A 72,089-nucleotide genomic window follows, 5' to 3' on the forward strand; every position below is an offset into this window, starting at 1 on the left:
GTAAGTTGAAACTTTATACCCATATAAAGGGGTTAACCATTTTTAAAGGAAAGGTTGAATTAATTGGAATGAGTTCTTAGTTGATAATTTTGTGATTGCTTACTTAATTCCAAGATAAAAACAATTGTGAATACTTATTGATTGTATGATTTATGGGATTGTTGAGTCATGACAAAGTATTAATTGGTAAATCATGTGAAGTGAAACTGAGTAGCAATAGCTTTAGATTGTGCACGTCTGAAGTGACGGACAATCAGGAGTTGGGGTCATGGGTCGCCTATGGTTTTTTCTGGGGCCGGATTGATCACCGGTTCTATTTTATTCAAAAGTTCCTCGATATCGCAGGTCATTGGGGTTACGGAGTCGCGCCCGTACCTCGTCTTCCTTAGTGAAGGTTTCTAGTAGATAACTCGGTCCATTGACTATTTCAATTAAAATAATGTTAATAATACAAAGGTCTAGTCTAGTCAAATGTGGTTTTCAAGTTAATATGTTTTGGTCGCCCTTACTTATGCTTTTTTAGTATCATGCTAGGAATGTTTATGCATTGATTTAGTATGTAGTATTCAGCTTTGCTGATTACGTGGGTTTTTTTGTGTGTGTTGATCATGGCTATGCCTTATTGATCCTGTGATGACGCATTTTTGGTGAGCAGTCTCTAAGGATCAATAAGCGTTGCCCATCTACAGGTTTGAAGATGATGCATCATTGGGATCGGATTAGAGAACTTGTATTTATTTTGATTTTCTAAGTGACTTAGGTTTGTTAAATTGGACTTTAAAGTTTTTGTACTATCTACATTACTTTATTTTCGTTGATAGGTTTGGGGATAAACTCTGTAATTAATTATTTATAAACCTAAAGTTAGTTTTATGTTTTCCGCTGCAAAATTCTGAATAAGCCGTTACGTTTTCACACGGGCGATAATACTTTGATATTTCTCTATAGTTATAATTATAAAAAGGGTTATTCTAGAAAAAGGAGAATTTTCAAGGGTGTTACATCTCGCACACTCCCTTCGTCCCTCTCGTCGCAGAGCAGCACAACCCGCGTGCTGTTGCTGTGTGTTGTTGTCGAGTGTGCTGCGTGCACTCGCCCAACCTCGCCCACAAACGCACACTCCCTCTTGCTCCCTTGCTCGTGTGCGTGCATCGAAGCCCTTGTTGCGGCTGCCTTCTCGACGCTACCGCACACACGCAGACGGACTCGCGTGTGTTGTGTGTTGTGGGTCGTTTGTTCCGAATACTCCGTATACTTTTATCCCTTTTCAATTCCGCATTTAAATTATATTATTATTATTATTGATTTTGAATAATTAAACTGTTGGGAACGGTTATGAACACCGTATTATGATGTTTTACGTATTTGGATTCATGAGAATGATTTTAATTAAAAGATTTATTATTTTTATATTTAATAAATTAATAAAGTGTTGATTTTTGATGTCCTAAAGTGATTTTTATGATTATTTAATACTAGGGTTTTAATTCCAATTTAATAAACAATTGGTTTGCATAATTTAATGATGATTTAAATTATGGGAATCAAACTTAATTTTCAGATTTAATCCAAAGCATTAAAGTGTTGATTTTAATGATTTTAAAGGCCAAATATCAATATTTTTATACTAGAACTTTAATTGACCGATTGAGACTATTATTTTAATTACGAACAACCTAATTCTAATTAATTCAAAGATTTTAAGATTTATAAAAGTTTCTAGGAATTTAGTAAGCATGGATAATAACTAAGTTTTATTATTTTAATTATAGGAGGTGATTTTTAGCCTTGATTGTAATTCGCAAAGTGGCCCCCGTGCTTAGATATTCGAGGTACGTACATGCCTAGTCATATGTTTCATCACATGTCCTAAAGGATTAAAATAAAGTGTCAATATTTGGTTGCTTGTATTTTATGTCTTATTGTTGTGTCTTGAGTTCACCTTGTGCATAAAATATTAATTAACGTAAAGTGCAACCCGAAGGAGCTTCAGAACTCTTAGAACGTATATACCTTGAGTATGAACAATAGGGGGAGTCTTGCCGGAAAACTTGTACTCCTTGAATGATACAAGACGTTTCATTCTTTCTTTTAAGCGTGGGAATTCCGTCGGTATGGCCCGATATTTACTTATTTTGGTGTGTGGTTGGCTTCCAACACCTTTTCTTTCCTTTTATGGATATTTTCTTTTGCCCGTTTGAAGCTAATTCTTATTAATCTGTGAGTCAAGAGTCGTGTCAAGTGTCGAGTCTTGTCTCCATGATTACTTGTTATTAAATGGCTTTTGCATGTGGATTATTATATTGTTGAGTGAAGCATGTTAGACTAGGATTTCATTCTAGCTTGTTCGTACTCAGCTTTCGATGACTTCGTGTTTCATGTCTTTTGGTCATGGCCTTTGCCTTAATGACCCTATGATGATCCATCATTGCATTTGCGTTGTTGGGGAGTAGATTTTAATAAACAGGTTTGTAGAGATAACTTCCGGGAGAAGTTATCATAGGATTGTGTTTGAGAGATTACTTATTCTTCCGTATTTATAAACTCTACATTTATTTTATTTTCTAGTCATCACTACAGTATTTACTTAAACTTTAGTTAATGGATTTTTTAAACTATTAAATGTTTTGGTTTGGGCCTTAATGGTTCCGAGTTGTTCAATGGCCAATAACTATTTATTATATTTGAATTTAGTTAATTCTGCTGCGCAATTCTGGTAAATAGCCTTAGCCGTTATCACGGTGGCGGTAATATCTTGGTAATTTCTTTATTTAAGTTGGAAAATGTTTTTATAAAAATAAGGAATTATTAGGGTGTTACAAGCTAGGTCGGAAACGAGTTGGAAGTCAACTAACCAACTAAAACCAATTAGACTAAAGTAGCTACCAAAGATAAACATGGACAAGGAATGGGGATCAAACGCCAACCAATCGCGATACAAGCATAAGAAGATCAAAACCACGGATGATAATGCATAAACACTACATGAGAAAGATGTTGGTTCAATTAGATTCCAAATCATCTTCCGAAGAGAATCCTTTCTTAGAACGATAAACATGTAGACTCCCATCCTAAAATCTATCACTCTCAGGTAAATAAAAAATCAACCTACACATAGTCAACACAAGGTCACAATCCCTTGATTTTCCAAGGTCGACTACCCCAATGCTACATACAAGTGATCAATTCATATGCAACAAAGTTTGAGTGCACTCAATCATGGAATCATACGCCAAAATGAGTAATTAACAGCGCCTAAATAATAGCGCTTGTTAAAAAACGCTATGATTAAGTCTAATTAATAGCGCTTTTAAAAAAATTGCTATGATTATACTCAAATAACAACACTTTATTTTAAATTGCTGATAAAAAGCTATTATAACTATTTCAAGCAATACGAGTAAGCTGTAAGCGTGGTATTATTAGCAGTCTAATTATTCGTTGTTAGTCACTTGTTACCCCCACCCACCAAAAAAAAAAAGCTCTCTACTTTATCCTCCCACTACCTCCAAACTTTCGGTTACCCACGAGGCCGAAAACTTCCAGACTTCTAAACTCAAAATTTGCCTCAAAAATTTCCCAAATTCACTCAATCAAAAGTTTCTCAAATAAAGAATTCTCGACCCTTCGATCAAAATCTATAGGGTTTTTGTTTTTGGCTTCTTCTCCGGCAAAGGCTTTTTGACGGCGGCTTTAAGTTCTTGTCAAAAATCAAGTTATGGCTGAATTATCAATTGTGAGTATGTCTTTTAAATTAGCAATTATTTTTCGTTTTTAAGGCTTATCAATTGTGAATTTGCGAGTTTTGAATAGGAATTTGATATTCTGGTTTTATCAACTAGTGATACTCGATATTGAGGATTTATCTAGGTTTCTGAATTTTTCTTTTAGGAATGAGGAGTTGTTGTTGGGGATTAGTTTTTACTGGTATAAATTCTTTGACTTTGCGAATAACGTTATATGATAGCGACAAAAAAAATTGTTCATGATCAAGCATAGAATTAATTTATCTCTATAATGATGTGTTGTATGATTAATTTAGATATGTGAATATGTGAACGAAATTCATCTGTTTTGTAAGGTTGATTTGAAATAACATATGTTGAACTAGCTACTTTTTTGGTTCTAACTTGGCGTTGATTATGTTCATGGTTTTACTCTAATAATTGTCATTATTTTGATGGGAAATGGGTTTGGGATTAGAGTTATCCTCTTTGTAATTCTAAAGATCGTTTGTTTATTGATTGAGGTTTTAGGTGTTCGGCCAATGGCAAACCTGATAATTCCAATCCTAAATGGAGATGGCAACCCAACCAATTCAGAATACCAAGGTAAAAAGAAAACATAGTTCACTTCATTTAATTTGTTATTGGCATAAAAAATATGACGTAACCTTACCAGCTTCTGGTTTAAATCATGTTGTTTAGACGTTCAAGGCGTTTAATACTGAATGTAGAATACCTGGATATATTCAGATATGCCTTGTGTAATTTGTTTGTATATTTTGTAAACCCAATTGTACAAAAATATTAAACTCGTGTTTGTACAGATAAAAATATATACATATATAAAAGACAGAGAAAAGATGCCAAGTATCAGAAGTAATTGCACAATGGATCAACAACTATTAAAGACCGTAGAAACGAGGAAGCAAAGCTTTATGCTAAATAATTATGCACTATTTTAGCAAATAATAAAATATCAACACATCATAGAGATAGTTACCTGCTTTGTGTAGCCTTCTCCAACAAATATGCAACCTCTTTAGAGCTGCGAACATCAACTAGCTAGGGTAAGATCACAGACGCGTGTATTTCCATTTGAATCATGTTTGATATTGTATTGTATTTGCAATAGTGCCATTATCTATTGAGCTTGATAATATGAATGTTTGTATCTTAATGAAAATGGTGGGAAGATAAATGATATATTTCTTTCACTCTCTCTTGTCAACAATGGACAATGGAACACGTGACGGCCTGGACAAGTTTTTAAGAGTTGCAAGCACAGATCAGACATAGTTCTTCTTTATGAGCTCATGCAAGATTACAAGGTAGTAATATTTTCTTTTCCATGATGAATTTTTGTGACTTTCAATGTTCATGTATGCTACTATGATTTTAGAATGTGTTCATTTACATGTGTCACCAAAGGTTCAGTGGTTCTCATTGTTGAGAATTTAACGTTGTTTAGGTATATTGCTGAAGAAAAATGAGAGATATCAATAGTTACTAGTATTTTATATTGATAGTCTTTTATTGTTTATGCTAGTTCCATTTGAAACATTTGGATAGACTTAGTAAAGAGGTAAGATAAGCTTGCATGAACTTTCTATCAGTCTCGCGATTTTGATCGTTTTGCTTTATGTACAAGCTACAATGCCTAATTGTTTCTTCATATTTTAACAGGTCCTGTACTTTTCTCTACTAGCCAATGATTTAGTTGATGTTATTGCCCCATCCTGCTATAGGTATTGGCCTACTGGGTGGCTCCATGTCTTGTTGCTTTAATGAATGGCTTATCTTGTAGTCTGATGTAGACTATGCAATGTGGTTAATCGTTTGGTATGATAAAACTGAGACAAAGAATAATTGCACAGAATTGGACAATATCCGAGCATTAAGCATGAACTAGAGACTTCGCAGACCTGAGAGTACAAGTATTACGGGTGATCATAAGTAAAGATTTGCAAGAATGACAATTTTTTCGAGATGTCGGATTTTCCCAGATCATAAATAAATTGATGTAATAGCATGAAATTGAGCCAACGTCCACGGTAAAAGAAGTCATTAAAAAAGATTCTGATTGTTTTTGTTCAGGTAGGCTTACAAAAATATTACCTGATTTCTTGTAGTTCTGAGTCTTTTCAAGGTTATAACGCCATGTGAAGACTTGCGTGTCCCAGGGAAGCAAGACTTTAAGCAGCTTTTGTAGTAAGTGGAATTCACTTAATCTTGATACAATTTTTAAGATTTATGAATTGATTTTCTTCTAATTGTTATGATGGTTTTTCAAGTCTAATAAACAATTAAGATTGTCTGACCGCATGATTTGAGAGAAAATGAGTGATATGAGTCATGTTCGTGTTTTATTGTTTTGTAGAGTTCTTTTCTAATATTTTAAGGCGAAAAAGAAATGCACAAGAAGATTAAATTTTCACCAGGTGTTTGCATATAGAGAGGTAAAATCTTTGTGTATTAGTTTTTATTTATTTATAATGAACTGGAGATTAATTGGCCTTATTGATTTCGCAGTGCTCTCGGCAAAAATTGGCATTGGTTTTGGATATTATAACCCTGGATTCACGAAAGGGCGATCATCGATATCTATTTTCAAGAATATGTATATCTCAAGTGATGGTCAAGTAATCAAGAAATCAATGAAGTGGGAACTTAGTGTGTGGTCTTGTCATGTTTCTTTTGTGTTTTGTATGTATTATATTTTTTATTCAATGTACAAGAATGGATATTATACATGGTTAAAAGCTATGAGATGCTTATTTGATATAATTGAGAAATGAAAGGGCTTTATTCTTTAAATCTTGTTTTAGAATAAGTTTTTAACATATAAAAAGGTTAAAGAACAACGATATACAACATCCCAGTATGTTGTTGCTTCTAATATCATAAATAAAAATTAGTATTTTAGAGTTGCAATGCCCCTTCCCTGATCCTGAGCATCTATAGCGCTTATATATTGAATGCTGCTAATAGAGAAATCATTAACAGCGCTTTTTATAAGCGCTATGATTCTTTTAACAGCACCCATAATCAATAGCGGTTTCTAAGCGCTATAGTTCATTGAAAAAAGCGCTATTAAAAGCTTGTTGTGGTGTAGTGATTTAATCATGTAAAATCTCTAATTTCGAACTCAAACCCCCAAATCAATCAGGGTTGAGTTTTTACCCAAACCCTAACCAATAAATGTAACACCCTAATTCCTTGCTTTTATAAAACCATTTTTCAACTTAAACTAAAGGAATTACTAAAGTATTACCGCCACCGTGATAACGATTAAGGCTAGTACCAGAATTACGCAGCGGAATTTAATGTCAACTAACTTTTCAAAACATAAATAATTAAATTATCGAGGCCTCCTACAAATTGGAACCATGACGGCCCAAAAACCAAAGTATAAAAAGTTCTACGAATTCAAACATAATTAAAGTATAATAAAATAGTTCAAAGTACGAAACTGTATACACCTACTTTTGTCCCCATTACCGAAAGGGAAGGTTCGATGATGAAAACGTAAATCTCCACTTGACAACGCATCTCCTATAAAATAACGAATCTCATTACCCCTTTTCATTTCACCCGAAACCTGCTATTTATGGAAACCTGCTAAAAATATTAACTGCCGTAATGGGTAGTTGTTAAAAGTGGCAAGTCATAAAAGATAGAAACCTGTCAGAATTAGGTGTTGCACTCCAACATAAATCCTAAATGAGATAGAAATTGCGAGAGAATCCTATTCTTAATATGATTCGAAAGTAAGAGTCACGTATTAATTAAAATCCTAACGAGCCTAGAGTTCGTAACGGGCCCAGACGCATCCCGTCACGAGGTTAATACGCACTGAAGGACTCAATTAAATCTCAAATACTCCGGATTCTAGGAATCCGAATCTGACTAAGAAAAACAGCCCAGACCCTATTTTCAACGCCTGGCTCTGGGAGCTGAAAATACCTGGTACGTGTTTTTTTCCTAATTCCTCGTGGATTAGAGTTCTGCAATTCTATCTTTCCACGAAATCTTTCCTATAAATAGGGCCTTAAGTTCGACATGAAAAACACACCACACAATTATATTCTGAGTATTGACTCTAAACCCCTAAGCCTAAGCCTCACGCTGCGAAACTGATCACGCGTTCTGTCGCAATCGATCCATAAATCGAACAGAACGTATCCCGTCCCATAATTTGAGATTCGTGAAATAAAAGGAGAAATAGCAAAGTCAGAGTGGTTAGTTTTCTGAGAACCATGACGCACCTCTCAAGGGTGCGTCGTAATGTGTCCCTTTTCCATGGTTTAATTGCTTTCCTCGCCCTTTTATGAACTGTTAAACTAACTAAAATCTGATTGTTCGATCACGCTTAATAAATATGAATTTTTGGGAAATTGGATTATCATGCTAGGTCCCTTAAAACAATCTAAATCAGATAATCGCGCTCGATCTAGTACTATATGTTGCATATTATTAAAATCGACTCATATTAGTTTAATAGTTAACGCATGTCCCTTCAATTATTTATGCTGAGCTAGTAAGGATATCCTGCCTCTGGAGTTATCGAAGAGCGAGTACTCCTCTCGGTAGTTACAGTCCCCCGAACCCTCAATCTCTACCCTGCGGGTGTACGTTGAGCGATCCCCACCACCAGGGATCACAAGGGAACCTACGGCCGTCGTGGTCAAACATAATTGCACTCCCTTTATGTCACGATAACCGGGTTTTGTCAGTGTTTCTCATTGTCGTTAAAAACTGAATGGCGACTCCTATATTACTAGTCAATTGGGTGTAAACTCACAGGAAATCCAATTACACTTGATTTGACAAAAAGAAGCGTCACACCCACGAGGGACGAGATCACGCATTAGCCTCGTGCTTTTTCGACCCCCTCACAGTGGCGACTCCACTGGGGATAGTGAAGGAAATACTTGCGCTTGTAGGTAATCAAAATAGCCGAAGGGTGAAACGATCCTACCCCGCGTTTATTTCCCAATCAAGTTGGGACGACCTGAAAATCAGCATATTAATGTGAACGGACAGAGCCGCATAACGAATCTTGGCTCCCTTGGTGTTTCATCTTGGGAGTTGGGACTAAGGATACCCATCGCCAACCGGGGGGTGCATACGCTTCGAATGTTGTCCACTCGGCACTTTCACTAGAAGTACACCCGTCCCAAACCCAATCGCTCGCCCATTAGGTCCCTCTCGCCTGCATGCCCCCTTGGCTTGCACTTGCGGGTTGGCCTCTTGAGCGAAATTCGTCTGCTGAAGACACTACCTCGACCGGGGCATGTGTTGGATCTACGATAGAAGCGGTACCAAGCCAGGCGCAAATAACTACCCATAGAAGCCTATCATAAACTACATGACATATCATTATTGCCTCATGATGGAATGTTAGTTATGTGTAGCGAAATATATGATTGTGTGTGACAAACTGTCCTAGAAAAACCAATGACCTTAAAAATTGCCCAAACATTCATAAACCAATTTGCCAAAGAGTTATACCGAAATACGTGTTCCGCAAACCCGAACGATCGCCACAAAAATAAGCGACGCTCGGGATGGCCCGTAACGAATCCCACGAACGCTGCACAACGCGTAAAGGACGTTATTAGGCAAGCACGCAAAATCGAAGTCGCATAAACAAAAGTAGACGCAAACAGAAAACGAGAACCAGCCAGGGACGCATTTTTAACGCCCCTGGCTGGGCGCCAGAATTTCTCACGCCCGACGCTGGGCGCTGAAGTTGCTGCTTGGCCTTCTGGTCAGGCGCGGCAGCCTCGGCGCCCGCGCAAAAGGATAACACGTAGCCAAAAAACCATTCGTAAAAAAATTGTTGCGAGGGCGTAAGAAAAGCACTCGGTTCTAAAAGCGACTCATAAAAAAGAATAGCTCTTTGCGTCGTTGTTAGGCCTCCTACGACGACAATGCTCGGCATCAAAACCGAACATGCTAATAATTATGAATGTCACATGGGCAAAGTATTCAAAAATAATGTTCAAATGAAGTTTTTTAAAAAATAATGTTCGTATAAAAAGTAAATCCGAGTCTAGACTAGGCTATGCCAAAGTACAATCTGAATCCTAAAGTCTTAGTTGTCTTATCCATAGAATCGGTCCTAATGCTTGGTGTCGTTCTGCAAGTTAAAAGGTTAAACCATATTGAGTCTCCCTTCCTAACATTTAAATCAATAAGCACCCATATGTAATTGTCATCCCTTGCTAAGAATCTACGGTCTCAATACTCTCTCCCACCAATAAAAATAATATATTATAGTATTTGCAAAATGGAAACAGTCACATTCTGAAAATCATTCCCCCATAGTCGCACAACCCCCAAAGTGAACCTAAGGTGTCAATACCATTGGCAAGAAAAATTAATGTCCTCAAGGCTTATGATCACATTGGGTCACGACCATCATAGTCCTCTCGAGCCACTCGCTCCTTGAAATACTCCTAAGTACGGACTAAAAGATTTTCCATGAATGCAACATGACCAACCATGAAAATATCCAAATCGGCATACCATAAGGCTACCATTGGGGTAAAGCAATACACACTAAGAGAGAAGCCGCACTAATGATTCTAGCCTTGTAAAAATGGAAATTCGATCTCCCCAATTAACTACCTTGCCAACATTAAGCAAAATGGCGCATGACAAACGAACACCCAAGGGTTAAAATCTAAAGTGTCAACCGACGAAAGTTATGGTCCAATTAGCCTAAGTCTGAGGGTCGCTTGGTCAAGTATTATAGGCTTACGCCACGTCATTATTTTGAGTCTAGGCCACCTCCCTGTATTCATACACGGGTTATAATCAGAAAAATTAATGAAAGTTCGAGTCTAAATCACAACTTCCAATTAAATCCCAGAAACTGGAGTCTGAAAAGAAACAAAAAAATTATTTTCGATGTAATTCTTTCGTTAAATTTCAATAAGGTAAAAATAACATTTTGAATCCACGCTATTTGCACATTTTAAGAAACGACTAAATACGCTTGCAAAGTAAGACAATTAAAAGGTCCACCCTAGGCCTATTAAAGTTAAAGGTCCACTATAGGCCTACCAAACGAGGCTCACTCAGTCTCGCCTCGTGACTCAAAAACCACAACCATCTACCTTTTAGCCAAAATAAAAAATTTTATGTTGGGGAGAAATCCCAAGCAAAAAGAGAAAATAGAAAGAGAAAAGGGGAGAGCGAAAAGAGCGAGCCATGAAGTACTTAGCCCGTACCTCCCAAAGTGCGAAATTAACCCAAGTAAACAAAGGGAAAGAATTGAGTTAGCCCGTACCTCCCAAAGTGCGGACTTTACCCAAGGAAACGAAGGAAAAGAATTGAGTCAACCAATCCAAATCATAAAATTCTACGATGTCTACCCTTTCCAATCCTTATGCTCTTAGACGCCTTCGCTCCGAGGTCCCTGTTCAGCTCATTTAACCCATTCATGTTCTCATTGCCATAACCCAAGAAACCATTACCTCAACTCTTGTTTTTGAACTTGTTATCAACCGCAAACCACATACGGCCATTGACACGTGTGTCATACCCATTATTTTCAAAACCTGCTCTTACACCACCATTAGCATAATGACCATATAACTTATGTGGATACATCCTGTTGATATACCCTTGAGTCGTCCCCATGCTACTCATTGGCCTTGGTTGATGTAAACTCGTGACACTAAGCACGAAGCTGCAAATTGTGAGCCCTAGCAGATGTAATCCTCATGCTTGACTAATACCTATACAAATTATCCCAACTCATTCAACCCATCTCTCAAACCGTCTTGAGTCACGAATAAAAAAGAAGACCAATGAAAAGTACAAAAAATAATAAATAATAAAAAATCAAACTTTGCAAAGCGCCTTTAAAAGTTAGTATAAAAAGAAAAAGAAACATTTAGCGCACCAAAGACCCGCCCAGAAACCAATTTCAGCGCCCAGAGCTGGGCGCCCGAATCTTTAGCGCCCCAGCCTGGGCGCTGATTCTCTCTGCTTGCTAAAATTTGTCCAGAAGTGCTCGTCATTTTATCCGCACATACACGGAAAAATAACGAACACTTGGAGGGGTACAACACGTATTCAGACATACGTACCACCAAAAAATACATGTACTCAAAAAAAAAATATAAAACAAATTTTTGGCTTACGGCAAGGCAGCAGATTGAAATAATAATAAACTTCACTTATTCTACCGTTTCAAATAATATGTTTCCACCTCAGAACGTACTTGTTTAAAATCGGCATTCCAAGAAACCATTTTCTAGGCTAAGAACTACGCAAGACCTGATTCCAAATTAAATTTATTTAAGGCGGATACGTAGGCAATCCATGATTCGGTCCAACCAATTTGCAAAAATATTAAATCCTATAGAATAACAAGAATAAAAAGTAGAGTCCCTTATTGAAATTTAATTACTTGCAATCCAAGTTGAAAGAAAAATTTAAGTCAAAGAAAGAATCCAAGTCGTCAAGATGCCAAAATGAGCACACATCGAAAAATAATAGTAGAAGAAACAAAAAAATTATTTTCGATGTAGTTCTTTCGTTAAATTTCAATAAGGTAAAAATAACATTTTGAATCCACGCTATTTGCACATTTTAAGAAACGACTAAATACGCTTGCAAAGTAAGACAATTAAAAGGTCCACCCTAGGCCTATTAAAGTTAAAGGTCCACTATAGGCCTACCAAACGAGGCTCACTCAGTCTCGCCTCGTGACTCAAAAACCACAACCATCTACCTTTTAGCCCAAATAAAAAAATTTATGTTGGGGAGAAATCCCAAGCAAAAAGAGAAAATAGAAAGAGAAAAGGGGAGAGCGAAAAGAGCGAGCCATGAAGTACTTAGCCCGTACCTCCCAAAGTGCGAAATTAACCCAAGTAAACAAAGGGAAAGAATTGAGTTAGCCCGTACCTCCCAAAGTGCGGACTTTACCCAAGCAAACGAAGGAAAAGAATTGAGTCAACCAATCCAAATCATAAAATTCTACGATGTCTACCCTTTCCAATCCTTATGCTCTTAGACGCCTTCGCTCCGAGGTCCCTGTTCAGCTCATTTAACCCATCCATGTTCTCATTGCCATAACCCAAGAAACCATTACCTCAACTCTTGTTTTTGAACTAGTTATCAACCGCAAACCACATACGACCATTGACACGTGTGTCATACCCATTATTTTCAAAACCTGCTCTTACACCACCATTAGCATAATGACCATATAACTTATGTGGATACATCCTGTTGATATACCCTTGAGTCGTCCCCATGCTACTCATTGGCCTTGGTTGATGTAAACTCGTGACACTAAGCACGAAGCTGCAAATTGTGAGCCCTAGCAGATGTAATCCTCATGCTTGACTAATACCTATACAAATTATCCCAACTCATTCAACCCATCTCTCAAACCGTCTTGAGTCACGAATAAAAAAGAAGACCAATGAAAAGTACAAAAAATAATAAATAATAAAAAAGCAAACTTTGCAAAGCGCCTTTAAAAGTTAGTCTAAAAAGAAAAAGAAACATTTAGCGCACCAAAGATCCGCCCAGAAACCAATTTCAGCGCCTAGAGCTGGGCGCCCGAATCTTTAGCGCCCGAGCCTGGGCGCTGATTCTCTCTGTTTGCTAAAATTTGTCCAGAAGTGCTCGTCATTTTATCCGCACATACACGGAAAAATAACGAACACTTGGAGGGGTAAAACACGTATTCAGACATACGTACCACCAAAAAATACATGTACTCAAAAAAAAATATAAAACAAATTTTTGGCTTACGGCAAGGCAGCAGATTGAAATAATAATAAACTTCACTTATTCTACCGTTTCAAATAATATGTTTCCACCTCAGAACGTACTTGTTTAAAATCGGCATTCCAAGAAACCATTTTCTAGGCTAAGAACTACGCAAGACCTGATTCCAAATTAAATTTATTTAAGGCGGATACGTAGGAAATCCATGATTCGGTCCAACCAATTTGCAAAAATATTAAATCCTATAGAATAACAAGAATAAAAAGTAGAGTCCCTTATTGAAATTTAATTACTTGCAATCCAAGTTGAAAGAAAAATTTAAGTCAAAGAAAGAATCCAAGTCGTCAAGATGCCAAAATGAGCACACATCGAAAAATAATAAAGGGCACGTACCCTTGCCAGAAGGAGCACTCACACTCCTAGGCACTTAGCCAAGACTCAAAAGACCGCTTTGCCTCAATTGAATGGGGGCTAGCGCAAGCGTCCATGACCTCTAAAGTACTCGACTTGACCCTCCCTAAAGCGAACTAACTCACTTAAAGACTTTCTTTCACCAATAGACGTAGTCGTTCGCTTAAAGACCTTCTTTCACCACTAGACACAGTCATAATCGCCAACAAGTAGTAAAGGCAGTAAGCTTGCAATAAAGAGGATTGTTCTACGGCGTCGCTGAAGGAAATAATGCCCTTGGTCCAAGTATGCATTCAATGTTAAGTCTAATAAATGCGGTTCAGTATTAATTAACAAGTTAATAATTCAGTGAGATCAAGTGAGCTGAATGCCTAGCTAGAGGCCGCTTCAGTTCAAGTGGAATTAATGATATTAATCCACAGCTTACTCTTGACTGAACCCGTAGGGTCACACAAATAGTACGTAAACGGATCAAGTATTTAATGACATTAAATACTCCATCTATGAATATTCGGAATCGACGGATCTTGGTTTCAGTGGGAGCTGAGATCGTCACAGGCAAGGAATGAATACTCCGGAAACGATGATATTGCCGGAAACGGAAATATGGATCGTATCGGAAATATAAATATTATCCAAGTCGTAGATGTTTCCGGAAACGGAAACATGGTACGTATCGGAAAATATTATCGGAAATGGAAATATTGCCGGAATCGGAAATATTGCCGGAAACGGAAATATTGTCAGAATCGGAAATATTATCGGAATCGGAAAATAGTTCCGGAAACGGAAATATTAAATATTTGTTCGAAACGGAAATTAATTCCGGAATCGGAAATATGAAATATTGTTCGTATCGGAAATGAATTCCGGAACCGGGAATTTAATCGGAAGCGTATCGTACGAATAAGCATCGGACGAGGCCTGCCGGACGAAGGCCCAGCACGAAGCCAGGCCATCGCCCAGCAAGCCAAGCGCAACAACCACACGCCAAGCATACGACCAGGCCCAGCGCAAAAGCCAGGCCCAGCCGAAGCTTGGGCGCGCGCGCGGACAAGGCTGCGACAGTGGGTATTGCGCTGTGCGCTCGGCGTGGGTCGCAAGGCCTGCGTGCGGGTGTGCGGTGCTTGTGCGCCACTCGTGTGTGCTACTCGAATCCTAAGGCTACCGGGATTCGTAATATGATTAAATCTAATCCTAATAGATAAAGTTTGTTTAATTAGAGTCCTAGTAGGATTATAATTAAATAGATTTGTATTCTAATAGGATTATAATTCAATTCTATAAATAAGTGCCTAGGGTCACATATTTACAAGGAGTATTCAAGTATTCAAAGTGAGTTTTTGAGAGCAAAATTCAGTCATACATTTGCCTATAAAGTGCCGAAAATAATAGTACCTTAAGGGCGATTCTAGTTGGTCAATCTTAAGGCGGATCCGGACGTGCTGTGGACTATCTACGGAGGGACGACACTTGGAGTCCTAAAGACTTGTTCTTGTTCGGTTCGGGCGCAGCTAGGGAAGGCACGCAACAAAGAGTATGCATCTAAACTATGCTAAATGATTATGTGTAAATAATATGTTTTTCCTGGCTTTATGGTTTTTCCGCATGATTTATGAATTGTCTAGACCTGTCAAACGGGTCGGTCTGGTCGGGTTGTAAAAAATTATTTTCGGGTTCGGGTTGAATCGGGTCGGTCATTTTCGGGTTCGGGTTTACAAATGCTTGTTCAAGACCCAGAACTTTCGGGTTCGGGTCGACCCAACGGGTTGAGAGATTTTAAAAGGCGCATTATATTTTCATTAATTTAGGTGATAAATATACAAAGTATTAGCAGAAATTAACAAATTTTCCTACACAAGTTTATATTTAGTCAAATTCAACTATAAAATGATGTATAAGTATAAATAAAATCATATTACACACAACAATAGTAAAAACAACGTGCTTATTATGCTTAAATTTTCTCATAATCTCATTTTTTAGTATAAATACAATGATTTTCAATCGGTCAGGTCCAAAACGGGTTCGGTCGGGTTTTGACCCATTACTTTTCGGGTTGCTCGGGTTCGGATAAAATCGGGTTACGGGTCACAAAATCTTGTTCAGGACCCAGTATTTTCGGGTCGGGTTCGGGTCGGTTTTCGGGTCGGGTCGATTTTCCTGGCTTTATAGTTTTTCCGCATGATTTATGTTTTGTCATATGTATCATAACCTAACAGTGGTATCACGAGCCTCTTATTATTTTCATAATCTAAATTGCATGAACATGGTTAAATATTACAAATTTGCAAGAATTAAAAGGGGTGATTAATTTTCGTAATTGTTAATTAATTGCAAATTGCGTTTATTTAATTATACGTACGTAGTTTTTCGGCAGTTTCTTCGTTACTCAACCAAATCGAGTGATTTTTGTGTCAATTCCGCATGTAAAAGGCATTCTAAAATTTTGACAAAAAATATATTTTTCGGCCGAACCCAGAATTCTCAAATTCGAAGCCTAACTATGACTTTTCGGAGGTTTTAGTTTTTCGAATGCAAAATTTCGTAAATTTAAGATGTTAAATTAAATATTTGCGATTCTTGTTGATAAATCTTGAATTTTTGATTGACCTACTGTATATGTTTAACAAGTTTGAATGCCTAGCCTTGTTAATTATGCAATCTAATTTGTAATTATGATTAATTTGTTGAAAATTAGAATAATTTAGAATTAATTTGATTTTCATAATTAATTATAATTTAATTAGATACCTATGATTAAAAACCACCATAAAAATTGTAAATTTATGATAAATTTTAAATTTTTATGACCTAGACTTGAATCCATGTTAATCGGAAATCAATTGAATAATAAATTTTCGATTTTTCGCCCTAAAATTATGAAATTAATATTATTTATTAATTTGTCATTAATTTTAAATATAAATTTTTAAATTTTATGCGATTCGTTCATATAACTTGCACGCACAAAGCAATCGAGCGCTGGCGCGCGCACAGCGAGCACCAGCTCGCGTGATGCCTTGCGATGGTGAGCAGCAGCATTGCGGCACAGCGCATGGGCTGCGCGCACATGGCCAGCGATGGCTGTGTGCGTGTGGCCCATGGGCGTGCGTTGCGTGAGGTTGTTGCGTTGCGATTAGATCGTTTTGAAATTTTAATTTGAAATTTTCAGTTTACGTAATTTTAATTAATTTTAAAATTAATAATTTAAATTATTTTCTTGGATTTTAATTTTTGAATATTGTAATTATAATAAATTTTATTTATTCTAATTATTTTACTAAAATTAAAATCATGAATTAATTTAAATACGACTGAAATTAAATTAAACTTTTTGGATTCAATTATAAATTTATATGAGCTTTAAATTTTAATTAAATTTGTATGTTTCCGGTTAGACTAGAAATACATTTTTATGTTTAAAATTAGTAAAGCATATGAATTTATTGGTTTGAGTGGGAGCCCTTTTTAGTCATAAACTCTTGATTAGGTCTACAAATCCTTAAGGTTAAAACAACTTGATTAGAATTAATAAGGACTGAATAATTGGTAGATTATTGGTGCCCTTGATTAATTGCTGCAAATGTTTACGTGATGCATAATGTGTTTTACTAACCAGGTATGCGGGCCATTCATGATAATGAATGGGTGAATGGTATATATTGTATATGTACTGTTTTGCAGGTTATGAAGTGACTAGTATGGCCCAAATAGGATAGAAAATATGGTCTGCGTACCATTAATTTGAATGTAATTGGTCTAAAGTACCAAAGTTGTTTTTCAATTCAAATATGGTCTGCGTACCATCAAATAGTTGTAATTAGTTTTAATTATAGCTTATCCTATTTGAAGAAAATGGTGCCTCCCACGGAGATTTTCAAGACGGACTTTGAAGTTAAAGCTTCAAGATGAAGTCGGGCCATACTAGATCACATTTATCTTATGCATGTTTTAAGTTATTTATTGTTTTTAAATATGTCTTAAAATGCATGAGATCAAAGCTTGATTATGTTGCATGATTAAGGATTTTAGTTCACTTAAAATCTAACCAACATAGTACGAGCCTTAAGTTCCAAACTTAAAAATTGAGTTAAAAGGTGCCATGCCAAAGTATACACTTGCTTGGATATCCTTTACATCAATCTAGTAATAGTTTTCGCTCAGCGAGGTGTTACTTATTGGTCCTAAAGGGGCAAGGTACACAAATAATTGTGAGTACATGTTAGTTTTGGTGAAACTCAACGATATAAGTAAGGAGTCCTTTTATGTCGTGGCAAAATCGATAGGTTTACCTAATAAGTTCTTAGACGTGCCTATCAACCAAGAATAGTTTCTAGACTATTAGCAAAAGGTTTTTGCTTACCTAAGATGTTTTAGAATTAATTCGACAAACTGTGCTTAATTCTTCAATGATTTTAGGATCTTGGAATCATTTTATTCACACCTGCCGGAACACATAATTCGAATAAAATGCTAATGACTTGTTTAAATTGCATGATTGCTTTCATTTTCAAGTTATTATTCATGACAAATGTTTAGACTTTGCATGCTTCAATGAATGTTTTAATTATTGTTTATAATTAAATATCTTGCACTGCAATAAATCCTTTTAGAAAGGTAACATTAAATTTCCTCGATTGGTAGTGAATCCAAGAACGATTCACGGAAATGAGAGAAAGTGAGCAATTTAAAATGTACGTTTCTTATAGCGACTTTTATGGTTGTTTTCGAACATCAAAGTCGAATGGCAAACCAATTGGTGCTTGTGAATTCAAAATACACTGTAGTTTTGAGATCATAAAGCATTGAGTTTAATACGCTCAGCTTTACCAATGGTTAACAACCTAATATCTTTGTCCATTTAATTCTCGAATGAGTCTAGTCCCTAGACATTCGAATAGATCGATACTTAGAGAACTTTAGAAGCTTCTGGTAAGATCATCTAGTTGAAACAAAATATTCAATATAAATTAAAATGGTAAAGAACCTTGTTGGTGACATTGGACATGTCTAACAAAGTATAAAAGTCAACACTAAAGAATTCAATTCTTAAGACTATAAGAAAGGGTACAAGAAATAGGAAAACGAGGAACAAATGAAAGGAATTTACGATTCCGTTTCTACCTATAAGTTTATGTTTAAAGAGAAGTGACCTAGCAATCAAACTTCCTTGGTATCATATACCGCTTGAGGTTCTTACTTCGGTAATAACTCAAACAATGGAAGCTAGGATACACTAATGACCTACAAGTGGGAAATGAAGCATGGCAATGCTACATTAGTTGTAGGGTCATCTAGTTTGTTTTAAGTCCTTTCAAAGGCTGGAACTTAATGGTTATTTTGTTCCATAATCAGCATACCTAAATTTCTGCTTCAAACACAGAAAGACTCACATTCAGAAGAACGAAAACAATGCTTGTTTGTTTGTTTATTTGAATGAAATGGTCATTTACGGGTTGAGTCAATATGCTTGATTAAAACAAACAACTCTTTAACAATAAGAACTTTACTAGGTTCAAATCAATCTCTTGATTTGAGTTCCACTAACCTTTAGCATTGTTGCTTAGACCATATCAACAAGTTAACATTCATAAGCTCTATTTTGATGGACTTTTGAAAGTTGATTGATTTCTAGATCAATTCAAGACAAGCTAGTCTTACTTGTTGAAAGTAACAAAAGATATGAACTATTGTTAGAACGCCTAGACAATAGAGTTCAAAGCTAAAGAAAGATTTTATGACTTTATTATTTCACATGGATTTGAGTGAATATAGGTTTATTTACTCAAAGTGATATAAGTTTGAATCTGTTTGACTAGTTCAAAGATTCAGAAGTACAAAATCCACTTGGCAAGAAATCATAAAGATCTAGGTTAGATCATGTTGATGATTACTTGAGACCAAATATGATCATCAATGATTGTGTGTTGTAATTTCACAATCTAAGATATGGCATATCTTAGTTGGAATAATCGAAGTCAATTAGTACTTGATTCGATTAATGATGAATCATAAAGACTTTTCCTATAATTTCTAAAATAAAATGCTCAACTACCACCAAACTAAACCAAATTCGTCAAAGCTATTGAAAAGTAATTTCAGAATAACTTTTCATAAAATATATCTAGAGAGTTGCAAAACTCAGTGGGAGCTTAGTGTTTGTCATTCGACAAACTAAGGCCCAAGTATAGATATATGTTTCATTGTGATTTATTCAAATGAGACACAAGGGTATTGTTTCTACCACGAATTTTTGAGAACATAATGTTTGTTTGCTCTAAATTATGTCCTTTTGGAGATTCGTTTCCAAAATGACAAGTGGGAGAAAATAGACCTCGAAAGTCTTCGAGGCGAACAACAAACATAAACGGACATTCCAGAGGCTTTTCGAAGTGCTTCAGAAAACCCGAACTTATTCTTTAAGGACTTTAGAAGTGGCTTTAAAGAATAGACTTCTCTTAGAAGACTTTACAAGTGCTTCAAGGAGAACAGAATATTCAAAGGACTTTCAAGTGGCTATTGATATTCTGTTGTTTGATGTTCTATACCCAAGTAGGCATAGAGTTCAAATCACTGAAACTATGAGATTCTTCTATAGTGAAGAAACATGGAGTTCAGGTCCCTGAAATTATGCAATTCTTCTATTAGATAGTGAAAAAACCTACAACTTGCAGTCAAACTATTATCATGTAGATTAATGAGTTTGTGACCTGTAAGAAAGCTATGACGAAACCCAGATTCCCTAAAATGGTTAGAGGCCATATATAGACTATATGTTTAGTTGGTTAAAGGCCATAAAACATACTCAATGTTTTGATAACAGAATTGAAATTTTGTTGATTTGCAAGAATAGTTTCACACCTATTGGTTGCAAAGTTTGTTTTAAGGATAAAAACCATCAAACATGAAATTGTGTTCACACACAAAGCTAGATTAGTTGCTAAAGGTTACAAGCAAATTCACGATGTGGATTGTGTTGAAACCTCATGCAAAATCGTAATGCTTAAGTCTATAATTCAAGCAATGATTGCATATTAGTACATATGGCAATTGGATGACAAAACATCTTCCTCAGTCAAATGTTGGAAGAAACTATGTACATGGTATGTCATAGGATTTGTGGATCCAAATAAATGCTTGAAAAGAAAAGCTAGTTTATAAAATCTAAGTACAGATTTAAGCAAGCAATTGGGAATTAGAAATGTATTTTAGTGAATCTAATAAGTATTTTAGTTTCATAAAATGTACATGATTCTTATAGATATATAAGAAGTTTAGTGGGAGTACATAAAACTTAATTGGTCCTATGTGTATCACACACATATCTCTCTATTGTGAAATAACATTCAAATGATAAATACTTAGATTTGAGATTATTCATCAATGATGGACCAAGGCGAAACTTAGTACATACTGGGTACTAAGATCTATTTACAAAGATCTTATAATATTGTTTTGGATTAAGTAATGGCATTTACTAAATCAAACACGAAAGACTCCATTGGAGATATTCGACCCATATGAATAAGTCTAAGTAAAGGATGTTTGAACTATGTATAAGCATTTACTAAGTTAAACATCAAAGAATCTAAGTAAGATTCTTAACCTATATTATATATCAAAGAATTTAGCTGGATTCAGTATCTATTGAAATTGAATGAGCTAAAGTTACATGAATAGAATTCAATTGGGAATTATTCTGCAAAAGAATTTATCATGTATGATATAATATGAGGATCGCCAAAAATGTATCGTATGACTTTAGGCATGACGAACATATACCAATCTCTATTGATCTAAGTGAAGATCAACTAGATTGAGATCAAGAATACTTATGGTACTTGAAAAGGTACATAGGAATAGTTCTTGATTCAAGGAAATAAAGATATGCTAAATATTGATGCTACACGCATAAACACTGGCAAAGGATCAAGCAAGACCCTTTGGAGTTAACCATTGACAAGGACGAGCTATAGAGCATCGTGTTTTGAAATGGCAACATGGATTGGAGACCATGAGTTGTTGCGTGGGAAATTAAATATTAATTTCTATGTTCTAAGATACAACTGGAAAGTCTTCCACATATATGTGAACTGCTTGGATAAGTAAATCCAAACAAAGCATCACTAGCAACCTAAACAGTTGAAGTAAAAGTACTTATTACCTAAGAAGCAATAAAACAGGGTTGTTTGTTTATGTTAAAGAGTTCTTCACTGAACTTGGGTAGATCATATGTCTTCTGACTTGATGGTTCTTTATTCCAAGATGCGTAGAACTACTCTTGTAGCTAGAAAGAATAGATCACAAAATAAACACACTCAAAAGATCTTATCATCATATCTCGAAGAACATTCGATGAAAAGATATTAAGATTGGCAAAGCATGATAACTAAACCTATGCAACAAGTGAGAAACAACACTCACATTGTGGCACTGGAAATCAAGCATAGCTTTGAATTCCATGAACTGTTTTAAGGATGGGTTCGAGGCCCATGGCTGTAGAACATTAGGGTTGAACATTTATCATATATGAAATGTATTTTCATATTCCATTTAATCTGGGTTTAGTATTAAATGATGAGTCCCTTCAATTTGACGATATATTTGATCAGTTGAACTCTGAAACCGAGGAACACCTCTGGACATAATAAGGATGACAACTCTTACCTTATGTTCAAGAGCAAGCATCGAGCGACAAAGGAATTAGGAAATGCACACTTGTCCCTAAGGACAAGTGGGAGACTGAAGGAAATAATGCCCTTGGTCCAAGTATGCATTCAATGTTAAGTCTAATAAATGCGGTTCAGTATTAATTAACAAGTTAATAATTCAGTGAGATCAAGTGAGCTGAATGCCTAGCTAGAGGCCGCTTTAGTTCAAGTGGAATTAATGATATTAATCCACAGCTTACTCTTGACTGAACCCGTAGGGTCACACAAATAGTACGTAAACGGATCAAGTATTTAATGACATTAAATACTCCATCTATGAATATTCGGAATCGACGGATCTTGGTTTCAGTGGGAGCTGAGATCGTCACAGGCAAGGAATGAATACTCCCGAAATGATGATATTGCCGGAAACGGAAATATGGATCGTATCGGAAATATAAATATTATCCAAGTCGTAGATGTTGCCGGAAACGGAAATATGGTATGTATCGGAAAATATTATCGGAAATGGAAATATTGCCGGAATCGGAAATATTGCCGGAAACGGAAATATTGTCAGAATCGGAAATATTATCGGAATCGGAAAATAGTTCCGGAAACGGAAATATTAAATATTTGTTCGAAACGGAAATTAATTCCGGAATCGGAAATATTAAATATTGTTCGTATCGGAAATGAATTCCGGAACCGGGAATTTAATCGGAAGCGTATCGTACGAATAAGCATCGGACGAGGCCTGCCGGACGAAGGCCCAGCACGAAGCCAGGCCATCGCCCAGCAAGCCAAGCGCAACAACCACACGCCAAGCATACGACCAGGCCCAGCGCAAAAGCCAGGCCCAGCCGAAGCTTGGGCGCGAGCGCGGACAAGGCTGCGACAGTGGGCATTGCGCTGTGCGCTCGGCATGGGCCGCAAGGCCTGCGTGCGGGTGTGCGGTGCTTGTGCGCCACTCGTGTGTGCTACTCGAATCCTAAGGCTACCGGGATTCGTAATATGATTAAATCTAATCCTAATAGATAAAGTTTGTTTAATTAGAGTCCTAGTAGGATTATAATTAAATAGATTTGTATTCTAATAGGATTATAATTCCTTTCCATAAACTCTATAAATAAGTGCCTAGGGTCACATATTTACAACGAGTATTCAAGTATTCAAAGTGAGTTTTTGAGAGCAAAATTCAGTCATACATTTGCCTATAAAGTGCCGAAAATAATAGTACCTTAAGGGCGATTCTAGTTGGTCAATCTTAAGGCGGATCCGGACGTGCTGTGGACTATCTACGGAGGGACGACACTTGGAGTCCTAAAGACTTGTTCTTGTTCGGTTCGGGCGCAGCTAGGGAAGGCACGCAACAAAGAGTATGCATCTAAACTATGCTAAATGATTATGTGTAAATAATATGTATTCCTGGCTTTATGGTTTTTCCGCATGATTTATGAATTGTCATATGTATCATAACCTAACAGTCGCCTCATCGTTCCTTCAAGCTCAGGGCACCCGTTCATGGTAACTCAAATGCTCGCGAATCCCCTTTAAAAAAAATCAGACCTTGTCAATAGGACTTGGCACTTAACCAAGGTTCACCCTACTCAGACATATGACACGGGCATCTAAAATCGAAATCTAAAAGCATCATTAATAGGAAGACATAATAACAACTGGGGGCTAAAAAATTGAAATGGAAGAGCTAGGGAAAGAACTAAGTATACCTTGACCTTTTGTACAGATATACACCAAGTAAATCTAAGTCAATTTGAAAACGGTTTATATTCCCGCAATTCTGGAAAAGACGGCCCTAAAAGCCTAAAGCATATGCCGAACGGGCACAAGTATATCTTGACGCCTGCACCCTGGCTTCCAGCAAATCCTTAGACAGCATTCCAAAAATCGTAACAGTATTTTGATTCACTCATGTAATCCTGTACGAACCCTTCTATAAGTCAACCTACCTAGGACACCTCGGACTGTACACAGTAGGATTCGGATTTTAAATAATTTCCAAATAATTTTCAAAGACTTCTTCGAACATAATAAAGAGTCGTTGGTTTAATCTAAGTATGCGTTTATCCCGATGTTGCAAGTGAGTCAAAAAGATTTCTAAATATGATTATGGGTAAAAGAAAGGCACCTAACTTTTGGTCAAGGCACACTTCCACATGTTACTACTTTGACCATGGCGATGTCGCATAATAAGAAATTTACAAGAGAAGTAGCAGGTCACTACTCGAACGTACCTCGCACTAAACGAGTCTGGTTCAAACTATTCATGATCCATGTCACCATGAATGCATAAAGACGTATGCAAAGCATTATAGCACCAAGCCAATCCCGTAGCTACAATTGGGGGCTTGAGAAAAACACTCTAAAAATGCTTGAAATGACGATTTTATCGCAAATTCTCGACGCTAATGCTATACATACATCATTGGGGCACAATCCTAAGCTTTAATCGTTTAAAACGAACCTTAGAATGGCTACAACCCCTCCCAAAATTCTAGGAGCTACTTAGAATATATAAAGTCACCCCACTAACAAGGGTAACTGAAAATCGCGATTCACCAAAACTCCGATCAAACTACTGCACATAACGCTCGCCCTACAAGCGCCTGTTACACAGCCTACCTCGTTCCAAAGCAAAAGCGAAAGAAAAAAAAATCAAGGATAAGAACTGTCAAAATATACCCAGAAACCATTTTCAACGCCCAGAGCTGGGCGCCGATATCTTTAACGCCCCAGCCTGGGCGCTGATTCTTTCTGCTAGCCAAGTTTTGCCCAGATATAAAAAAAAAGAAACTCCTATGAATCCCCGCATCGAACGAAGTAATAAGCCGTGCAAACCCACGCAGAAGGTGCTACACTTGTTCGAGCACCTGAACAAGGCGTGATGAAGTACTCCAATGCAAAAAGTAATAATGATATCCCAACGCCTGGAGGAATGTTCTAAGACACGCCGTTAGGCCACACAAGCCTACGTTGCACCATAAGTTCAACCGTCCCACGGTACAGGTCCAAAAAAGAGTAAGGCATATTGCACTAATGTAGGCACGACCAAGAGCATGTGTAAAAGAGGCAAAGACTACTTATCACCCAAATTCAAAATGCAAGCCACACGACTTCTACATTAAGGATTAAAGGTAGCAAAATATTACCTACCACGAAAGGGATAGCTCGCACCTACACGAGCGGAACCCCAAGGCATATTTCTCGAAAGAACCTACAAAAATCGTACGCCAAAAGGAAGCATCCCAACATGCATACTTGGGGGCTCCAAGCTACGAAACAACCATAACAAAATAAAAAATCTCGAAGCAAATGTTTGAACAATCGAAAGGGCACGATGTTTAAGCCCACCTCGTGAATGGACCTGAACCCTATCAAGCTATTCAACATCAGTCATTGCTCCAAAAAAAAATAATACAAAAAATAATAAAAAATGATTCAAGCAAACTGATTAATGGACCGCACACAACGGCCATTCTATGAACACTCGTTCGCACATACATATCATCATTCACGAACGCATTCAAAAGAAAAAAAATATATATACAAGAGCGATCAAAGTCTTACGCTTCAAGGTATGTTCCTCGGGCCAAATAGACTCGCCCAACGATTGCAATAATTGTACGCCTTAAGAGCAACAGTTCCTTAAAATAATCGCCCCAAAGCGACAAGCACCGTAGTCCACCAATCGGCTACGGCTTCTCAAGAAAATCATCACGTTCTAAAAACAAAGGAAAAACAAAAGAAAAGAGAATACATAGAACTTCCAAGTGAAATAAACGAATGAACAAGAGGCCAACTGTGTCATCAAAAGACCAGCCCAAACAACACTTTCAACGCCCCACCTGGGCGTGAATTATTTCAACGCCCAGGCCTGGGCGCCGAAAATGAACCCAGGCTCAAAAAAGGCCCTAACCTCTATTGGGCCCTGCCGCATCCATTTGACTCGAAAATTGCCAATTTCTTTACTGAAAGTTGCACCTCACGACTTTGTCAAGAGTAGCACACCACTACGAAGATCGCTCGCACTTACGAGCACGATCCCAAACACAATCAAGGACATTACAAAATGCGTATCCCCAAAGAACCTCTTTGACAAGAACTGACCGCCAAGCACGAGTACTTGGTGGCTCGAAAGAAAAAAAATATATCTAAAAAAAAAGGGGTATGCAAAGTTAAAAAAATATTCCCAGACTACGCTGTACAAAGTCCCGTGTTTGGATAATCTCAAAAGAAAAAGAACCGGTTTACGACCTCAAGACAAAGGTCGCCGTTGATACTTATACATGGTCCCCCAATCAAGGACCCAGGTAGTGGCAAAATTGAGCCGTAAGGACTAGCTCAAAACCATGAAGGAAGATGACCACAAGACAATGGTCCGCCTAAGCACTTTGTCAACCCACATTCAGGTTGCAACTAAATCCGAGCATCCCTCGAAAGAATTCGCTCTTACAAGAATGAACAAAAAGAAATTCTCAAAAGAAATCACGATGAACAAAAGAAATAGGGACTTGCCCACCTCAATCGGGCAAGATCGCGCCACGAACCACGCGAATCCCAAATCAAAAAGGACGAATTCAGGTTCGCTCACCTCCAGCGAGCGGGGCGTCCACCCTTAGCGGACAGGGCTCGCCCACCTTCAGCGGGCGGGGTCTGCGTCACTAGCCGCGCAGATCCTCAGTTTTCGAAAAATAGAATCTTCAAAAGCAAAATGAAACAGGCTCGCCATCTTCAGCCGGCGGGGTCTATGTCACAAACCACGTAGGTCCTTATTTTCAAAAAAAGCACAAACAAATTTCAAAATAGATTTGTCCACTTCTTTCGGACGGGGCGTCCACCCTTAGCGGCAGGTTCGCCATCTTTAGCCGGCGGGGTCTACGTCACAAGTCGTGTAGGTCCTTATTTTCAAATTTCAAAAACAAGATTCGTCCACTTTTTCGGACGGGGCGTCCACCCTTAGAGGACAGGCTCGCCATCTTTAGCCGGCGGGGTCTACGTCACAAACCGCGTAGGTCCTTATCTTCAAATTTCAAAAAATAGATTCGTCCACTTCTATCGGACGGGGTGTCCACCCTTAGCGGACAGGCTCGCTATCTTTAGCCGGCGGGGTCTGCGTCACTAACCGCGCAGGTCCTTAGTCGCTGCAGCGATAACCTTTATCGGTTTTCCCTTTTTCCAAAAATTAAAGGATTGGTTTTCCCTTTTTCCAAAAATTAAAGGATCGGTTTTCCCTTTTTCCAAAAATTAAAGGATCGGTTTTCCCTTTTTCCAAAAATTAAAGGATTGGTTTTCCGTTTTTCCAAAAAAGAATGATGTGATTGGTTTTCCGTTTTTCCAAAAAAGAACGATGTGCTGGATTTTCCTTCGTTTTACGTCCCATAAAAACAAGGGGGTTTTCTCGTTTAACTAGCCTTGAAAATGAGAATCTTTAAAAACATTTTTACCTCGTGGTTGGGCTTGGCCAGGCCCAATTACACTTTATAGCTTTGACTTCGAAAACATCTGTAGCTATTCCCAATGACAAAGTGAGGGAGTTTCTACACTTCTTTAGATCCTTCCAATGACAAAGTGAGGAAGTTTCTATACTATCCGTTGACAAATCCTAATGAAACGTGAGGGATATGTCGACACTCCAAGTGATGACCCTTAAGTCAAATGTTATCACTCGGGGGCTCGTGAGACCCTCGCAAAAACAGGTCACCATGGCTTGTGTGGCGCACTCCGTCTAGTACTTTGACCATCATCTTATTCCAAGACTCAGTCAAAGTGGGGGCTAACTGTAGACACCTACTTTTGTCCCCATTCCCGAAAGGGAAGGTTCGATGATGAAAATGTAAATCTCCACTTGACAACGCATCTCCTATAAAATAACGAATCTCATTACCCCTTTTCATTTCACCCGAAACCTGCTATTTATGGAAACCTGCTAAAAATAGTAACTGCCGTAATGGGTAGTTGTTAAAAGTGGCAAGTCAGAAAAGATAGAAACCTGTCAGAATTAGGTGTTGCACTCCAACATAAATCCTAAATGAGATAGAAATTGCGAGAGAATCCTATTCCTAATATGATTCGAAAGTAAGAGTCACGTATTAATTAAAATCCTAACGAGCCTAGAGTTCGTAACGGGCCCAGACGCATCCCGTCACGAGGTTAATACGCACTGAAGGACTCAATTAAATCTCAAATACTCCGGATTCTAGGAATCCGAATCTGACTAAGAAAAACAGCCCAGACCCTATTTTCAACGCCTGGCTCTGGGCGCCGAAATCTTCGGCGCCCAGGCCTGGGCGCTGAAAATACCTGGTACGTGTTTTTTCCTAATTCCTCGTGGATTAGAGTTCTGCAATTCTATCTTTCCACGAACTCTTTTCTATAAATAGGGCCTTAAGTTCGACGTGAAAAACACACCACACACAATTATATTCTGAGTATTGACTCTAAACCCCTAAGCCTAAGCCTCACGCTGCGAAACTGATCACGCGTTCTGTCGCAATCGATCCATAAATCGAACATAACGTATCCCGTCCCATAATTTGAGATTCGTGAAATAAAAGGAGAAATAGCAAAGTCAAAGTGGTTAGTTTTCTGAGAACCATGACGCACCTATCAAGGGTGCGTCGTAATGTGTCCCTTTTCCATGGTTTAATTGCTGTCCTCGCCCTTTTATGAACTGTTAAACTAACTAAAATCTGATTGTTCGATCACGCTTAATAAATATGATATTTTTGGGAAATTGGATTATCATGCTAGGTCCCTTAAATCAATCTAAATCAGATAATCGCGCTCGATCTAGTACTATATGTTGCATATTATAAAAATCGACTCAGGTTAGTTTAATAATTAACGCATGTCCCTTCAATTATTTATGCTGAGCTAGTAAGGATATCCTGCCTCTGGAGTTATCGAAGAGCGAGTACTCCTCTCAGTAGTTACAGTCCCCCGAACCCTCAATCTCTACCCTGCGGGTGTACGTTGAGCGATCCCCACCACCAGGGATCACAAGGGAACCTACGGCCGTCGTGGTCAAACATAATTGCACTCCCTTTATGTCACGATAACCGGGTTTTGTCAGTTTTTCTCATTGTCGTTAAAAACTAAATGGCGACTCCTATATTACTAGTCAATTGGGTTTAAACTCACAGGAAATCCAATTACACTTGATTTGACAAAAAGAAGCGTCACACCCACGAGGGACGAGGTCACGCATTAGCCTCGTGCTTTTTCGACCCCCTCACAGAAAGCATGCAACTCTCTCTATCATCCCAAGCCACATGATTTCGATCTACCAACCTGCTATGTTATTCTACTCCCATCAACGCAAGTGAAAATGATAGATCATCATAGGGTCATTAAGGAAAAGGCCATGAACAAAAGACATAAAGCACGTAGTCAGCAAAAGCTGAGTACTTACAAGAATAGAGTGAAACAAAACTAAAAACATACATCACTTACTAAGTACTAATCAACATGAAAAAGCCATTTAATAATTAACAAACAAATCATGAATACAAGACTCGACTCTTGACTCACAATTTAATTAGAACAAGCTTCGAACGGGCCAAAAGAATATTACATGAAGGAAGGGTGATGGGAGCCAACCATACACCAAATAATAAATAATAAAATCGGGCCATACCGAGTGTCGGGCCATACCGACGGAATTCCTGCGCATAATATAAATGAAACAACGTCTTGTATCATTAGTAGGAGATCAAGCTTTCCGGCAAGTCTCCCCCCATTGTTCATAGTCGAGGTATATACTTTCCAAGAGTTTTGAAGCTTGTTCTGGTTATACTTTACGTTTATTAATATTTTATTAAAGGTGAAATCAAGACTCAACAACATACACACATATAATTAATAAACAACAACCAAAAAAATCTTATTTTAATGCTTTAGGACTTGTGATCAACAAAGCAAGACACTTGTGAAATTACTACCAGGTTCTTCCTTACAAAAGTGAGATTCCACATCATGCCCATTAACATGGGGGTTGTGCCCTTGCACGACAAATCCTAATTCATTTCATATAATATTCCCAACTGAACCCTACATGTGCGGTGGCTTACGTGAGCTAACCCTTCACATGTGGTAAAATAAATAGTACAACAAGGTACGAATAATTGGCTCAAAGTATGCTAGACATCCCGTACAATAGCATAATAATAAATAATCCATCCATTGCATGTGAAACAAACCATACATGCATATATATTGAACAACATGATTGACAATGAAATCCATACTCATAATAATTTCATCATGCTTGTTCAACCAATAATTCAATAAATCCAACATCATAATTCACGTGATCGTTCACCAAAATAAATATGAATCCACATAATATAATTCACGTCAACACAATCATGTAATTCTCTTGACAAATGATGTGGTCGCCCTAGACTTGTACGTACCTTGAATACCTAAGCGTAGGGGCCACTTTGCAATACGAGCACTAACTTAGAAATCACCTCCTATCACCAAAATAATGAAACTTAAATTATTTCCATGTTCATTAAATTTCCAGCAACTTTATAAAATCTTAAACCTTATTTAAACTTTAGAATTCAATCGTTCTTCAATAAAATAATCGTCTCAATTTGCAAAACCAATCCCTAGTATGAAAACATACTTTTTCCGCCTTTAAAATCAATAAAAATCAACACTTTAAGCCTTTATATAAATCTGAAAATATAATTGATTATTATAATTAAAATCATCACCTAATTATGCTAATCAATTGACTCATTAGGTCTAGGTTAAAACCCTAACTTGAAAAACCAATAAAACCAATAAAACCAATTTAACATCATAAAAATCAATTTTTTATTAAATAACCGAATCTGAAAATTCATGCTTTAATAATTAAAACAAGCCTAAAGAATCACAACACACAAATCCTCAAAGCGCGGTGTTCATAACCGATTCCCAGCATTTTAATTATTCAAAACAATAATAATATCATAATTTAAAATACGCAATTTAAATAGAATAGGTAAGGAAGAAGAGAATTATACCAATCCGGCCTATAGCACGGAAAAATCACGAATATAATGTGATTGGGCGAAAAGAATTTAACAACGAACGAACAAGCAACAACGACAACACACAACGCACTACCCGAGTGCGTGTGCTCAGCAACAAATTAAATTCTTTTGATTGGGCTCGTTTAATAAAACGAATTGGACTTTTCATTTAAAACCCAAACCTTTTAAAATTACTTGCGACCCATTAATTTCCCGACTCGAAAATTAAATTCGTTTCGTAATTAATTAAAATAATAAATATTCTAATTAATTAAAATACATTTAAATAATATTTAAATGCGAAATAAATTCCAAAAATCGTAAAATAATTTATAAATATAATAAAATATATTTATAAATATTATAAAAATACGAGGTATTACAATAAACTACTCCATAATCCTAAAAATATGAAATTTAAAGAAATTAACAACTAAAAATATGATTCTAAACATTAATTTAAGGAATAAAATAACTAACTAAATCATGAAAACAAACTAAGCAAGAACAATTTAACTAACTAAAGCAATGAATAAATAAGGAAATGAATGAATCTTCAAACCATTGGTAAAGAGGAGAAAAGATAGAAATTGCTCATTGGTTGATGGTTGAATCTTCAAGCCAAGTTGCCACCCTTGATTATCAAAACCCCCAATTTTAATTAGTTTTTTCTCACTTTCTCTCTCTTTGAAAATAGAAACTAAACTAAAGAAAAATCCTAAAACTTGCTCTAATTATTTACATGGTAATTCCAAAGAGAAAAGAAAATAATATTTATACTACAAGAAAAATAAGACAAAAAATTAAAAGGAATTAAAAGAGGAGAAAAGAAAGAAAAAAGAAAAACTAAAAAGAATAAAGCCCCTAAAAGCATCAGACTCTTTAAATCATTAATCCATCGTCCTATTCATAAATTAACTTGTAATTAACTTTTACTCTCTAGTCCCTCGCAAGTTAGGGTTAGGTTTTTTCTTCTTCCTCGTCCCTTGCCAGGGCAGTACGTTTGTGTGCGTGGATTTGAGAGTTCTTGGTATCAATCGGTTCGTATTTTGACCGTGAGTGTAGCGTGGTTATTAATGGAGTCTGAATTAGTTGAAGAGTGGGGTAAATTGCGTTTGACAGAGGAGGAGAGTGCGGTGATCGGCGGTGACTTTGAAAACAATGATGAGGATGTGGATGATCAGATTGCCCTAACTATGGTGGGGAAAATGAATACTATCAAACCCTATAACGTGGATGCAATGAAGAGAACGTTGTTGAATGTGTGGAGAACAAAGGAACACGTTGCTGTAAGGATGGTGGAGATGAACTTATTTGTCTTCCAATTTTTCTGTATCGAGGACAAATAACGTGTTATTGAGGGGTTCCCGTGGTTCTTTGATGAGAAAGTCCTATTACCGAAGGAGATTTTTGGTGATGAGAAACCGTCAGAGGTATGTTTCACGAGATCCCCATTTTGGATTAGAGTCAAAGATGTTCCGTTCAATCGTAGGAATGCAGAAGTCGCTTATGGAGTGGGAGAAAATGTGGGTGGGTTAATCGATTATGATGACTCTGACACGCTTGGTTGGGAGGAATTCATGCGTATTAAGGTTCTTGTTGACATTGATAAGCCCTTGCGTCATGTTGTTAAAATCTCGACTGGAAAGAACTCAGCCAAAAGGCTCGGTATTCAATATGAATGCCTTGAAGATTTTTGTTTCTATTGTGGTAGATTAGACCACGTTGATCGAGATTGTCAGGCCCCCGTACTAGTTGATGGGACTAAAGGTGTAGTCTATGAATATGGCTCGTGGCTTTGCTCATCTCCGAAGAAAAGAATGCGCTTATCTTATGCTGATCGGGAGAAAGCTAAGAAAGGTCTAGCCAAGATGCAAGGGAGTAGAGTGCAAAGGCTTTATGACTACAATGATCCTTTGGATGTAAGAAGAGGTCCCCCTGGACCAGCGAGAGAGCTTAAATTCTCATCCCCCTCTTGTCACTCACCTGGGGGGAGTAAGGTTACAAGCCATGTAGGTAGCCAAGTTCAGGTTCAGAGGAAGGAGTCAAGAGCTGCTCAATGTTGTGGAACACCTCCCGGTTCGAAGTAAAGAGTTGTGACAGTGCAGTAGTAGGGGCGAAGGATTTAATTAGGGTGGGTCCAAATGAGGTGAAAGTGTTGCCTGTTGGTAATGCTAAGGTTACTCTTTTGAGTGACACAATGGAGAATGGGTCTACGTAGAAAATTGTAGCTCCTACTATGGAGTATGGGGTTTCCACCATTTCGACCAATGTAATAAAAGAATCGACCGTAGATGTGACTTTTTCTGCTGAAAGAAGTAAAGAGTTGGTAAGCCCTAGTGTTGTTACATATAATACTACCAAGGTGAGTGGAAATCGGAAGTCATGGAAGAGAATTAATAAAAGTGGGGTCTGTGTTGGGTGACTTGGGGTCTGGTAACAAGAAAAAGAGGCATTCTATTAGTGCTAATGTTGGAGAGTCAATAGATGTGATCATGCAAGAAGCTAACAAGAGAGTGAAGGGGTGTAATGGTATGTTACCGGAACACAAGTTAAATCAAGTAGAGGGAGTTGGGTATGACTAACCCCTCCAAAAACAATGAAAATATTAAGCTGGAACTGTCAAACCCTTGGACAGTAAATGCCCTCCGGGATTGGCGTTGGAGGGAGAGGTTGAATATCATCTTTCTTATGGAGAGAATGATTGATGCGAGTAATTTGGAGAGGATCTGTAACATATGTGGTTTTGTTGATGGCGTATGTCTGCGTAGTTCTGGTAATTCGGGTGGTATAGGGCTATGGTGGAGGGATATAAATGTGGAAGTAAGATCGTATTCGACTCATCATTTTGCAGTGGATGTTTGTGATCATCACTACTACAAAAATGGCCTAAGGAACCATTCTAATAGAACCGTGTATGTCACTTATTTGGTTTCTTTGATAAAGAAACCAATTATCTAAGAAGTACGGTGTCTTAAGTGAAATATCAGAAACCACGTATTAGACATATACAGTTTCTCAAATATAATGTAACGAACTTAAATGAAAATCAAAGGTACTAGATTAGTTTGAAACTAGTCTCTTATTATTTTAAATGGTTGAAAAGTAAATAAATGAAATAATCGAGTATGCCTTTTTAGATTCAGTTACACGACTACATGAAGCATACCCACACCGCCACACGTATTTTAAATGCCATTTTGGCAGTTTTTCCTTCTCTCTCTTTATTTGCTATCTTTAATAATTGTAGAAATTGGCATTTATTTAAACACAACAGTTAGTTTGAGAATGATTATTAACTCTTGTTTGAGAAAAGGAAGATCTAATGAAGAAGACATGCAAGTATTGAAAAGCGAGATCACAAATTTGTTTAAGAAACAACATTATAGAAAGGTGAGTAAAGTACCCAATTTGTTTTATACAATTATAAGAAACCCATTTTAGATTTTGATATTCTGCAATATATTTTTGTTACCATTTCAATTCACTATTGCATTTCAAATCCCAATTATTTCGCAATTCACGGTTTTCTATTCTAGAGGATGTTATTTATGGGTCTAGTCTATTATTTATTTTTATTAATTTAATGTGCTAGCGTTTTGATGCAGAATTAAAAGATGTAAATGAGAAGATGATTAGCGTCAAGAATCATGACAATAGACTACAAGAAGGGTGTTTTTTGCAGTTATGAGATCTTGTGGTTTTATATACGGAGTATTTATGAGATCTTGGATTTTCATTTGTTAGATTCGCGTTTCAGATAATTGTGTGTAATATTTAATCTTAGATTGATTTGTTTACATTAAATTTTGGATGAAATTCTATTAGTCATGATGTACATAAATAACGTTTAGCCGAATTAATGAAGTTTTTTCCATCTTAATCTCTAATGTTTTTGACTTATTCTTCGATCATCAATTGGTGACAGCAGCAACAAATTTTTGTTGCATAATTTTTTTAAATAATAATTAAGCAAAGAGGCCGAATATCTAAAATGTACGGTGTCCTTGTTACGCACCAAGGAATCCGGTTTTTGTAGAAATATGGTATCTCTGCCTCTGTATATAACTGCTATTGAACACATCAAAGAGACCTGTTTATTAAACAAACTGGTCTCTTTAAAAAAAAAAGAGACCGAAGATAAAATACGGTTTCTTAGGCTAAGAGACCTACTATCTAGGCACCGTACATTCTCCAGTCTCTTTGGTCTATTTGGTGCGGTTTCTCAGGCCTTTTTTGTAGTAGTGCATAATGATGTGGCTATTTGGAGAGAAATTGGTTTATATGGATGGCCGAAGTAGGAGAACAAGCACAAAATGTGGGCTATGTTAGCCCAAATAAAATCAATGAGCCCTCTTCCGTGTGTAATGTATCGTGAGTGTGGAGGAGAAAGAAGTTGCTGTTCCCCAGGGTGAACGTTATATGGATGCTTTTCGGAATACTATGGATGATTGTGGGATGCGTGACTTGGGGTATAGAGGCAGCTGTTTTATACTTCGAATAGGGGTAAGAGACTTTTATTCAGGAAAGACTAGATAGGTTCCTCGGTGATGTAAAGTGGTGTGATTTATTCCCGTATTTTTCAGCACGACACTTCCTAATTTTTTGTTTTGATCATCATGCTCCTATAATGTTAACAACTAGAAACTAATATGAACGTGGAGGTAATGAGAAAATGTTCAAGTTTGAGGCCATGTGGTTGTCGAATGATGAGAGCGGGAGTGTGGTAGCGGAGACATGGGCAAGCAGTATTGGAGAGAAAGCCGCACAATGACTATCTACATGTGCAGAGAGACTATATGAGTGGGCATCTGAATGTTTTGGTAGTATTAAAAACGGAAAATGGTGGTAGAAGAGCAATTAAAGGTCGCACAAGAAAGAGTACCTGATGCAGATATGTTAGAGTTATGCTCTTCTCTTGCAGCTGACCTGAATGAGCTTCATAGATTGGAAGAGTCTTATTGGTACGCGCGGTCTAGATCGAATGAGTTGTGAGGCGGTGAAAAAAATACTACGTACTTTCACCAAAAGGCTAGTAAAAGGAGGCATGTGAATGGTATTAAGTGGTTGATTGATGACGAAGGCATATGGCGTAGCGGTAAGGAGGAATTGGAGGGATTAATGGCACGAGGAATGGAGGGTATGGATGAAGGAAATAATGCCCTTGGTCCAAGTTTTCATTTAATGCTAAGTCTAATAAATGCTGTTCAGTATTAATTAACAAGTTAATAATTCAGTGAGATCAAGGGAATTGAATACCTAGCTAGAGGTCGCTTCAGTTCAAGTGGAGTTAATAACATTAATCCACAACTTACTCTTGACTGAACCCGTAGGGTCACACAAATAGTACGTGAACGGATCAAGTATTTAAGTGAATATATTATTCATTGAGTACTCTATTTATGATCATTCAGAAATGACGGATCTCGGTTCCAGTGGGAGCTGAAATCGTCAAAAGGCAAAGTAAAGAATATTCCGGAAATGAAGATATTGCCGGAAACGGAAATATGGTTCATGACGGAAATATAAATATTATCCAAGTCATAGATGTTACCGGAAATGGAAACATGGTTCGTATCGGAAAATATTATCGGAAATAGAAATATTGTCGGAATCGAAAATATTGCCGGAAACGGAAATATTATCGGAATCGGAAATATTGTCGGAATAGGAAATTTTTTCCGGAATCGAAAATATTAACGGAAACGTAAATATTTCTTCGAAACGAAAATAGATTCCGGAATCGGAAAACGAGTCGAAAGCTCGATGAGCGACAGGCCGGCAAGCGAGTCGGCCCATCGCTCGAGAAGCAAAAGGCCGAGCGCATAGCACTGAGCACGAAGCCCAGCGCCAGCGCCCAACCATAGGCGATGGGCCTGGAGCGCTGTGGGCCGCGAGCAGCAAGACAAGGCAGCAGCAACAAGCAGCCCGCCAAGGCACGAGCAGCAAACCAAGGCAGCAGCAGCCCGCCAAGGCCAAACTGCAGCGCGCCGGGCCTTTGGCCAGTTGCGGCTGCGTTTGGGCCTAGGCAGGCACGCGCGCCAGCGTGGCCCATTGTGGCTACGTTGGTTGCTTAGTCTTAGGCTCCAAGCAAAGTCCGTTTACTTAGTTGGCAAGTAACTTAGGCATTAAGTATTAGTTTTCCTAGTACTACTAGAATTGGATTAATTAAGAGTTTAATTATTGTTACAATTCTATTTGGATAAGAATTTCAATCCTAGTAGGGTTGGTAATTCTTTTCCTAGTAAGACTCCAATTCCTTATTTTCTACCCTATAAATATGAGGCTAGCCCTAATAATTTGATACATCAACACCAACAATAATATTCTTTACTTACATTATGTTCAAGGGAGAACACAATTTGTAGCCTAACCCGAATACATAAAACCTTAAGTAAAATCCTAGTTGGTTGAACCTAAGGCGGATCCGAACGTGCTGTGGACTTTCTACGGAGGGGCGACATTTGGAGCTCTAAAGACTTGTTCTTGTTCGGTTCGAAAGCAGCTAGGGAAGGCACTCATCACATTGTATGTAACCTAAATTATGCTAATTGACTATGTGGCAATTAATTTAGATTCATGGCTTTCTGGTTTTTCCGCATGAATTATATTGTTTGTATTATTCATAACCTAACAGTGGTATCAGGAGACTCTAATTAATTCCATAATCAATTATAGTTAGCATGGATTAAATTTTATAAATTTGCAACGAATTAAAGGGGTGATTAATTTCGTGAATGTAATTGATTGCAAATTCGTGCGATATTTGATTATATGTTCGCATGATTTTTCGGCAGTTTTGTCAATAATGGTCGAAATCTTATGTTTTCATAGTTAATTTTGAAAGAAATAATGCCCTTGGTCCAAGTATGCATTTAATGATAAGTCTAATAAATGCGGTTCAGTATTAATTAACAAGTTAATAATTCAGTGAGATCAAGTGAGCTGAATGCCTAGCTAGAAGCCGCTCCAGTTCAAGTGGAATTAATGATATTAATCCACAGCTTACTCTTGACTGAACCCGTAGGGTCACACAAATAGTACGTAAACGGATCAAGTATTTAATGGCATTAAATACTCCATCTATGATTATTCGGAATCGACGGATCTTGGTTTCAGTGGGAGCTAAGATCGTCAAAGGCAAGTAAATGAATACTCCGGAAACGATGATATTGACGGAAACGGAAATATGGATCGTATCGGAAATATAAATATTATCCAAGACGTAGATGTTGCCGGAAACGGAAACATGGTACGTATCGGAAAATATTATCGGAAATGGAAATATTGCCGGAATCGGAAATATTGCCGGAAACGGAAATATTGTCAGAATCGGAAATATTATCGGAATTGGAAAATAATTCCGGAAACAGAAACATTAAATATTTGTTCGAAAAGGAAATTCATTCCGGAATCGGAAATGTTAAAAATTGTTCGTATCGGAAATGAATTCCGGAATCGGGAATTTAATCGGAAGCGTATCGTACGAATTAGCATCGGACGAAACTTGCTAGACGAAGGCCCAGCACGAAGCCAGGCCCTCGCCCAGCAAGCCATACGCATCAAACCACACGCCAAAGCCTCGCCAGGCCCAGCGCAAGGCCAGGCCCAGCAAGGCGTGGCGCGCGCGCGGACTTGATGGGCTGCGAGCATGGGCCAGGCGCCGTGCAGTTCGCGTGGGCCGCGAGGCATGCACGCGGGCTGTGCGGTGCAGTGCTCGTGCTCGTGTACGTGCTATACGAATCCTAAAGCTATCAGAATTCGTGCTATGATCAAATCCTAATCCTAAAAGATAGAAATTAATTAAATAGAGTTCTAAAGGATTCTAATTAATTAATTTAGTATTCTAATAGGATTCGAAATCCTTTTCCATGATTCTATAAATATGTGCCTAGGGTCACAAATTTACAGACGAGTTTTTCAATAAGTATTTAAACAATAAAAGATGTGATTTTTGAGCAGAAAAATCAGCCATATTACTTGCCTATTTAGCCGAAAATAATAGTACCTTAAGGGCGATTCTAGTTGGTCAATCTTAAGGCGGATCCGGACGTGCTGTGGACTATCTACGGAGGGACGACACTTGGAGTCCTAAAGACTTGTTCTTGTTCGGTTCGGGCGCAGCTAGGGAGGGCATGCTACAAAGTGTATGCATCCTAGACTAATTATATGATTATGTGCAATTAATATGTATCATGTCATTAAGGTTTTTCCGCATGATTTATGTTGTTCATATGTATCATAACCTAACAGTGGTATCACGAGCCTATTATTTTTTGCATAATCTCTAAATTGCATAACATAGTTAAATTTTACAAATTTGTAAAGAATTAAAAGGGGTGATTAATTTTCGTAATTCTTAATTAATTTCAAATTGCGTTTATTTAATTATATGTACGCAGTTTTTCGGCAGTTTATTCGTTACTCAACCAAATCGAGTGATTTTTGTATCAATTCCGCATGTAAAAGGCATTCTAAAATTTTGACAAAAGTTTTATTTTTCGGCCGAACCCAGAATTCCCAAATTCGAAGCCTAATTATGACTTTTCGGAGGTTTTAGTTTTTCGAACGCAAAAGTTTGTAAATTTAAGATGTTAAATTGAATATTTGCGATTCTTGTTGATAAATCTTGAATTTTTGATTGACCTACTGTATATGTTTAACAAATTTGAATGCCTAGACTTGTTAATTATACAACCTAATTTGTAATTATGATTAATTTTTTGAAATTCGAATAATTTAGAATTGATTTGATTTTCATAATTAATTAATGATTTAATTAGGTATCCATGATTAAAAACCACCATAAAAATTGTTAATTTGTGATAAATTATAAATTTTTATGACCTAGTTTTGAATCCATGTTAATCGGAAATTAATTGATTAATAAATTTTCGATTTTTCGCCCTAAAATTATGAAATTATTATGATTTATTAATTTGTCGATAATTTTAAATTTAAAATTTTAAATTTTTATGAAAAATGCTCATAAACGGTGCACGCACAAAGCAAAGGACGCTACGTGTTACCCTTAAGGGGTGTTGTATAGTGCGGGCACGCGACGACGAGCAAGGGAGCTCGTCGCCCGTGCGATACGAATGCAGCGAGCAACATAGCATGGTGCGCGCGCGAGGCAATGGTGCTGGCCGTGTGTGCTATGCGATGGACGATGAGCGATGGGCGATGAGCGATGGCACTGCGAGCAGTCGCGTGTGGACAGCAATCGTGTTGCGCCACAGCGCGCACTGCCTCACGCCAGCGAGCGATGCCTCGCGAGGGAGAGCTGCTGCGATGCGATGCGGGCGAGCAGGCTGCGCGCAAGCGTGGCTTGGCTTGCTGCGTTTGCGCGTGGCTGCTGCTACTCGTGCCTTGTGCAACGGTTAGTCGAGGGGCGATGCGGCCTCGTGGCTCGATGGGGCTTGGGAGCAAGCTCAAGTGCCTCGTCTTGCTACGATTGATACGTTTTGTTTTTAATTTAGATTTTCAGTTCCGAAATAATTTTAATTAATTTTAAAATTAATAATTTAAATTTTTTTCTCGGATTTTAATTTTGAATATTATAATTATTATAAATTTTAATTTATACTAATTATTTTACTAAAATTAAACCTTGAATTAATTTAAATTCATTTAATTCAACTGAAAATAAATTAAATAAATGGATTCGATTATAATTTTATATGAACTTTAAATTTTAATTAAACTTGTGTGTTTCCGGTTAGACTAGAAATACATTTTTATGTTTAAAATTAGTAAAGCATATAAAGTTATTGGTTTGAGTGGGAGCATTTTTAGTCATAAACTCTTGATTAGGTCTACAATCCTTTATGGTTAAAACAACTTGATTAGAATTAATAAGGACTGAATAATTGTTAGATTATTGGTGCCCTTGATTAATTGCTGCAAATATTTATGTGATGCATAACAATGTGTTTTACTAACCAGCTATGTGGGCCATTCATGATAATGAATGGGTGAATGGTATATATTGTATGTGTACTGTTTTGCAGGTTATTGCAAGTGACTAGTATGGCCCAAATAGGATAGAAAATATGGTCTGTGTACCATTAATTTGAATGTAATTGGTCTAATGCACCAAAGTTTGTTTTTCAATTCAAATATGGTCCGCGTACCATCAAATAGTTGTAATTAGTTTAATTATAGCTTATCCTATTTGAAGAAAATGACGCCTCCCACGGTGAAATTCAAGACGGAGTTTCCAATCCATTTTCCAGACGGACTTTGAAGTTAAAGGTTCAAGATGAAGTCGGGCCATACTAGATCACATTTATCTTATGCATGATTTAAGTTATCTATTGCTTTTAAATATGTCTTAAATATGCATGAGATTGTGGCTTGATTATGTTGCATGATTAAGGATTTTAGTTCACTTAAAATCTAACCAACATAGTAAGAGCCTTAAGTTCCAAACTTAAAAAAATTGAGTTAAAAGGTGCCATGCCAAAATAACACTTACTTGGATAACCTTTACATCAATCCTAGTAATAGTTTTCCGCCATAGCGAGGTGTTACTTATTGATTCTAAAGGGGTAAGGTACACAAACAATTGTGAGTACATGTTAGTTTTGGTTAAACTCAACGATATAAGTAAGGAGTCCTTTTATGTCGTGGCAAATTCGATACGTTTACCTAATAAGTTCTTAGACGTACCTATCAACCAAGAGTAGTTTCTACACTATTAGCAAAAGGCTTTTGCTTACCTAAAAGATTTTAGAATTGAGTCAAAATACATAATGTGCTTAATTCTTCAATGGTTTTTAGGGTCTTGGAATCATTTTATTCACACCTGCCGGAACAATAAATTCGAATAAAATGCTAATAACTTGTTTAAATTGCATGATTTCTTTAACTTTCAAGTTATTACTCATGATAAATGTTTAGACTTTGCATGCTTCAATGTATGTTTTAATTATTGTTTATAATTAAATATCTTGCACTGCAATAAATCCTTTTAGAAAGGTAACAGTAAATTTCCTCGATTGGTAGTGAATCCAAGAACGATTCACGGAAATGAAAGAAAATGAGCAATATAAAAGGTACGTTTCTTTTAGCGAATTTTATGGTTGTTTTCGAGTATCAAAGTCGAATGGCAAACCGATTGGTGCTTGTGAATTCAAAATACATTGTAGTTTTGAGATCATAAACCATTGAGTTTAAACGCTCAGCTTTACCAATGGTCAACAACCTAAAATCTTTTTCCATTTAATTCTCGAATGAGTCTAGACCATCTTCTGGTAAGAGAACTTTAGAAGCTTCTGGTAAGATCATCTAGTTGAAACAAAAATATTCAACATAAATGGTAAGAACTCTGTTGGAATGACATCGGACATGTCTAACGAAGTATAAAAGTCAACACTAAAGAATTCAATTCTTAAGACTATAAGAAAGGGTACAAGAAATAGGAAAACAAGGACCAAAGGAAAGGAATTTACGATTCCGTTTCTACCTAAAAGTTAATGTTTAAAGAGAAGTGACCTAGCAATCAAACTTCCTTGATATCATATACCACTTGAGGTTCTTACTTCGGTAATAACTCAAACGATGGAAGCTAGGCTACACTAATGGCCTACAAGTGGGAAATGAAGCATGGCAATGCTACATTAGTTGTAGTGTCATCTAGTTTGTTTTAAGTCCTTTCAAAGGCTGGAACTTAATGGCCATTTTGTTCCATAATCAGCATACCTAAATTTCTGTTTTCAAACACAGAAAGACTCACATTCAGAAGAACAAAAACAATGCTTGTTTGTTTGTTTATTTGAATGAAAATGGTCGTTTACGGGTTGAGTCAATATGCTTGATTAAAACAAACAACTCTTTAACAATAAAAACTTTACTAGGTTCAAATCAATCTCTTGATTTTAGTTCCACTAATCTTTGGCATTGTTACTTAGACCATGTTAACAAGTTAACATTCAAAAGCTCTATTCTGATGGACTTTTGAAAGTTGATTGATTTCTAGATCAATTCAAGACAAGCTAGTCTTACTTGTTGAAAGTAACAAAAGATATGAACTATTGTTAGAACACTTAGACAATGGAGTTCAAAGCTAAAGAGAGATTTTATGACTTTATTATTGCACCTAAATTTGAGTGAATATTAGTTTATTTACTCAAAAATGATATAAGTTTGAATCTGTTTGGCTAGTTCAAAGATTCAGAAGTATAAAATCCACATGGAAAGAAATCATAAGGATCTAGGATAGATCATGTTGATGATTACTTGAGACCAAAAATGATCATCAATGATTGTGTGTTTAATTTCACGATCTAGCTCTATAAGATATGGCATATCTACGTTGGAATGATCGAAGTCCATTAGTACTTGATTTGATCAATGATGAATCATAAAGACTTTTCCTATAATTTCTAAAACAAAATGCTCAACTACCACCAAACTAAACCAAAATTCGTCAAAGCTATTGAAAAGTAATTTCAGAAAATCTTTTCATAATATATCTAAAGAGTTCCTGAACTCAGTGGGAACTTAGTGTTTGTCATTCGACAAACTAAGGCCCAAGTATAGATATATGTTTCATTGTGATTTATTCAAATGAGACACAATGGTATTGTTTCTACCACGGATTTTTGAGAACATAATGTTTGTTTGCCTGAAATAATGTCCTTTTGGAGATTCATTTCCAAAATGACAAGTGGGAGAAAATAGACCTCGAAAGTCTTCGAGGCGAACAACAAACATAAACGGATATTCCGGAGGCTTTTCGAAGTGCTTCAGAAAATCCGAACTTATTCTTTAAGGACTTTAGAAGTGGCTTTAAAGAATAGACATCTCTTAGAAGACTTTACAAGTGCTTCAAGGAGAACAGAATATTCAAAGGACTCTCTAGATATTCTATTGTTTGATGTTCTATACCCAAAGTAGGCATAGAGTTCAAGTCACTGAAACTATGAAATTCTTCTATTAGATAGTGAAGAAACATGGAGTTCTGGTCAATGAAACTATAAGATTCTTCTATTAGATAGTGAAGAAACCTACAACTTGCAGTCAAACTATTATCACATAGATTAATGAGTTTGTGACTTGTAAGAAAGTTATGACGAAACCTAGATTCCCTAAAATGGTTAGAGGCCATATATATAGACTCAAATGTTTTAGATGGTTAAAGGCCATAAAACATAACCAATGTTTTGATGACAAAATTGAAATTTTGTTGATTTGCAAGAATGATTTACTTCTATTGGTTGCAAATTGGTTTTAAGGATAAAAACCATCAAACATGGAATTGTGTTCACACACGAAACTAGATTTTTTTGCTAAAGGTTACAAGCAAATTCATGGCATGGATTGTTTTGAAGCCTCATGCATAATCTTAATGCTCAAGTCTATAAATCAAGTAATGATTGCATATTGGTACATATGGAAATTGGATGACAAAACGTATTCCTCAATCAAATGTTGGAATAAACTATGTACATGGTATGTCATAGGATTTGTGGATCCAAATAAATGCTTGAAAGGAAAGCTAACTTATGAAATCTAAGTATGGATTTAAGCAAGCAACTGGGAATTGGAACTGTATTCATTGATAAATGAATGGATTAATTGTATATTGTAAATGTACTGTTTTGCAGGTTGTGGAAAGTGACTAGTATGGCCCAAATAGGATAGTAAATATGGTCTGCGCACCATTAATTTGAATGTAAAATTGGTCTTATGCACCAAAGTTTTTATTTAAATATGGTTTGCGTACCATCATATAGTTGTAATTAGTTTAATTATAGCATATCCTATTTGAAGAAAATGGCGCCTCCCATGGTAAAATTCAATACGGAGTTTCCAATTCATTTTCAAGACGGAGTTTGAAGCTTCAAGATGAAGTCGGGCCATACTAGATCACATTTAAATCTTATGCATGTTTTAAGTTATTTATTGCTTTAAATATGTCTTAATATTATGTATAAGATTGTGGCTTGATTACGTTGCATGATTAAGGATTTTAGTTCACTTAAAATCTAACCAACATAGTAAGAGCCCTAAGTTCCAAACTTTAAAATTGAGTTAAAAGGTGCCGTTCCAAAATAACACTTACTTGGATAACCTTTACATCAATCTAATAATAGTTTTCCGCCATAGCGAGGTGTTACTTATTGATTCTAAAGGGGTAAGGTACACAATATTGTGAGTACATTTGTCGATCAATTAGTGATAGTTTTCCGCCATAGCGAGGTGTCACTTCTGATCGTAGTACACAATTAGTTGTGAGTACAAGATGATTTTGGTTGAACTCAACGATACAAGTAAGAAGTCCTTTTATGTCGTTGAAAATGGGATAGGTTTACCTAATAAGTTCTTAGGCATACCTATCAACCAAGAGTAGTTTCTAGACTATTAGCAAAGAATTTGCTTACCTAAAATATTTTAGAATTGAGTCAAATACATAATGTGCTTAATTCTTCAATGATTTTGAGGATCTTGGATTCATTTTATTCACACCATCCGGAACTAAATATTTCGAATAAAATGCCAATGACTTGTTTAAATTGCATGATTGCTTTAATTTTCAAGTTATTAGGCATGATAAATTTTTAGACTTTGCATGCTTCAATGTATGTTGTTTATAATTAAATATCCTGCATTGCAGTAAATCCTTTTAGAAGGGTAACAATAAATTTCCTCGATTGGTGAATCCAAGAACGATTCACGGAAATGAGAGAAAATGAGCAATTTAAAATGTACGTTTCTTTTAGCGACTTTTATGGTTGTTTTCGAGTATCAAATTCGAATGGCAAACCGATTGGTTCTTGTGAATTCAAAATACAATGTAGTTTTAAGATCATAAAGCATTGAGTTCAATACTCAGCTTAACCAATGCTTAACAACCTAATATCTTTTATCCATTTAATTCTCGAATGAGTCTAGAAACTAGACATTCAAATAGATTGATGCTTAGAGAACTTTAGAAGCTTCTGGTAAGATCATCTAGTTTAAGCAAAATATTCAACATAAATAAAATGGTAAGAACTTGTTGGAGTGACATTGGACATGTCTAACAAAGTATAAAAGTCGACACTAAAGAATTCAATTCTTAAGACTATTAGAACGCGTACAAGAAATAGGAAAACAAGGAACAAATAAAAGGAATTTACGATTCCGTTTCTACCTATAAGTTTATGTTTAAAAAGAAGTAACTTAGCAATCAAACTTCCTTGGTATCATATACCGCTTGAGGTTCTTACTTCAGTAATAACTCAAACGATGGAAGTTAGGCTACACTAAGGACCTACAAGTGGGAAATGAAGCATGGCAATGCTACATTAGTTGTAGGGTCATCTAGTTTGTTTTAAGTCCTCTCAAGGCTGGAACTTAATGGCGATTTTGTTCCATAATCAGCATATCTAGATTTCTATTTTCAAACACAGAAAGACTCACATTCAAGAAAAACTGTTTCTTTATTTGAATGAAATGGTCATTTACGGGTTGAGTCACGTATGCTTGATTAAAATAAACAACTCTTTAACAATAAGAACTTTACTAGGTTCGAATCAATCTCTTGATTTGAGTTCCACTAACCTTTAGCATTGTTACTGAGACCATATCAACAAGTTAACGTTCTAAAGCTCTATTTTGATGGACTTTTGAAAGTTGATTAATTTCTAGATCATTCTAGACAAGCTAGTCTTACTTGTTGAAAGTAACAAAAGATATGAACTATTGTTAGAACGCCTAGACAATAGAGTTCAAAGCTAAAGAAAGATTTTATGACTTTATTATTTTACATGGTTTTGAGTGAATATGTGTATAAGTTTCAATCTGCTTGGCTAGTTCAAAGATTCATAGAAAAGTATAAAAACGTCCACTTGGCAAGAAATCATAAAGATCTAGGTTAGATCATGTTGATGATTACTTATACCAACAATGATCATCAACGATTGTGTGTTGTAATTTCACAATCTAGCTCCATAAGATATGGTTTATCTAAATTGGAATGATCGAAGTCAATTAGTACTTGATTCGATCAATGATGAATCATAAAGATTTTTCCTATAATTTCTAAACAAAATGCTCAACTACCACCAAACTAAACCAAATTCGTCAAAGCTATTGAAAAGTAATTTCATAATATCTTTTCAAATATATATATATATATATATATATATATATAAAGAGTTTCTAAACTCAGTGGGAGCTTAGTGTTTGTTATTCAAATGAGACACAGGGTATTGTTTCTACCACGATGTTTTAAGAACATAATGTTTGTTAGCTCGAAATAATGTCCTTTTGGAGATTCATTTCCAAAATGACAAGTGGGAGAAAATAGACCTCGAAATTATTCGAGGCGAACAACAAACATAAACGAACATTCCGGAGGCTTTTTGAAGTTCTTTAGAAAATCCGAACACTTATTCTTTAAGGTCTTTAGAAGTGGCTTTAAAGAATAGACATCTCTTAAAATACTTTATAAGTGCTTCAAGGAGAACAAAATATTTAAAGGACTTTCAAGTTTCTGTTGATATTCTATTGTTTGATGTTCTATACCCGCATAGAATTTAGGTCAATGAAGCTATGAGATTCTTCTGTTAGATAGTGAAGAAACCTACAACTTGCAGTCAAACTATTATCAAGAATGGTAATGAGTTTGTGACTTGTGAGAAAGCTATGCCGAAAATAGATTCCCTAAAATGGTTAGAGGCCATATAAAGACTCAAATGTTTTAGATGGTTAGAGGCCATAAAACAGAATCAATGTTTTGACGACAAAATTGAAAATTTGTTGATTTGCAAGAACGGTTTACACCTATAGGTTGCAAATTGGTTTTAAGGATACAAACCATCAAACATGGAATTGTGTTCACACACAAAGCTAGATTAGTTGCTAAAGGTTACAAGCAAATTCATGGCGTGGATTGTGTTGAAACCTCATGCATAATCGTATTGCTCAAGTCTATAAATCAAGCAATGATTGCATATTAGTACATATGGCAATTGGATGACAAAACATCTTCCTCAATCAAATGTTGGAAGAAAATATGTACATGACATGTCATAGGATTTGTGGATCCAAATAAGTACTTGAAAAGTAAAGCTAGCTTATGAAATCTAAGTACAGATTTAAGCAAGCAATTGGGAATTGGAACTGTATTTTAGTGAAGCTAATAAGTACTCCCTCCGTCTCTTTTTTTTTTTTATGTTTTCCTTTATGGGTATCTCAAAATGTTCTTTACATTTCCTTTTATATCATCACATAAATGCTTTAATATTCTATCGAAATTTGTGTCAAATGATTATTTTAACTAATTAAATTTATTGGGTTATGTTAGGGGGGAAAATACCCTCTTAGTGACATGTGTGAATGTGCTACCGTGGAGTACACGTGGCTGCCAGCAAGGCAGGACACTATATCTACCAACTTGCTCTCAACGGCTGAGAGAAGGAAACAACGGTTATACAACCAATTGAAGTACGACGGTAATTACCTACATTAAGTCTAATTATGTGTATTAATGTTGTAGACGTTACACTCATGATGTAAACCCTATAAAATGGCTTAGACGGCTCCTTTTGTACATAAGAAATTCCTCTTGCTAATAATACTCTCACTTATGCTCTTGCGACTTACTCTTGTCACTTTGCATTATCTAGCTCAATCGATTGTTAGCACTATCCTCAAGACAAGTTCGGCTCTAAGCAGAATTTGTCAAAAACAGGTTATTTAATTTCTCACACCTTTCTATTAGGACATTAAATTTTTCTCATATTCCCAATAACAAAATTTTGATAAAAGTGAAAACGTTATAAATAAACGTAATTTTCCTTGTTTAAATAAAGAAAATAGAGCAATCCCAATGCACATTAATTAGTCGTTAATAAACGTGCAAAATACCAAACGTAAAGAACAAAAAGAGACTGAGGGAGTATTTCAGTTTCATAAAATGTACATGATTCTTATAGATATATAAGAAGTTTAGTGGGAGTACGTTAAACTTAATTGGTCCTATGTGTATCACACACATATCTCTCTATTGTGAAATAACATTCAAATGCTAATGACTTAGACTTGAAATTATTCATCAATGATGGACCTAGGCGAAACTTAGTACATACTGGTGATAGGCTAAATCGCACTCCTATCAAAGATAAACCTAACATTCACCAACTAAAAAATAGCAAGGGAAGTAGTGATCGTATCCACAGGGAAACAATGTTCTTTCTACTATTAATCGACAAGTCTAGACTATTGGTAACAAGTCATGTTTGGTTTGTAAATTAAACTAAGGCAATAATCAAATTGGAAAATATCAATATTAAGGGAATCCAGGGCAACGGTTCACCACAAATGCAGACCGGGATCGGACAACAACAATCAATCAACAATCATAACTAGGAAAACATGCATCTCTCGAATCTTATGAATTCCTTAGGAAAATATAACTAGCAGGCTCTAGCTATGTACTAGAAAAAAATCATATCTAATAGCCACAGATCAAAAACATCAGATTTATACCTCTCGGCGCATAATCTAAGGTTAATCCAACTCAATCAAAATAGTCCGGCCGAACAGAATTGACGAACGATTATAATAAGCTATAGAAATCACAATCAATTAATCAATAATCAAGTCCCATTTAATCCCAATCATGCATTCGTGGATCCCCTAAACCCTAGAAATCAAACTACTCACTCATATTAACAATAAACAAAGCAATTATTATTATTGAAAACATGATCAAAAGCAAATAATAAAGCAAAGTAGGAATCAATACCTAAATGAAGAACAAAAGGATGAACCAAAAATTAAAGCTTTGATTAGAAATAAATCTAAGTGTTTAACAATTTGAGAGCATAAAAGTAAGCTAAGAAAAACTAAGTGCTGAAAATTAGATCTCCTCTAAAAATATTAGAGCTTAGTATTTAAAGTTTGCCCAAAATAACACTCAAAAACCGGAAATAAACTCGCGAAAAACCGCATCAGGTTGACGTCGCCCGATCGGGCAAACGTGTTAGGTTATGATACATATGAATAAACATAAATCATGCGGAAAAACCATAAAGCCAGGAAACATATTATTTACACATAATCATTTAGCATAATTCAGATGCATACACTTTGTAGCGTGCCCTCCCTAGCTGCGCCCGAACCGAACAAGAACAAGTCTTTAGGACTCCAAGTGTCGTCCCTCCGTAGATAGTCCATAGCACGTCCGGATCCGCCTTAAGCTTGACCAACTAGAATCGCCCTTAAGGTTACTAGGATTTTCGGCTATTTGGGTTGCAAGTGTTTGGCTGATTTTTGCTTAAAAATCTTACCTTTGAATACTTCAAAATCATCTGTCAAATATTTGACCCTAGGCCCTTATTTATAGAGTTTATGGAAAGGAATTATAATCCTACTAGGATATGGATTTATTAATTTAGAATCCTATTAGAACTCTAAATAATAAATTTAATCTTTTAGGATTAGGATTTAATCAATGCACGAATTCCGATAGGATTAGGATTCGTTACGAACACGAGCACACACACACACACGCATGCACGCCCGCACACAGGCCTTGCGGCCCACGCCGAGCGCACAGCGCATGCGGCCTCGCAGCCCATCAGCTTCGTGCGTGCCCGCCAATGCTTGGCTGGGCCTGGTCGAGCACTTGCCGTGTGGCTTGCTGGGCGTTGGCCTAGCCTCGTGCTGGGCCTTCGTCTAGCAAGCCTCGTCTGATGCTAATTCGTAAGATACACTTTCCGATTAAATTCCCGAATCCGGAATTTATTTCTGATACGAACAATATCTAATATTTCCGATTCCGGAATTAATTTCCGTTTCGAACAAATATTTAATATTTCCGTTTCCGGAATTATTTTTCGATTCCGATAATATTTCCGATTCTGACAATATTTCCGTTTCCGGCAATATTTCCGATTCCGGCAATATTTCCACTTCCATTAATATTTTCCGATACGTACCATGTTTCCGTTTCCGGCAATATCTACGACTTGGATAATATTTATATTTCCGATACGATCCATATTTCCGTTTCCGGCAATATCATCGTTTCCGGAGTATTCATTTGCTTGCCTTTGACGATCTCAGCTCCCACTGAAACCAAGATCCTGAAGGAAATAATGCCCTTGGTCCAAGTATGCATTCAATGTTAAAGTCTAATAAATGCGGTTCAGTATTAATTAACAAGTTAATAATTCAGTGAGATCAAGTGAGCTGAATGCCTAGCTATAGGCCGCTTCAGTTCAAGTGGAATTAATGATATTAATCCACAGGTTATTCTTGACTGAACCCGTAGGGTCACACAAATAGTACGTAAACGGATCAAGTATTTAATGGCATTAAATACTCCATCTATGGATATTCGGAATCGACGGATCTTGGTTTCAGTGGGAGCTGAGATCGTCACAGGCAAGAAATGAATACTCCGGAAACGATGATATTGCCGGAAACGTAAATATGGATCGTATCGGAAATATAAATATTATCCAAGTCGTAGATGTTGCCGGAAACGGAAACATGGTACGTATCGGAAAATATTATCGGAAATGGAAATATTGCCGGAATCGGAAATATTGCCGGAAACGGAAATATTGTCAGAATCGGAAATATTATCGGAATCGGAAAATAATTCCGGAAACGGAAATATTAAATATTTGTTCGAAACGGAAATTGATTCCGGAATCGGAAATATTAAATATTGTTCGTATCGGAAATGAATTCCGGAATCGGGAATTTAATCGGAAGCGTATCGTACGAATTAGCATCGGACGAGGCCCGCTAGACGAAGGCCCAGCACGAAGCCAGGCCATCGCCCAGCGAGCCAACACGCACCATCGCATGCCAAGCCTCGACCAGGCCCAGCGCAAGGCCAGGCCCAGCCAAGGCCTGGGGCGCGCGCGCGAGAGCACAACAGTGGGCCGAGCGCTGTGCGCCTAGCGTGGGCCGCAAGGCTTGCGCGGGTGTACGGTGCTCATGCAATGCTTGTGCGGGAATCCTAAAGCAATCGGGATTCGAAATATGATTAAAACCTAAAACTATTAGATAATGATTATTTAATTAGAGTCCTAGTAGGATTATAATTAAATAAATTAGTATCCTAATAGGATTCCAAAACCTTTTCCATAACTCTATAAATAGGTGCCTAGGGTCACATATTTACATAGATTATTCAAGTATTCAAAGTGAGTTTTTGAGTGAAAAATTCAGTCACATACCTTGCCTAAAAGTGCCGAAATTATTAGTACCTTAAGGGCGATTGTAGTTGGTCAATCTTAAGGCGGATCCGGACGTGCTGTGGACTATCTACGGAGGGACGACACTTGGAGTCCTAAAGACTTGTTCTTGTTCGGTTCGGGCGCAGCAAGGGAAGGCACGCAACAAAGAGTATGCATCTAAACTATGCTATATGATTATGTGTAAATAATATGTATTCCTGGCTAAATGGTTTTTCCGCATGATTTATGAATTGTCATATGTATCATATCCTAACAGTGGTATCAAGAGCCTCTTATTATTTTCATAATCTAAATTGCATGAACATGGTTAAATATTACAAATTTGCAAGAATTAAAAGGGGTGATTAATTTTCGTAATTGTTAATTAATTGCAAATTGCGTTTATTTAATTATACGTACGCAGTTTTTCGGCAGTTTCTTCGTTACTCATCCAAATCGAGTGATTTTTGTGTCAATTCCGCATGTAAAAGGGATTCTAAAATTTTGACAAAAAAAGTTTTTTTCGGCCGAACCCAGAATTCTCAAATTCGAAGCCTAACTATGACTTTTCGAAGGTTTTAGTTTTTCGAATGCAAAATTTCGTAAATTTAAGATGTTAAATTAAATATTTGCGATTCTTGTTGATAAATCTTGAATTTTTGATTGACCTACTGTATATGTTTAACAAGTTTGAATGCCTAGCCTTGTTAATTATGCAATCTAATTTGTAATTATGATTAATTTGTTGAAAATTAGAATAATTTAGAATTAATTTGATTTTCATAATTAATTATAATTTAATTAGATACCTATGATTAAAAACCACCATAAAAATTGTAAATTTATGATAAATTTTAAATTTTTATGACCTAAACTTGAATCCATGTTTATCGGAAATCAATTGAATAATAAATTTTCGATTTTTCGCCCTAAAATTATGAAATTAATATTAATTTATTAATTTGTCATTTAATTTTAAATATAAATTTTTAAATTTTATGCGATTCGTTCATATAACTTGCACGCACAAAGCAATGGACGCTACGTGTTACCCTTAAGGGGTGTTGTATAGTGCGGGCATGTGACGACGAGCAAGGGAGCTCGTCGCCCATGCGGCACGAATGCAATGAGCAAGGGCATGGTGCACGAGCACAAGGCAGCAGCCCTGCCTTGTGTCGTGGGCTATGAGCAATGGACGAATGGGCATGGGCGAAGGCAAGGCACGGCAGTCGCGTGTGGGCAGCAAGCAAGCTGCGCCACAACGCGCACTGCCTCGCACAAGCGCGCGCAGCCTCGCGCGCAGCGAGCGCAAGCTCGCGTGCCACGAGTGCTGCGCCCAGCGTCGATGCCGCGCGCAGCGAGCGCTGGCTCGCACCAAGCGAGCGCTAGCGAGCGCGCACAGCATGCGCTGGCGAGTGCACGAAGCGAGCGCTGGCCCGTGCAGCGAGCGCTAGCGAGCGAACGCAGCGAGCGATGGCTCGCGTGCATCGAGCGTTGGCGCGCGCGCAGCGAGCACATGCTCTTGTGCATCGAGCGCTGGCGCGAGCGCAGCGAGCACCAGCTCGCGCGATGGCTTGCGAAGGGTAGAAGCAGCAGCTATGCGACGCAGCGCATGGGCTGCGCGCACATGGCCAGTGATGGCTGTGTGCGTGTGGCCCATGGGCGTGTGATGCGTGAGGTGTTTGCGTTGCGATTAGATCGTTTTGAAATTTTAATTTGAAATTTTCAGTTTACGTAATTTTAATTAATTTTAAAATTAATAATTTAAATTATTTTTCTTGGATTTTAATTTTGAATATTGTAATTATAATAAATTTTATTTATTCTAATTATTTTACTAAAATTAAAATCATGAATTAATTTAAATACGAATGAAATTAAATTAAACTTTTTGGATTCAATTATAAATTTATATGAGCTTTAAATTTTAATTAAATTTGTATGTTTCCGGTTAGACTAGAAATACATTTTTATGTTTAAAATTAGTAAAGCATATGAATTTATTGGTTTAAGTGGGAGCCCTTTTAGTCATAAACTCTTGATTAGGTCTACAAATCCTTAAGGTTAAAACAACTTGATTAGAATTAATAAGGACTGAATAATTGGTAGATTATTGGTGCCCTTGATTAATTGCTGCAAATGTTTACGTGATGCATAATGTGTTTTACTAACCAGCTATGTGGGCCATTCATGATAATGAATGGGTGAATGGTATATATTGTATATGTACTGTTTTGCAGGTTATGAAGTGACTAGTATGGCCCAAATAGGATAGAAAATATGGTCTGCGTACCATTAATTTGAATGTAATTGGTCTAAAGTACCAAAGTCGTTTTTCAATTCAAATATGGTCTGCGTACCATCAAATAGTTGTAATTAGTTTTAATTATAGCTTATTCTATTTGAAGAAAATGGTGCCTCCCACGGAGATTTTCAAGACGGACTTTGAAGTTAAAGCTTCAAGATGAAGTCGGGCCATACTAGATCACATTTATCTTATGCATGTTTTAAGTTATTTATTGCTTTTAAATATGTCTTAAAATGCATAAGATCAAAAGCTTGATTATGTTGCATGATTAAGGATTTTAGTTCACTTAAAATCTAACCAACATAGTAAGAGCCTTAAGTTCCAAACTTAAAAATTGAGTTAAAAGGTGCCATGCCAAAATATACACTTGCTTGGATATCCTTTACATCAATCTAGTAATAGTTTTCGCTCAGCGAGGTGTTACTTATTGGTCCTAAAGGGGCAAGGTACACAAATAATTGTGAGTACATGTTAGCTTTGGTGAAACTCAACGATATAAGTAAGGAGTCCTTTTATGTCGTGGCAAAATCGATAGGTTTACCTAATAAGTTCTTAGACGTACCTATCAACCAAGAATAGTTTCTAGACTATTAGCAAAAGGCTTTTGCTTACCTAAGATGTTTTAGGATTAAGTCGACAAACTGTGCTTAGTTCTTCAATGATTTTAGGATCTTGGAATCATTTTATTCACACCTGCCGGAACACATAACTTGAATAAAATGCTTAATAAACATTAAATTATGCATGTATGCTGGAATTTAAGTTTATTAAGAGAAACTGTGAATGGTTATTCTTTTCAATTGTAGTTTTTAATATGGCAAACAACAATTTATTCAACATTCGATCAATTCTCGAAAAGGAGAAGTTGAACGGGAAAAACTTCCTTGACTGGCAAAGGAACTTGCAAATAGTTCTTATGCAGGAAGAAAAGGAGTATGTCCTAAAAGAGGCGATGCCCGAAGCCGCAGGCGACGGGGTCACTCAGGCAGCCCTCAATCGTTGGATTGATGCCAACAAAGATGTGAAATGTCTAATGCTCGCCACCATGAGTGCGGATCTGCAGAAAACGTTCATCAACTCAGATGCTTTCACAATCATCAGTGAGTTGAAGAACATGTTCCAAGATCTGGCTCGAGTCGAAAGATTCGAGACTCATAGGCAAATTCTTGAGACCAAGCTTAAGAAAGGCGAGCCCGTAAGTCCACATGTTCTCAAAATGATTGGACTCATTTAGAATATGAGTCGGCTGGATCAGCAATTTTCTCAGGAAATGGCTATAGACACCATCCTCCATTCTCTTCATAGCGGGTATGATCAGTTCAAACTGAACTACAGTATGAATAGTCTGGACAAAACGCTCACTGAGCTTCACGGTATGCTGAAGACCGCTGAAAAGACGCTCAAAAGTGATAAGCAGGATGTGCTTATGGTGCGTGGGGGCAAGTTCAAGAAATCTGGAAAGAAGAGGAATGCTAAGAAAGGTGGCAACAAGGCCAGCCCAACTAATTAAACTGGCGCCAAATCTGTAAAGAGGAAGCTCAGTCAACCCACTTCTGAATCCGAATGCTTCTACTACAAGAAGAAGGGGCATTGGAAGAGAGATTGCTTGAAGCTAAAGGAAGATCAGAAGAACGGAATAGTCGTTCCATCTTCAGGTATTTTCGTTATAGACTGTATACTTGCTAATTCAACTTCTTGGGTATTAGATACAGGTTGTGGCTCACACTTATGTTCCAATCCACATGGACTAAGAAGAAGTAGAAAGTTAAGCAAGGGTGAAGTCGACCTACGAGTGGGAAATGGAGCACGGATTGCTGCATTAGCTGTAGGAACTTACTATTTGTCGTTGCCCTCCGGGCTAGTTTTGGAGCTGGAAGAATGTTTCCATGTTCCAAGTCTTACTAAAAACATCATTTCAGTTTCTTGCTTAGATGCTAAGGGATTTTCCTTTTTAATAAAAGACAATAGTTGTTCGTTTTATTTTAAAGAGATGTTTTATGGATCTGCTAGATTAGTCAATGGACTTTATTTATTAGATCACGACAAACAAGTATATAACATAAATACCAAAAAGGCCAAAAAGGATGATTCAGATCTCACTTATCTGTGGCATTGTCGATTAGGCCATATAAACTTGAAACGCTTAGAAAGACTTCAAAAGGAAGGAATTCTAGAACCATTTGACTTAGAGGATTATGGTAAATGCGAATCATGTTTACTTGGCAAAATGACAAAGCAACCTTTCTCTAAAGTTGGAGAAAGAGCAAATGAACTATTGGGTTTAATCCATACAGATGTATGTGGACCAATGAGTACAAATGCTAGAGGTGGTTTCAGCTACTTTATCACTTTCACTGATGACTTCAGTAGGTATGGTTATGTCTACCTAATGAAGCATAAGTCTGAATCCTTTGACAAATTCAAGGAATTTCAGAGTGAAGTAGAGAATCAATTAGGCAAGAAGATTAAGGCACTGCGGTCTGATAGAGGCGGTGAATATCTGAGCTATGAATTTGATGACCATCTGAAAGAATGTGGAATTCTATCAGAATTGACTCCTCCAGGAACACCACAATAGAACGGTGTGTCGGAACGGAGGAACAGAACCTTGCTAGACATGGTCAGGTCAATGATGGGTCAGGCCAAACTTCCATTAGAATTTTGGGGACATGCACTAAATACAGCTGCACTCACTATAAATAGAGCTCCGTCCAAAGCGGTCGAAAAGACTCCATACGAATTATGGTTTGGAAAGCCTCCAAATGTGTCTTTTCTTAAGATTTGGGGATGTGAATTATACGTCAAACGATTAATTTCAGACAAACTTCATCCAAAATCTGACAAATGTATCCTTGTGGGCTATCCAAAGGAAACAAAGGGGTATTACTTCTACAATACATCTGAGAACAAGGTGTTTGTTGCTCGAGATGGTGTCTTTTTGGAGAAAGATCACATTTCCAAAATGACAAGTGGGAGAAAAGTAGACCTCGAAGAAATTCGAGTCGAACAACAAACTCTAGAGAATGCTCAAGATGACATTCAGGATGAAACTCAGAGATCTTTAGAAGAATCTGGTGAGAATCATGGTCAATCTAGAAATGTTACCCCGCGTAGATCGCAAAGATATAGATCTCAACCGGAAAGGTACTTAGGGATTTTGACGAACGAGAGCTATGACGTTCTATTACTTGAAAGTGATGAACCTGCGACTTACAAACAAGCTATGACGAGCCCTAGCTCCAAGCAATGGCAAGAAGCCATGCAATCTGAATTAGACTCCATGTCTGAAAACCAAGTATGGGATTTGGTCGATTTGCCAGATGGCTACCAAGCCATTGGAAGCAAATGGGTTTTCAAACTGAAAAAGGACAAGGATGGGAAATTTGAAGTTTTCAAAGCTAGATTGGTTGCAAAAGGTTACAGGCAAGTCCACGGTGTGGATTACGATGAAACCTTTTCACCAGTTGCAATGCTAAAGTCTATTCGGATAATGTTAGCAATCGCTGCATATTACGATTACGAAATATGGCAGATGGATGTCAAAACTGCTTTCTTAAACGGCGTTTTAACAGAAACTGTGTTTATGACACAGCCTGAAGGTTTTGAGGATCCAAAGAATGCTAAAAAGGTATGTAAGCTAAAGAAGTCAATCTACGGATTGAAGCAGGCATCCAGGAGCTGGAATATACGTTTTGATGAAGCAGTCAGTGACTTTGGTTTCATCAAGAACGCAGACGAATCTTGTGTATACAAGAAGGTCAGTGGGAGCAAAATTGCTTTCCTGGTATTATATGTCGACGACATATTACTTATCGGAAATGACATTCCTATGTTGAACTCTGTCAAGATTTGGCTTGGGAAATGTTTTTCGATGAAAGATCTAGGATAAGCACAGTACATATTGGGCATCAAGATTTACAGAGATAGATCTAAAAATATGATTGTACTTAGTCAAAGCACTTATATCAATAAGGTGCTTGATAGGTTCAAGATGGCGGACTCCAAGCGAGGCTACCTAGCCATGTCTCATGGAATGACTCTAAGCAAGAATCAGTGCCCAAAAACACTTGATGAGCGTAGACGAATGAATGGGATTCCATATGCATCATTGATTGGTTCAATAATGTATGCTATGATATGTACACGCCCGGATGTTGCGTACGCACTCAATGCTACGAGCAGATACCAGTCAGACCCAGGAGAGGCGCATTGGACTGCTGCCAAGAATATTCTGAAGTACCTGAAAAGGCACAAAGATGACTTCCTGGTCTATGGTGGAGATGATGAATTAATTGTTAAAGGCTATACGGACGCAAGTTTCCAAACCGACAAAGATGATTTCAGATCACAGTCTGGGTTTGTCTTCTGCCTCAGCGGAGGAGCAGTAAGCTGGAAAAGTGCTAAGCAAAGCACCATTGCGGATTCTACAACTGAAGCGGAGTACATTGCTGCACATGAAGCAGCAGAGGAAGCTATATGGCTAAGGAAGTTCATAGGTGAACTTGGTGTAGTCCCCTCCATTAAAGGACCAATAGCCCTGTATTGTGATAATAACGGAGCTATTGCACAGGCAAAGGAGCCTAGACACCACCAGAGAGTCAAGCATGTACTTCGTAGATTTCACCTTCTACGAGAGTTCGTTGAAAGAAAAGAAGTCGAGATAAGCAAAATTGGAACTGATGACAACATATCAGATCCATTGACTAAACCTCTGCCGCAGGCGAAGCACAACTCGCACACTGCAGCTATGGGAATCAAGCATATTGGAGAATGGCTTTGATGTCTCTGTTTAATGTTTTAAAGTTTTAGAGTTTAAATCTTTGTAAAACATTATTGGTTAATCATTCACAATAAATGAAGAGAATTCATTTTTCCATTTAATTCGTGGTTTATTAAATGATGAGTCCCTTCAATTTGACGATATATTCAAGATAGACTGTCAGGACCAGTCCTGTGACTAAGAAATGTCTATCAAGTGAACTTGAATGTCAAAGGTTGAAAATGGTCCCTAGTCGGAGTTTTCTATAAAATTGCACCCATAGAAAACGTTAGACGATTAGAATGCAAGATGACTAGTAGTTCTGTTTCTTGAACTATGTGGACATGGCAATGTCATAATCATTTGCATAGATACTTACTTTGTGAAGACTAGTATCGGACAAGACCTATGAAACTTTACTGTAAGAGATGAAAATCTGTCATAAGTAAATTTCATTAAAATTATTAGACACTAAATCCTCAATACCTGAGTGATTTGAGATTACTTGTTTGAGAACTGGTTACTTTGACGTTGACCAACCGTCGCACCGTAAAAGGAGGCTATAAAGGCAACGCTCAGGTAATCACCTATCAAACGAAGTCTAATCTCAAGATCGCAAGATTGGGATTGTCCTCCCATAAATCGGGATGAGATGCTTAAAAAGTTGTACAAGGCCACTCCGGAGTATTCATTTGCTTGCCTTTGACGATCTCAGCTCCCACTGAAACCAAGATCCTGAAGGAAATAATGCCCTTGGTCCAAGTATGCATTCAATGTTAAAGTCTAATAAATGCGGTTCAGTATTAATTAACAAGTTAATAATTCAGTGAGATCAAGTGAGCTGAATGCCTAGCTATAGGCCGCTTCAGTTCAAGTGGAATTAATGATATTAATCCACAGGTTATTCTTGACTGAACCCGTAGGGTCACACAAATAGTACGTAAACGGATCAAGTATTTAATGGCATTAAATACTCCATCTATGGATATTCGGAATCGACGGATCTTGGTTTCAGTGGGAGCTGAGATCGTCACAGGCAAGAAATGAATACTCCGGAAACGATGATATTGCCGGAAACGTAAATATGGATCGTATCGGAAATATAAATATTATCCAAGTCGTAGATGTTGCCGGAAACGGAAACATGGTACGTATCGGAAAATATTATCGGAAATGGAAATATTGCCGGAATCGGAAATATTGCCGGAAACGGAAATATTGTCAGAATCGGAAATATTATCGGAATCGGAAAATAATTCCGGAAACGGAAATATTAAATATTTGTTCGAAACGGAAATTGATTCCGGAATCGGAAATATTAAATATTGTTCGTATCGGAAATGAATTTCGGAATCGGGAATTTAATCGGAAGCGTATCGTACGAATTAGCATCGGACGAGGCCCGCTAGACGAAGGCCCAGCACGAAGCCAGGCCATCGCCCAGCGAGCCAACACGCACCATCGCATGCCAAGCCTCGACCAGGCCCAGCGCAAGGCCAGGCCCAGCCAAGGCCTGGGGCGCGCGCGCGAGAGCACAACAGTGGGCCGAGCGCTGTGCGCCTAGCGTGGGCCGCAAGGCTTGCGCGGGTGTACGGTGCTCATGCAATGCTTGTGCGGGAATCCTAAAGCAATCGGGATTCGAAATATGATTAAAACCTAAAACTATTAGATAATGATTATTTAATTAGAGTCCTAGTAGGATTATAATTAAATAAATTAGTATCCTAATAGGATTCCAAAACCTTTTCCATAACTCTATAAATAGGTGCCTAGGGTCACATATTTACATAGATTATTCAAGTATTCAAAGTGAGTTTTTGAGTGAAAAATTCAGTCACATACCTTGCCTAAAAGTGCCGAAATTATTAGTACCTTAAGGGCGATTGTAGTTGGTCAATCTTAAGGCGGATCCGGACGTGCTGTGGACTATCTACGGAGGGACGACACTTGGAGTCCTAAAGACTTGTTCTTGTTCGGTTCGGGCGCAGCAAGGGAAGGCACGCAACAAAGAGTATGCATCTAAACTATGCTATATGATTATGTGTAAATAATATGTATTCCTGGCTAAATGGTTTTTCCGCATGATTTATGAATTGTCATATGTATCATATCCTAACAGTGGTATCAAGAGCCTCTTATTATTTTCATAATCTAAATTGCATGAACATGGTTAAATATTACAAATTTGCAAGAATTAAAAGGGGTGATTAATTTTCGTAATTGTTAATTAATTGCAAATTGCGTTTATTTAATTATACGTACGCAGTTTTTCGGCAGTTTCTTCGTTACTCATCCAAATCGAGTGATTTTTGTGTCAATTCCGCATGTAAAAGGGATTCTAAAATTTTGACAAAAAAAGTTTTTTTCGGCCGAACCCAGAATTCTCAAATTCGAAGCCTAACTATGACTTTTCGAAGGTTTTAGTTTTTCGAATGCAAAATTTCGTAAATTTAAGATGTTAAATTAAATATTTGCGATTCTTGTTGATAAATCTTGAATTTTTGATTGACCTACTGTATATGTTTAACAAGTTTGAATGCCTAGCCTTGTTAATTATGCAATCTAATTTGTAATTATGATTAATTTGTTGAAAATTAGAATAATTTAGAATTAATTTGATTTTCATAATTAATTATAATTTAATTAGATACCTATGATTAAAAACCACCATAAAAATTGTAAATTTATGATAAATTTTAAATTTTTATGACCTAAACTTGAATCCATGTTTATCGGAAATCAATTGAATAATAAATTTTCGATTTTTCGCCCTAAAATTATGAAATTAATATTAATTTATTAATTTGTCATTTAATTTTAAATATAAATTTTTAAATTTTATGCGATTCGTTCATATAACTTGCACGCACAAAGCAATGGACGCTACGTGTTACCCTTAAGGGGTGTTGTATAGTGCGGGCATGTGACGACGAGCAAGGGAGCTCGTCGCCCATGCGGCACGAATGCAATGAGCAAGGGCATGGTGCACGAGCACAAGGCAGCAGCCCTGCCTTGTGTCGTGGGCTATGAGCAATGGACGAATGGGCATGGGCGAAGGCAAGGCACGGCAATCGCGTGTGGGCAGCAAGCAAGCTGCGCCACAACGCGCACTGCCTCGCGCAAGCGCGCGCAGCCTCGCGCGCAGCGAGCGCAAGCTCGCGTGCCACGAGTGCTGCGCCCAGCGTCGATGCCGCGCGCAGCGAGCGCTGGCTCGCACCAAGCGAGCGCTAGCGAGCGCGCACAGCATGCGCTGGCGAGTGCACGAAGCGAGCGCTGGCCCGTGCAGCGAGCGCTAGCGAGCGAACGCAGCGAGCGATGGCTCGCGTGCATCGAGCGTTGGCGCGCGCGCAGCGAGCACACCAGCTCGCGCGATGGCTTGCGAAGGGTAGAAGCAGCAGCTATGCGACGCAGCGCATGGGCTGCGCGCACATGGCCAGTGATGGCTGTGTGCGTGTGGCCCATGGGCGTGTGATGCGTGAGGTGTTTGCGTTGCGATTAGATCGTTTTGAAATTTTAATTTGAAATTTTCAGTTTACGTAATTTTAATTAATTTTAAAATTAATAATTTAAATTATTTTTCTTGGATTTTAATTTTGAATATTGTAATTATAATAAATTTTATTTATTCTAATTATTTTACTAAAATTAAAATCATGAATTAATTTAAATACGACTGAAATTAAATTAAACTTTTTGGATTCAATTATAAATTTATATGAGCTTTAAATTTTAATTAAATTTGTATGTTTCCGGTTAGACTAGAAATACATTTTTATGTTTAAAATTAGTAAAGCATATGAATTTATTGGTTTAAGTGGGAGCCCTTTTAGTCATAAACTCTTGATTAGGTCTACAAATCCTTAAGGTTAAAACAACTTGATTAGAATTAATAAGGACTGAATAATTGGTAGATTATTGGTGCCCTTGATTAATTGCTGCAAATGTTTACGTGATGCATAATGTGTTTTACTAACCAGCTATGTGGGCCATTCATGATAATGAATGGGTGAATGGTATATATTGTATATGTACTGTTTTGCAGGTTATGAAGTGACTAGTATGGCCCAAATAGGATAGAAAATATGGTCTGCGTACCATTAATTTGAATGTAATTGGTCTAAAGTACCAAAGTCGTTTTTCAATTCAAATATGGTCTGCGTACCATCAAATAGTTGTAATTAGTTTTAATTATAGCTTATTCTATTTGAAGAAAATGGTGCCTCCCACGGAGATTTTCAAGACGGACTTTGAAGTTAAAGCTTCAAGATGAAGTCGGGCCATACTAGATCACATTTATCTTATGCATGTTTTAAGTTATTTATTGCTTTTAAATATGTCTTAAAATGCATAAGATCAAAAGCTTGATTATGTTGCATGATTAAGGATTTTAGTTCACTTAAAATCTAACCAACATAGTAAGAGCCTTAAGTTCCAAACTTAAAAATTGAGTTAAAAGGTGCCATGCCAAAATATACACTTGCTTGGATATCCTTTACATCAATCTAGTAATAGTTTTCGCTCAGCGAGGTGTTACTTATTGGTCCTAAAGGGGCAAGGTACACAAATAATTGTGAGTACATGTTAGCTTTGGTGAAACTCAACGATATAAGTAAGGAGTCCTTTTATGTCGTGGCAAAATCGATAGGTTTACCTAATAAGTTCTTAGACGTACCTATCAACCAAGAATAGTTTCTAGACTATTAGCAAAAGGCTTTTGCTTACCTAAGATGTTTTAGGATTAAGTCGACAAACTGTGCTTAGTTCTTCAATGATTTTAGGATCTTGGAATCATTTTATTCACACCTGCCGGAACACATAACTTGAATAAAATGCTTAATAAACATTAAATTATGCATGTATGCTGGAATTTAAGTTTATTAAGAGAAACTGTGAATGGTTATTCTTTTCAATTGTAGTTTTTAATATGGCAAACAACAATTCATTCAACATTCGATCAATTCTCGAAAAGGAGAAGTTGAACGGGAAAAACTTCCTTGACTGGCAAAGGAACTTGCAAATAGTTCTTATGCAGGAAGAAAAGGAGTATGTCCTAAAAGAGGCGATGCCCGAAGCCGCAGGCGACGGGGTCACTCAGGCAGCCCTCAATCGTTGGATTGATGCCAACAAAGATGTGAAATGTCTAATGCTCGCCACCATGAGTGCGGATCTGCAGAAAACGTTCATCAACTCAGATGCTTTCACAATCATCAGTGAGTTGAAGAACATGTTCCAAGATCTGGCTCGAGTCGAAAGATTCGAGACTCATAGGCAAATTCTTGAGACCAAGCTTAAGAAAGGCGAGCCCGTAAGTCCACATGTTCTCAAAATGATTGGACTCATTTAGAATATGAGTCGGCTGGATCATCAATTTTCTCAGGAAATGGCTATAGACACCATCCTCCATTCTCTTCATAGCGGGTATGATCAGTTCAAACTGAACTACAGTATGAATAGTCTGGACAAAACGCTCACTGAGCTTCACGGTATGCTGAAGACCGCTGAAAAGACGCTCAAAAGTGATAAGCAGGATGTGCTTATGGTGCGTGGGGGCAAGTTCAAGAAATCTGGAAAGAAGAGGAATGCTAAGAAAGGTGGCAACAAGGCCAGCCCAACTAATTAAACTGGCGCCAAATCTGTAAAGAGGAAGCTCAGTCAACCCACTTCTGAATCCGAATGCTTCTACTACAAGAAGAAGGGGCATTGGAAGAGAGATTGCTTGAAGCTAAAGGAAGATCAGAAGAACGGAATAGTCGTTCCATCTTCAGGTATTTTCGTTATAGACTGTATACTTGCTAATTCAACTTCTTGGGTATTAGATACAGGTTGTGGCTCACACTTATGTTCCAATCCACATGGACTAAGAAGAAGTAGAAAGTTAAGCAAGGGTGAAGTCGACCTACGAGTGGGAAATGGAGCACGGATTGCTGCATTAGCTGTAGGAACTTACTATTTGTCGTTGCCCTCCGGGCTAGTTTTGGAGCTGGAAGAATGTTTCCATGTTCCAAGTCTTACTAAAAACATCATTTCAGTTTCTTGCTTAGATGCTAAGGGATTTTCCTTTTTAATAAAAGACAATAGTTGTTCGTTTTATTTTAAAGAGATGTTTTATGGATCTGCTAGATTAGTCAATGGACTTTATTTATTAGATCACGACAAACAAGTATATAACATAAATACCAAAAAGGCCAAAAAGGATGATTCAGATCTCACTTATCTGTGGCATTGTCGATTAGGCCATATAAACTTGAAACGCTTAGAAAGACTTCAAAAGGAAGGAATTCTAGAACCATTTGACTTAGAGGATTATGGTAAATGCGAATCATGTTTACTTGGCAAAATGACAAAGCAACCTTTCTCTAAAGTTGGAGAAAGAGCAAATGAACTATTGGGTTTAATCCATACAGATGTATGTGGACCAATGAGTACAAATGCTAGAGGTGGTTTCAGCTACTTTATCACTTTCACTGATGACTTCAGTAGGTATGGTTATGTCTACCTAATGAAGCATAAGTCTGAATCCTTTGACAAATTCAAGGAATTTCAGAGTGAAGTAGAGAATCAATTAGGCAAGAAGATTAAGGCACTGCGGTCTGATAGAGGCGGTGAATATCTGAGCTATGAATTTGATGACCATCTGAAAGAATGTGGAATTCTATCAGAATTGACTCCTCCAGGAACACCACAATAGAACGGTGTGTCGGAACGGAGGAACAGAACCTTGCTAGACATGGTCAGGTCAATGATGGGTCAGGCCAAACTTCCATTAGAATTTTGGGGACATGCACTAAATACAGCTGCACTCACTATAAATAGAGCTCCGTCCAAAGCGGTCGAAAAGACTCCATACGAATTATGGTTTGGAAAGCCTCCAAATGTGTCTTTTCTTAAGATTTGGGGATGTGAATTATACGTCAAACGATTAATTTCAGACAAACTTCATCCAAAATCTGACAAATGTATCCTTGTGGGCTATCCAAAGGAAACAAAGGGGTATTACTTCTACAATACATCTGAGAACAAGGTGTTTGTTGCTCGAGATGGTGTCTTTTTGGAGAAAGATCACATTTCCAAAATGACAAGTGGGAGAAAAGTAGACCTCGAAGAAATTCGAGTCGAACAACAAACTCTAGAGAATGCTCAAGATGACATTCAGGATGAAACTCAGAGATCTTTAGAAGAATCTGGTGAGAATCATGGTCAATCTAGAAATGTTACCCCGCGTAGATCGCAAAGATATAGATCTCAACCGGAAAGGTACTTAGGGATTTTGACGAACGAGAGCTATGACGTTCTATTACTTGAAAGTGATGAACCTGCGACTTACAAACAAGCTATGACGAGCCCTAGCTCCAAGCAATGGCAAGAAGCCATGCAATCTGAATTAGACTCCATGTCTGAAAACCAAGTATGGGATTTGGTCGATTTGCCAGATGGCTACCAAGCCATTGGAAGCAAATGGGTTTTCAAACTGAAAAAGGACAAGGATGGGAAATTTGAAGTTTTCAAAGCTAGATTGGTTGCAAAAGGTTACAGGCAAGTCCACGGTGTGGATTACGATGAAACCTTTTCACCAGTTGCAATGCTAAAGTCTATTCGGATAATGTTAGCAATCGCTGCATATTACGATTACGAAATATGGCAGATGGATGTCAAAACTGCTTTCTTAAACGGCGTATTAATAGAAACTGTGTTTATGACACAGCCTGAAGGTTTTGAGGATCCAAAGAATGCTAAAAAGGTATGTAAGCTAAAGAAGTCAATCTACGGATTGAAGCAGGCATCCAGGAGCTGGAATATACGTTTTGATGAAGCATTCAGTGACTTTGGTTTCATCAAGAACGCAGACGAATCTTGTGTATACAAGAAGGTCAGTGGGAGCAAAATTGCTTTCCTGGTATTATATGTCGACGACATATTACTTATCGGAAATGACATTCCTATGTTGAACTCTGTCAAGATTTGGCTTGGGAAATGTTTTTCGATGAAAGATCTAGGATAAGCACAGTACATATTGGGTATCAAGATTTACAGAGATAGATCTAAAAATATGATTGTACTTAGTCAAAGCACTTATATCAATAAGGTGCTTGATAGGTTCAAGATGGCGGACTCCAAGCGAGGCTACCTAGCCATGTCTCATGGAATGACTCTAAGCAAGAATCAGTGCCCAAAAACACTTGATGAGCGTAGACGAATGAATGGGATTCCATATGCATCATTGATTGGTTCAATAATGTATGCTATGATATGTACACGCCCGGATGTTGCGTACGCACTCAATGCTACGAGCAGATACCAGTCAGACCCAGGAGAGGCGCATTGGACTGCTGCCAAGAATATTCTGAAGTACCTGAAAAGGCACAAAGATGACTTCCTGGTCTATGGTGGAGATGATGAATTAATTGTTAAAGGCTATACGGACGCAAGTTTCCAAACCGACAAAGATGATTTCAGATCACAGTCTGGGTTTGTCTTCTGCCTCAGCGGAGGAGCAGTAAGCTGGAAAAGTGCTAAGCAAAGCACCATTGCGGATTCTACAACTGAAGCGGAGTACATTGCTGCACATGAAGCAGCAGAGGAAGCTATATGGCTAAGGAAGTTCATAGGTGAACTTGGTGTAGTCCCCTCCATTAAAGGACCAATAGCCCTGTATTGTGATAATAACGGAGCTATTGCACAGGCAAAGGAGCCTAGACACCACCAGAGAGTCAAGCATGTACTTCGTAGATTTCACCTTCTACGAGAGTTCGTTGAAAGAAAAGAAGTCGAGATAAGCAAAATTGGAACTGATGACAACATATCAGATCCATTGACTAAACCTCTGCCGCAGGCGAAGCACAACTCGCACACTGCAGCTATGGGAATCAAGCATATTGGAGAATGGCTTTGATGTCTCTGTTTAATGTTTTAAAGTTTTAGAGTTTAAATCTTTGTAAAACATTATTGGTTAATCATTCACAATAAATGAAGAGAATTCATTTTTCCATTTAATTCGTGGTTTATTAAATGATGAGTCCCTTCAATTTGACGATATATTCAAGATAGACTGTCAGGACCAGTCCTGTGACTAAGAAATGTCTATCAAGTGAACTTGAATGTCAAAGGTTGAAAATGGTCCCTAGTCGGAGTTTTCTATAAAATTGCACCCATAGAAAACGTTAGACGATTAGAATGCAAGATGACTAGTAGTTCTGTTTCTTGAACTATGTGGACATGGCAATGTCATAATCATTTGCATAGATACTTACTTTGTGAAGACTAGTATCGGACAAGACCTATGAAACTTTACTGTAAGAGATGAAAATCTGTCATAAGTAAATTTCATTAAAATTATTAGACACTAAATCCTCAATACCTGAGTGATTTGAGATTACTTGTTTGAGAACTGGTTACTTTGACGTTGACCAACCGTCGCACCGTAAAAGGAGGCTATAAAGGCAACGCTCAGGTAATCACCTATCAAACGAAGTCTAATCTCAAGATCGCAAGATTGGGATTGTCCTCCCATAAATCGGGATGAGATGCTTAAAAAGTTGTACAAGGCCACTCGGAGAGCTAGAAACTGTGAAATGCATGGCCGTGCTCGGATGAATCATAGGCTATGATTATCTGTTTATTTGATCAGTTGAACTCTGAAACCGAGAAACACCTCTGGACATAATAAGGATGACAACTCTTACCTTATGTTCAAGAGCAAGCATCGAGCGACAAAGGAATTAGGAAATGCACACTTGTCCCTAAGGACAAGTGGGAGACTGAAGGAAATAATGCCCTTGGTCCAAGTATGCATTCAATGTTAAAGTCTAATAAATGCGGTTCAGTATTAATTAACAAGTTAATAATTCAGTGAGATCAAGTGAGCTGAATGCCTAGCTAGAGGCCGCTTCAGTTCAAGTGGAATTAATGATATTAATCCACAGCTTACTCTTGACTGAACCCGTAGGGTCACACAAATAATACGTAAACGGATCAAGTATTTAATGGCATTAAGTACTCCATCTATGGATATTCGGAATCGACGGATCTTGGTTTCAGTGGGAGCTGAGATCGTCACAGGCAAGAAATGAATACTCCGGAAACGATGATATTGCCGGAAACGGAAATATGGATCGTATCGGAAATATAAATATTATCCAAGTCGTAGATGTTGCCGGAAACGGAAACATGGTACGTATCGGAAAATATTATCGGAAATGGAAATATTGCCGGAATCGGAAATATTGCCGGAAACGGAAATATTGTCAGAATCGGAAATATTATCGGAATCGGAAAATAATTCCGGAAACGGAAATATTAAATATTTGTTCGAAACGGAAATTGATTCCGGAATCGGAAATATTAAATATTGTTCGTATCGGAAATGAATTCCGGAATCGGGAATTTAATCGGAAGCGTATCGTACGAATTAGCATCGGACGAGGCCCGCTAGACGAAGGCCCAGCACGAAGCCAGGCCATCGCCCAGCGAGCCAACACGCACCATCGCATGCCAAGCCTCGACCAGGCCCAGCGCAAGGCCAGGCCCAGCCAAGGCCTGGGGCGCGCGCGCGAGAGCACAGCAGTGGGCCGAGCGCTGTGCGCCTAGCGTGGGCCGCAAGGCTTGCGCGGGTGTACGGTGCTCATGCAATGCTTGTGCGGGAATCCTAAAGCAATCGGGATTCGAAATATGATTAAAACCTAAAACTATTAGATAATGATTATTTAATTAGAGTCCTAGTAGGATTATAATTAAATAAATTAGTATCCTAATAGGATTCCAAAACCTTTTCCATAACTCTATAAATAGGTGCCTAGGGTCACATATTTACATAGATTATTCAAGTATTCAAAGTGAGTTTTTGAGAGAAAAATTCAGTCACATACCTTGCCTAAAAGTGCCGAAATTATTAGTACCTTAAGGGCGATTCTAGTTGGTCAATCTTAAGGCGGATCCGGACGTGCTGTGGACTATCTACGGAGGGACGACACTTGGAGTCCTAAAGACTTGTTCATGTTCGCATCGCGCGCAGCTAGGGAAGGCACGCAACAAAGAGTATGCATCTAAACTATGCTATATGATTATGTGTAAATAATATGTATTCCTGGCTAAATGGTTTTTCCGCATGATTTATGAATTGTCATATGTATCATAACCTAACAGATCCGTCGATTCCGAATATCCATAGATGGAGTATTTAATTCCATTAAATACTTAATCCGTTTACATACTTTTTGTGTGACCCTACGGGTTCAGTCAAGAGTAAGCTGTGGATTAATATCATTAATTCCACTTGAACTGAAGCGGCCTCTAGCTAGGCATTCAGCTCACTTGATCTCACTGAATTATTAACTTGTTAATTAATACTGAACCTCATTTATTAGACTTATCATTTAATGCATACTTGGACCAAGGGCATTATTTCCTTCAGTCTCCCACTTGTCCTTAGGGACAAGTGTGCATTTCCTAATTCCTTTGTCGCTCGATGCTTGCTCTTGAACATAAGGTAAGAGTTGTCATCCTTATTATGTCCAGAGGTGTTTCTCGGTTTCATAGTTCAACTGATCAAATAAACAGATAATCATAGCCTATGATTCATTTGAGCACGGCCATGCATTTTACAGTTTCTAGCTCTCCGAGTGGCCTTGTACAACTTTTAAGCATCTCATCCCGATTTATGGGTGGACAATCCCAATCTTGCGATCTTGAGATTAGACTTCGTTTGATAGGTGATTACCTGAGCGTTGCCTTTATAGCCTCCTTTTACGGTGCGACGGTTGGTCAACGTCAAAGTAACCAGTTCTCAAACAAGTAATCTCAAATCACTCAGGTATTGAGGATTTAGTGTCTAATAATTTTAATGAAATTTACTTATGACAGATTTTCATCTCTTACAGTAAAGTTTCATAGGTCTGTCCGATACTAGTCTCCCAAAGTAAGTATCTATGAAAATGATTACGACATTGCCATGTCCACATAGTTCAAGAAACAGAATTACTAGTCATCTTGCATTCTAGTCGTCTAACGTTTTCTATGCGTCCATCTTTATAGAAAACTCCGACCAGGGACCATTTTCAACTTTTGACATTCAAGTTCACTTGATAGACATTTCTTAGTCACAGGACTGGTCCTGACAGTCTATCTTGAATGTTTTGTCAAGTTGAAGGGACTCATCATTTAATAAACCACAAATTAAATGGAAAATTAATTCTATTCATTTATTGTGAATGATTAACCAATAATGTTTTACAAAGAATTAAACTCT

General features: G+C 37.4%; 1 long non-coding RNA gene across 1 annotated transcript; it reads left to right on the plus strand.

The window, feature by feature from the left end:
• The first annotated feature begins 34,848 nt into the window (after positions 1-34,848).
• On the plus strand, positions 34,849-35,476 carry LOC130466768 (uncharacterized). Its single transcript, XR_008926921.1, has 2 exons — positions 34,849-34,986; positions 35,202-35,476. It is a non-coding gene; the product is annotated as an uncharacterized lncRNA (long non-coding RNA).
• Positions 35,477-72,089: the final 36,613 nt, after the last annotated feature.

The sequence above is a fragment of the Spinacia oleracea genome, chromosome 2 (genome assembly GCF_020520425.1).
Source record: "Spinacia oleracea cultivar Varoflay chromosome 2, BTI_SOV_V1, whole genome shotgun sequence".
Taxonomy (NCBI): domain Eukaryota; kingdom Viridiplantae; phylum Streptophyta; class Magnoliopsida; order Caryophyllales; family Amaranthaceae; genus Spinacia; species Spinacia oleracea.